Raw genomic sequence first — 69,338 nt, 5'->3', positions numbered from 1 at the left:
AAGTTATCATAGGCTTAGTTGGGAGAGGACCCCAACTGTAACTACTGTTCAAACATAGATCTTTAATGAGCCAATAAACATAGTTTCTGGAACTGTAGCTGTTCATCTAGTGGGGGGAAAATGTTCCCTATCCTAATAAACAGAGAAAAACCAGAAGTGGTTTGTTTTCACTTGGAAGGGACAGCAGTCTACCTTCATCATTTGCCTCAGGGCTGTGTCAACTTTCTCGCTCTGGAACATAATTTAGTCTATAGGGATCTTGCTTGTTTTGCCATCCTGCAAGACATCATATCCTCCACTGATAATATCATGCTTCTAGAATCTAAAAAAGCAGGAGGTAGATAGTGTTCCAGAGGCTTTGCTGACACATGCATGCCAGAAGGTGAGAGAGAAATCTCATGAGAGTACTAGATCCTGACACCTGGGTGAAGTTTCTGGGGATACGGTAATCTGGGAAATGATGCGACAGCTCCTTTGAGGTGAAAGGCAAGTAGTTGTACCCAACACTAAGAACCAGGCATAATATTCATTGGGCTTCCTTTTGTTTAGGAGGAAATATGCTACGATGGGATGCGTTTCTCCAACTTATTAACCAAGTGACCCAAAAGGCTACCAGCTTTGAGTGAGGCCCAGGGCAAGAATCGGCTCTCCAGCTAATGCCAGCTGTGTGTAAGAAGCTCGGTGTCTCTTAGAGCTAATGGCCCAGAAGATCCAACCGTGCTCACCCTGGGTATGGTGGACCGAGATGCCATGTAAAGCATCAACCAATAGGATAATTCTAGTGCAAGCCCAAGAGCTTAAGAGAAGAACCAAGTCTTCTTCCCAGACAACTATTTGCCTTTTGGGAAACAATACTTGTCTCGCTTCTGAGCTTTAGTAGAGACCGAACGCATGACTGAATGGCCCCAAGTATCATTATGTCTGAACTTCCCATGAATAATTGGATATTATCTGTTATACCAAGCTGTAAAAGCAGGCACAGTAGACGTGGTGGCTTTGAAGGACAATAAGAAGGAAAAACGCCCAGAGGAAAGAACTTCAAGTTATCTACTTTTCCTGGAAGGAAAGACGGCCAGGGGAATGCATCCATCCCGATCCCTGGTCTATGGCTAATGGTTTGGCTAATTGGCCAGAAATTCAGAAGGGACAACAGTAGAGGATCAGTGTCAAGCAAATTCGTTGGGGGGGGGGGGGGGATGTTGGAATGGGCCTCTTAGAATGGGTGAGGTGTGTGGTGATGTTGTGTCTCATGTGAATAGTTGAAAAAGGCTCTTCTGGGGAGGAGGTTTTCAAAAGCAAGACGGCTAATCTGACTATGGCTATCAATCACCTCTGCCACCCTACTGGGCTCTCAAAGGGACCGTATTGTTACCGACTCAGATCATACGTGAGCTCGACAACAGAGACTCCCTCTTACCAAGCTAACCTGGCTACCGCCACTACTGTTTCCCCACTTGCCAGCAGCAAAGACCATTGCTGGGCACCTGATATGGCACCTACTCGACCAGAATAGCCAGGTGCCCCGTGGTAGGTTGTTTGCGCTGGCCCCCTTCCATCTTGAAGGGGACAATGATTTGCCCTCAGGTAACAAAAGCCCACTCTGGATTTGAATTTGCCTTCCATGTTTCTTCCAGCGACGTCATCAGTAGACTTACTGAATGCCCCCACAACGAGGTGTTCCACACCACACCGCATCCCAGCAAGGGATTTATTTTAGAGTGAAAGAAATAAGGATGCAAGATGGAAAATACAGCATTCGCTGGTCTTACAGGTTAAAACGTTTAATAAGGACTCAGTGACAGTGTTGGCTGGAGAAATCCCCTTGCAAGGTTGGGCTGCTGATCTGTTGATTGAGTCTATGCTTTGCGCTAGAAACCAGCATACGGGGCTGGGTGTTGCACAGGCAGAATACATGGCTCTAGGCAACCAGGTGGGTAGTTGGATGGCATCTCTTGTTACGACACCTAACCACCCACTTGCAAATGCTTTTATTTCCTACGTATTGGTTGTTCTGTATTTCTTTTCCCAGACCCCCCTCCCACTTCCTGCCCTGCTATAGCCCTTCAGACTGTCTCTCTGGGCCTCCCACACTGGATAGTCTCTGGATCACCCAAGGGACAGCACAAGCAGCTCAGTGGAAGCCAGAGGAAAGAGGGAGCAGCGTACTTCTTCCCCCACTCTCTCCAAGCTTTGGTGTTGTGTCTGCTCAGGGCTACTTTTCCCCACAATATGGCTGTTGCCTGGTGATCCCACCTCAGCTCCACACTCCCTGGGCTCAGGTATACCCTTTCCTCCCCTCACCCCTTCAAGCCAAGGGGTGGTACCTGCTTTCTGCTCTGTGTTAGTCTCTGTGTGCCTCGACATCCTGCACCAGGCCCCCTAACCCTACCTTCCTTCTATAACTGGTTCCCCACCAAAGTCTCTTCCCTTTCTAAATCAAGGGAGTTGAACTCAGTTTCCTGCTGGAGTCCCGATGGATATATTATTTCTGCCACTGCTGTCTGTTGGCTTTCAGGGCTAACGCCCAAGAAGGAAGACGAGAGAATGGTGCCATTGTATTGAGGACTGCGGCTGCCACCTGTCCATGTCAATGCCTTCGTGCCACTTGGTGAACAGGCATAAAGAGGGTTGGCAGTAGGCTGCAGTGACAGGTGCTGTTATATAAATAACAGGCCTGGGAGCAATAGTGCCTACATGACAGGGAGGGGAACACCTGGTGAAGTCAGGCCCAGTATTTAAAACAAAAAAAGGTAATGGAAGGCTTCGACACCCCCACCCAAGGAAGACCACAAGGACTCCGCTTCCTCAGAAGTCGCGGTTTGGGGCACCTCACTCGCTGGGGTCAAGAACTCTGTCCGGTTGAGATGCCGCTAAAGAGAAAGGGCGCGTGGAATCGGCGCTAGAGGGAGGACGGCAAAGACACCAACGAAGGCGCCTGAACGTGGTCGGCGACAACAAAGGCTGCAGCGGCCACCCACGTTTCCTTCCGTGCGTGCGTGTGTCTCACTTCTTTTTTTCCCCCTTACCTATTCCGCTACTGTTTCTGTCACTTATTCCGTGGGTAACGGAGGATCAGAATGGCACTCTCAGGGGACTCAGAGGAGGAAGACGTATTACCCGGAAGGAATATGGCTTCGGAACCGGATGCAGTGGCTGACGTCGGTTTGAACTGACTGCCTGACCTCTAGATTTCTCGTTCTATAGAGAATGATTCTTCCTTATTCTTTTTTTAATGTTTATTTATGCTTGAGAGAGAGAGAGAGAGAGAGAGAGAGAGAGAGAAGAGCAGGCACGTGAGCAGGGGAGGGGCAGAGAAAGAGGGAGACACGGAATCTGAAGCAGCCTCCAGGCTCTGAGCTGTCGGCCCAGAGCCCTACCCGGGGCTCGAACTCACGAGCCACGAGATCATGACCTGAGCCAAAGTGGGACGCTTAACCCACTGGGCCACCCAGGCGCCCCCATGCTCCCTTCTTCTTTAAGCTACTTGAAGCTCAGAAAGTTGCTGAAGCCCAAACCCATTTCGGCGGATACACGTGTGCTCCGCGAAAGGAGTGCTCTTGCACACTGTCTACTTAGCACAGTGCTTGGCAGTGTGCCCTCCCCACTCCCAAGCTTCCACCGGGGACCCTGATACAAGGTGGGTTGTGGTCACTGCTGTCAGCTCTGCCATGGAAGGGGTCGGCGGGGGCTGCAGTGCAAAGAGGGGCTTCCCAGTGGTGACGGCCAGGGGTGCATGTGTAGCCTGATCACGGGGAAGGCTCATGCTGCGGGGCAGACCTCTGGGGCAGCCAAGGCCAACCTGCAGTGTGGACCAAGTGAGCCATCTTGGGCACCAGCCCTGAGAGACGGGGTGTGGATAGTGGCAGCTGAGCAGGTAAGGGGGTAGGGCAGTCACTTACGTTTATGTTTTTACTTCTTCCTCTGTCGTAGGGATGGCCCCATGCACGGAAAATCAGACGCAAAGCCAGATGAAAGAGAAACCGAATTGACGCCATTAACTGGCTTCCCCCTGCCCTTGGGGCAGGTAGAAAATAATGCTTTGCTAGGAGCCAAGGGCTTGACTTCAGATGCTTTGATCAAATTTGATTTTCAAGGCAGATGAGAAATGGTGCCTCGGTTAGAGGCAGCCGGTGTCCCACCGAGCTGCTCCTTACCTGGCCAGTGCAACGGTCCCCCAGCGCTGTGAGTGGGGGGCGACTGATGGCTCACAGCCGTTCCCTTCTCCAGAGAGTCATCTTTGACCCGGGGAGCCACCTCCCCCAGGAAAGCCTGGGAGGCTCTGCCCTCCCAGGGGCAGCCCACAGCTAGCGGGGACTAATATGTGTGTGTAGAGGCCAAAGGCCTTAAGGAGGAGAAATTCATGCCTCCAAGTTCTGCTGAGACAAGACTTCAGCTGAACCCTCACGTTTGCCCGGCTTCCTCCCTGCCCCATCCTGATTCCCCTGCCCCCTCGTGGCCTCCAGTAAACCCCTGTCTAAGGCAATGTCTCTGTGGCTGTCAGATGCAGGGGACTCTGCAGAACAGAACTTGTGGCTGGAAATAGGCTGCCGCCCTGACCTCTTGTCAACGTTTCTGCCTGCTCAGCTCTGTGGGTGTTTGGGAAGACGGGTAACCTGGTTTGATAAGCAGGCCGAAGGCCCAGAGAAAATCCAGCGTAAACCCGCCCGCTGCCAGCCTCGCTCAGACCACTCTCCCGCAAGTCTGGAGAAACCGGGTGAGCTCATTAGGTCCATCTGCGACACCTTCCAGCACCTTCCAGTGAGTATTTTTAGCTACATGGCACCTACCGTCTCCCTGGGTACCTTGAGTGAGGTCTATGAGTCACCTGCAGCATCGGCGAGATGTGCCAAAGGGCATCATCGTTATATTTAGCTGGGACTTTTTTTTTTTTAATATTAAGGTGGGCAGAAAAAAAAATTAAGTTTCATGGTTACAGCGTGTGCTGTGCAACTCACAGTCGGGAACCCCGGGGGCCAGAGGGCCCTGGCTGGGGTGGCTCCTGTTGTCTAAGACCAGCAGACCCCGGGGCAGGTGGAGGACAAAAACCAGGTGGCTCCATGCAGTTCTGGGGGAGGGGGGGCGGGGGAGGCAGGGGGGTCACCGTGGGCGCCCAAAGTGCAGGGACCGTCTCCAGGGTAAATGCGTAGGAGAGCAGAAAGGGCTGGCATCTGGGGGTCTGAAGACCATCATTCAGGTCCTAGCTTTGACCTTTACTCATTACATTTCCTCGAGCCACTTACCCTTCCTCTTCCCACTTGCTTTTCCTTTCCCGTAAAATAAAAATAATGCCCGCCCCCCCCCAGGGTCTCTGGAGAGTGTCACGGGAGGGGGGAGTATGCGAAAGGGGCTTTATAAACTGTAAAGTGCTGGGCGGAACAGCAGCTGTGAGGGGGGTGACTAAAAGAGGCAGCTGGCAGGCTCCAGGATTCCCTCCCCCACCGAGACAGGGCTGGATGACCAGCAGGCCAGGGAAAACTCCCTCCACGCTGTCCTGGGAGAGGAAGATCCTGGGGGGGTGGGGGGGAGGAAGGACTTTGGTCATGGCAATTGGTTCTCACGAGCTCCTCCACGAAGGGGATGTTTAGGGGTGTTTGATGCTGTTTCGGTGTGGGCAGCTGCATGCTCAGATGGGCTGGAGTCGATCGACGTGCTGATGGTGGAAAAGATGAATTCCGGGCCTGCTCCGCTGTCGAGATCCCACTCTGTGACCGCACAGTCTCAAACACGCTGCCTGCCAGCAAAGCGTGGACGCCAACTGCCTTCGGCAGCGGCAGCGGGAGGGGGGGCGCCGGGGAGCTGCTCCCGGGTGCTCTGGTCTCACACTTCCCTTCTCGAAGCTGGCTGCTGGAGGAGAGAATTTTGCCCGTCTTGCGCACCGTCAGTAAGTGAGAAGGTGTTTGCATTTCTCAAGTCCTGTGAATCACGCCGGGGAAGTGGACCCAAAGCAATCCTTTCTTTCGGTGAGCTCTCAGAGACCTGGGTTTCACGTGTAGCCTCTTCCGGGGACCCGGCCTCATGCTAGGGACGCGGGCAGGGTTGCAATAGACGGTAGCAGTCTGGTTCTTACTCACAAACCACGAGGCAGAGAGAACTGGCCGGGGAGTTAAAGGGACCCTGGCCAGGTTACTTAACCTGTCTGTGACTGCTTTCTTCATCTCGAAAGTGGGAGTTCCGAAGATCGTTATAAGGATGAAATGAGAAAACAGGTAAGTAGGTGGTACATTACCAGGCACAGAGAACCATTTATGACAATGTCATTGGGGAATATTGAACCTTTAAATGAGGTAGCTGGTTTCCCCAAAATGTCCCTCCTGCCACCAATGGCCATGCCTCTCAGTATACATCCCCTTAGATCAGAGGAAGCCTTGAAGCCTCCATGACTGAGTCTCTTGGAAAGTTTACCTCGGAGACAGTTGCCCTCTGGCTCCGGTGCCACGAGAAGCCCCCGAGTCACGTGGAGAAGCCATGTGTGGGCACGCAGATTGACAGCCGCAGCCGAGCTCCCAGCCAGCAGCCTGAACCAACCACCAGCCATGAGCATGAGCCATCTTGAAGACCCCAGTCACCATCTGACAGGAATGGTTTGAGAGACTCTAAGTAGAAACTGCTCAGCTGAGCCCAATTCAACCCACAGACTAGTGAGTGATAAGAAATCGTCGTTTAAGCCACTGGATTTCACAGCGTTTGGTTATATGGGTAACCCTTGTGGCCCAGCAGCCCTGGCCAGAGGGGACAGGGGCAGAGTGGACACCTGAGTCCATGGTGCCCAGCCCACGGGAGGAGAGCTGGGGGCAGGTTTTAGAGAAGGGGGAGAGGTAGGGCAAATACCCCTAAATAATTCCACCATACCCTGAAAATTGTTTGACTGTAAGCATCTGGTGGGCCAGTATCTTCCACGGCTAACTGGAAAGGTGATCTAGAAGCTGTAATCAGCAAGCATTTTCTTTACTGTTTGTTTATCTTAGAGGGAGAGAGCGTGCGCATGCAAGCAGGGAGAGGGGCGGAGAGAGAGAGAGAGACACACACACACAGAATCTGAAGCAGGCTCCAGGCTCTGAGCACAGAGCCTGACGTGGGACTCGAGCCCACAAACCACCGTGAGATCACGACCTGAGCCAAAGTCGGATGCTCAACCGACTGAGCCACCCAGGTGCCCCAGCAAGCATTTTGATGGAAAAGTTGAAGTTTTGCTGAAAAGAAAAGAGCCTGCTTGTCGGGCAGCAGCCCTTTCCTCTGGGCAGAACAAGGAAACAGCCAGTTACCAGCTCAGGGCTTAGCATAGGCTAAGTCATTTCCCCGCATGCCAGGCACATGAGATGGACATTATTAGCCCATTTCATATATGGTGAGAAGGGCTCAGAATAAGCCACCCGGCTACTCACAGTGCTTTCTTTGCTAAGAAAGAGGCCACAAGAGAACCCATGAGCAACCAATGCCCAGGCTTAGTTAAAAACAAACAAAAAAACAAGCCTGAATCTCTCCCAATAATTAAATAATACTTTACAGCATCCACAGTTCTGTCCCTAAGACTTGAGCAGAGGAGAACCATGGACTGGAAGACATTGAGGGCAGGATGTTCCTGGCATCTATTTCTTTGATGGAAGCTTCTGGATTGTTGAGTTAACCTCGAGCCACCCAGTGGCCCATAGGAATCATTGGAGTGAATTCGCATGGAATGCGTCCCGATAACAAATCAAGCCATTCTCTGGGTGCTGAGGAGGGCCAGCTGGGAGCAGATAGGGGGGCACGGGCTGCTCTGGCTGGTGACAGTAGGCCAAGAGAAGCAGCTTCCTCCAGACAACCCCACCCCCCCCCCCACCCCCCGCGGCCCCCTGCTCTCCAGAGAGGAGTGCATTGGCTTTCCTGCTTGCTACTCTCAAAGAGCAGGTACCTCGTTCAGTCCAAACTCTGCCACATACTGGTGATGTAGCCTTGTGTGACCCTAATGTCCCTGTGCCTCAGTTTCCTTATCTGTAAAGCATAGTTAGTGCTTGTCCCAAACAGTAGTTATAAAGACACACATAGCAGGCACTTGGTGAAGGTTTACTATAGCCCATAACCCAAAACCTACCCCCAAAAACGTACGAATGAAAAGGGAAGAGGGGTGGTTGCTACCGTAGGAAAGGGTCAGAAAATGACAGTGCAGTACCTCAGAGAATGAGGCCACCATTTAAAAAAATAGGAAGCGATTGGGGCGCCTGGGTGGCTCAGTCGGTTGAGCGTCCGACTTCGGCTCGGGTCACGATCTCGTGGTCTGTGAGTTCGAACCCCGCGTCGGGCTCTGTGCTGACAGCTCAGAGCCTGGAGCCTGTTTCGGATTCTGTGTCTCCCTCTCTCTGACCCTCCCCCATTCATGCTTTGTCTCTCTCTGTCTCAAAAATAAATAAACGTTAAAAAAAAAATTTTTTTTTAAAAATAGGAAGCGATGAAAGCCGTTAGTAACCGAGAAAAATGCGTGGAAGAGTGAGAAACAGGATCCACGCTGGTATGTTAGATTTGTACCTGGGACAACAGAAGAGAAGGAAATACATCCCTTGGCCCTAGCAGTGGGAGTAATCGCTTCTCGGCCTTTTGGCTAAGATCAAGTGGAGTAGCGGTGGGAGTAGGAAAGTGGGATATGAACTACTGTAACCCTTCTCTGTAATGGAATTTACATTTTTATTAAAAAAAAATTTTTTTTTCATGTCCCCAGGCGTCCCCAAACCAGAGAAACAAGTCAAGGGTCACAGGAGCAGCAATATCGTTCCCTTGGCTTTGGCTCCTACCATGTGGGTGGACTGATTGTGGCACTCGCACAGCCACGCTGTGACGTATGTTGAAGCGCCACTGACGCCCCAGGCACAGAATGCTGAAATCGATTAATAATGTCTGCCATGGGAGCAGAAGCAGAAATAGCGGTAGGTAGGCTCTGCATCTGTCATCCTAGACCTGGAGACTCCAATTTGCCGATGACTTTGTTTTAACTGAGATGTAATTGGCACACAGCAAGGTGCAGTGATCTTAGGTGTTCGGCTCGATAGATTTTGACAGTTGTCTATACTCTTGGAACCGGCACCCAAAACAAGATACAGAACATTTTCATCAGCCCGGCAAGTTCCCTCATGTCCCCCGAGTAACTTTCTCCACCCCCAGCCACACGTCGATTTCCATCCCCACAGATTAGTTTTGGACTGTCCTTGAATTACACAGTGACGACCGTGGATTCTTTTGCTTAGCGTAACGCCTGGGAGGTTCCTTCTCCCTATCACATACACCATTAGTTCTTTCTTGTAACTTGCTGAATGTATTTCATGACACGGAAAATTTCTTTCTCTAGTCTCAAGTTGATGGACATTTGAGTTGTTTTCAGACTGGGGCTTTATAAATAAAATTGTTTACGAACATTCATACGCAGATCGTTTTGTGGACATGTTTTCTTTTGTGGGGGGGGATTGGTAAATGTCTGAGAATGGAACCGTTGGATCACAGGGTAGTTGTAGATACGTTTAGCTTTATAAGAACCTGTCAAACCATTTTCCAAACCGATTCTACCATTTTGCCTTCCCCCCCCCCCCCCAGCAGGTGGTACCATTCTGAGGTGAGCCAGCCGGTGGCATGAAATGGTTTCTCTCGATGGTTTCAATTTCATTTCCCTGATGACTCAAAAACTTGAGACCCGTTTCATATGCTTAATGGCCACTTGTACAGCTTCGTTTGTTAAGGGCTCCTGTGTGTCATTTACCAAGTATTAAAACGGTTCCATCCTTAAAAGGAAGTGTATGGGAAGCTCCTCTGTGGGCTAGGATCTATCTGGCTTCTGTATCGAGGATCGTTCGTTGTTTGGTTGCTATGGAATTCAGAAATTCCCATGCCCATCTGGATTTCTCACCTCTAGTAACCCAGTGCTTTTTTCTTCCTATTTATCTGGCCCACTGAGCTCTCTGTCTCAGGACCTTGCTCTTACTCTGCCCTTGAGGGGCTGCCGTTTTGAATTCTGCCTGCCATCCTGCCACATGACCCTGGGTGCCCTATGGCTTGGTCACCGTCTCACAGGTCCAGCCGTGGCTGGTCCAGCCCTGCCCCCCCCCCCCCCCCCAGCATCCCCTGTCTCAGAGCTGGGCATCTGGACGTGTCCAGTCTGGGAAGTCCGGGGGTTCAATGGTATTGATTCAACACCCATGAGTGGCAGCTGCTAAAGAGACAGGGTGACCCAGTTGTCTGGCTGTCAGGTTTGTTTTACCCCTGATTTAAGTACTTTGTGGGTACTTTCTTCCAAACTGAAAAAAAAGAAAAAGAAAACAATTTGTCACTGCTCTCGGTGGGGAAAAAAGAATGCTGGCAACGGTGAGTAGACAGAATTGCCACCCTCTCCTCTTCTCACAAAAGCCTATTGTCTCTACATCCTGTCACTTTTCCCAACACCCTCCCTATGCATTATTTCCTAATTACAACCAATATCTTAGCTGTAAAGGAGCCTTAATCATGGAAATAGAACTTGCATCTCTCTGGCTGCCTTTACCAGGACAAGTTCATGGCACAATCTCCTGTTGGGTGGTTCATGGGCAAATGAATTAAAGTAAGTTAATAACCAGGGCTTCTCCTACCTTGGCCCCAGCTGCCTGGCACGTCCAGGCTGGAAAGACGATGGACACAGCTGGCAGAGTACCAAGCCCCCAAGCTGTGGGCGGGTCTCCACAAACCTGCTTGTTGATCTGTTTCTAGGATGCATGAGGTTGGGTGTGACGTGGCGTGGCTTAGACTCAGCTTTGTCAAGAACCTGGCTGTGACTTGGGCTGGCTCTTGCTCTCTTCCACCCAATTTTCACCTCTGTAAAATGGAGGTAACAATGCCCGCCTTGTCTATAAAGCATTCAACAAATAACTGAGCCCTGTGCCAGGTGCTGGGGACAGCACTTGAACAGACAGAGGCCATCTCTGGCCTCACGGAGCTGGCACCCCGGTTGGGGAGTCAGACATTAGACTCAGAAAGCTACACGTGATGTGTTCTCTGATGGAGAAGTACAGAGAATGACGGGAGCCCAGAGGATGGGCACACAGAAGAGGTGCAGAAGGTCAGGGAGGACCCCAGCTAAGCAGCCCCCGAAAGAAAGTGGGAACTGATCAGCCAAGGAGCTATGAGAAGAACATTCGGGGCTGGGAAGCACGTGTGTGGAGGAAGGACCTCGGCAAGAGAAGTGCAGAGTGTGTTAAAGAAGTTAAAAGAGGGGCGCCTGGGTGGCTCAGTCGGTTAAGCGTCCGACTTCGGCCTAGGTCACGATCTCACAGTCCGTGAGTTCGAGTCCCGCGTCGGGCTCTGGGTTGATGGCTCGGAGCCTGGAGCCTGCTTCCGATTCTATGTCTCCCTCTCTCTCTGCCCCTCCCCCGTTCATGCTCTGTCTCTGTCTCAAAAATAAATAAAACATTAAAAAAAAAAAAAAAGTTAAAAGACTTTCAACCGACTGAGCCTGGAAGGCACAGAGGGCAGAGGAAAAGGGGGTGCTGGAGAGAACTGAGACTTTGAGACCAATGGAGCAGAGGCCATTGCCCTTACTACATCCTGTTCAAATTCCTGACCCAGAGACCCCATGAGCATAATAATAAGTGCTTCTTGCGTGTCACCAAGCTTTAGAGCAATATATTATGAAGCAAGGGGAGCAAAGTATGTAGGTTATTTTAAAGAAGTTCAGAGGAAAACAAGTTATTCTGACGAAGTTCAGGAAGTCAAAGAGAGCAAAGGACTTGTAATGCTCACAAAGCATTCATCCCGCCTGCCCTATGTCCCAAGCATTCACGGTGGTGTCCCAAAGGGCCATCAAACTTCAGCTTGGTACAGACACGAAGTCTAATTTTAATGATGTTTCTCTCACAGATACCAGAGAATCCAACGTAGGCCCTGACAACTCATCAAAGTCTCTGCTCTCCACTCTCTAGTACCCTAAAACTCCTGCAACTTTCTCACTCTTCTGCTCCAACGGAACTCTCTCATCCAGGCCACCCTCTCCTGCCATCGTGGTCTCTTGAACTCCTCTCTACGAATGCATTTGCACCCAACATGCTCCTTTTACATTGTGTAGTCCCGCAGTGCCAAAGCAGCTTTAGGAATTCTTATGATGCCATGGTTCCTTTTCTGTTGATAATCGGCCCATGCATTTTTTATTTTTTTAACGTTTATTTATTTTTGGGAGAGAGAGAGAGAGGGCGAGTGGGGGAGGGCAGAGAGAGAGGGAGACACAGAATCTGAAGCAGGCGCCAGGCTCCGAGCTGTCAGCACAGAGCCCGACGCGGGGCTCGAACTCATGAATCATGAGATCATGACCTGAGCCGAAGTCGGATGTCAACCGACTGAGCCATCCAGGTGCCCCTAGCCCATATATTTTTGCTTTCGATATTTAAAGCTGGAGAAGGGAAAAAACAACCTAAGAAAAAATGGAATCTGTAGAGTCCTCTATCTATAAGGTCATTGAACTTGTAATTAAAGGGGCAAAAAATGCCTTATTAGGAGAAAACTGCAGGCTTACTGGTGAATTCTAGCAAACATTTAAGGAAGAAATATTAACCTTACATAAAGTCTTTCAAAAAATAGAGGAGGAGAGATTTCATTTCATGAGGCTAACGTGGTTCTAATATCAAAAGCTGACCAAAGACGTTATGAAAGAAATACAGACCAATATCCCTCATGAGCCTAGACACAAAAATCCTTAATAAAATATTGCTAAATGAAATCCAACAAAATATAAAAGGAAAAGATATCACGGCCATGTGGAGTTTAGCCCAGGAATGCAAGATTTATTTCACATTCAAAAAGAAATCAATGCAGGGGCACCTGGGTGGCTCTGTTGGTTAGGCATCCGACTTCGGCTCAGGTCGTGATCTCATGGCTCATGAGTTCGAGCCCCGCGTCGGGCTCTGTGCTGACAGCTCGGAGCCTGGCACCTGCTTCGGATTCTGTGTCTCCCTCTCGCTCTGCCCCTCCCCTGCTCATGCTCTGTCTCTGTCCCTCAAAAATAAATAAACGTTGAAAAAAAAATCAAAAAAATAAGAAGTAATCAATGCATATATTAGTTATCTACTGCTGCATAAAGAGATCACCCCCAAAATTTGGCACCGAACCTTTATTTTCTCATTATGTCTGTGGGTGCAGAATCCAGGTGTTCTTTAACCGGGTTCTCTGGCACCGGGTCTCTGACGAGTCTACAGTCAAGGGATGAGCCAGGATGGTAGTCTCATCTGAAGATCTGGGAAAGGATTTGCTTCCCAAATCACCCATGTGGTTATTAGCAAGATTCCATTCCTTATGGGCTGTTGGACACAAGCCCTCAGTTCTTCTCCAGTTATTGGCCTAAGGCCTCCCTCCATTCCATGCCATGTGGACATCTCCACAGTTAGCTCACGATATGGCAGCTGGCTTTCCTCAGAGCGACACGTGGGAGAGGTCACCCAAGATAGAAGCCCCAGTCTTGGAGAGGGAATTACACAAAGGCATGAGTACCAAGAGGAGGGGGTTTCTGGGGGCCATCTTAGAAGCTGCCAATCACATTGTAATTCACCCCGTTAACAGAATAAAAGAGAGGAAATACGCGATCCGGCTCATTAATGAAGAAAAACTATTTGACAAAATTCAATACCCACTCATAATAAAGACTTTCAGCAAATGATGACTAGAAGGCAACTTGCTCAACTTGATAAAGGGCATCCATGCAAAACCTAAAGTTTACATGGTATTTAGTGATGAAAAAGAAATACTTTCCCCCTAGGAGCAAGAATGAGGCAAGGATATTAACTTTTACCCGTTCTATTCACCACTGTTTTAGAAGTCAGAGCAACTTCAATAAAGCAAGAAAAGTCAAAAGGCATAAACCCTGGACAGGAAGAAGTAAATCCACCTCTAGGTGTAAACAATATGATTGTGTATATAGAAAATCCTAAGGGATCTTTGAAAAATTACTAAAATGTGTAAGTGACTTTAGCAAAGCCACAGAATGCAAGGTCAATATATAAGAATCAATTTTATTTGGAGGTGCCTGGGTGGCTCAGTAGGTGAAAACATCCAACTTTGGCTCTGATCATCATCTCACAATATGTGAGTTTGAGCCCCACATCAGTCTCTCTGCTTGTCAGCACAGACCCTACCTCGGGTCCTCTGTCTGCCTCTCCTGTGCTTATGCACCGACCTCTCTCTCTCTCTCTCAAAAATAAACATTAAAAAAATTGTACTTATATATGCTGTCACAAATAACTGGAAAATAAATAATTTTAGGACACCATTTATAATAGTATCAAAAACACATAAAATATTTAGGAATAAATTTAATGAAAGATGTGTGAGACCTCTGCCAAAAAACTACAAAAAAAATTCATAGCAAATGAAAGACGACTGGACTAAAGGAGAAAAGGAATCACATGCTCATTTCAATAAAGGCAGAAACAAATCACTTAATAAATAAATTTCAACTCCTATTTATGATCAAAAATCTATTTTAGGGGTGCCTGGGTGGCTCAGTCAGTTAAGCATCTGACTGACTTCAGCTCAGGTCATGATCTTACAGTTCGTGGGTTCAAGCCCCACATCGGGCTCTGTGCTGACAGCTCAGAGCCTGGCCCCTGCTTTGGATTCCGTGTCTCCCTCTCTCTCTGCCCCTCCTCCGCTCTCTCTCTCTCTCTCTCTCAAAAGAAATAAATGAACTTAAAAAAATTATTTAAAAAAATCTATTTTAGAAAATTGGGGTAAAAGGGAACCCCTTTACATATAGCTGCCAAAAGCATACGGTAAACGTTCAGTTACGTACTGCTGGATGATAAACTCCCCCAAAGCATCATGGCTTACAACCACAAAGAGTGTAGACTTTTCATGATTCTCTGGGTTCTGTGAATATGTGCAGTGTTCAAAGCCGGTCTGTTGTTCTTCTGCTCTGCACTAGCTGGGGTCGCTCACGTACCCGCATCCAGATGGTAGCTGGGTGGGGTAGGAAGGTCCCAGAAGGCTTCACTCTGAAGGAGTCTGGTACCTCGGGCTCCTCTGCATGCTTGTCCTTCCCCATGTGGCTTCTCATTCAGTCATCTATCTGGAGCGTCTTTACAGCATGACGCAGCCTCCTAAATACTGGGCCCGGAGCCGGCACAATGTCACTTCTGCCACATTTCCTTGGTCAAAGCAAGTCCCAGCCTCTCCACGGCGTCAAGCGGAGGGGAAAATAGACCTAGCGCTTGATGGAAAGGGTGGACGTATGTATGGGGCGGGCAGATGCGATATTGTGATTTATAATAAGAAATATACATGTGGGGGGCGCCGGGGCGGCTCAGTCCGTTAAGCATCCAAACTCGTGATTTCGGCTCAGGTCCTATTCTCACAGTTCATGAGATTGAGCCCTGCTTGGAGCTCTGTGATGACAGCACGGAGTCTGCTTAGGATTCTCTCTCTCCCTGTCTCTTTCTGCCCCTCCCCTGTTCACTCTCTCCTTTTCAAAATAAATAAGCATTAAAAGAAAGAAAAAGAAAGAAAGAAAGAAAGAAAGAAAGAAAGAGAAAGAAAGAAAAAGATAGATTTGGTCTTTGTCCTTGTTTCTGGCCCAGAGACCAAAAACTCTTGGAATTTCCTAAGTGCTGATAGCTACAAAGATGTCTTTTGTTATATTAATGAGGTGACTTTAGGACCGCACCTAAGAATGGGGGCTGGTTGCCAGGAGAAACAACCGCAGGGTTAGAAGGTTGACACTTTCAGCCCCACCCCCCCCCCCACCCCACCCCCCCCACCCCCACCCTGACCTCCAGGGAGGGGAGAGACGCTGGAGGCTGAATCAATGGCCAGTGATGTAATCAATCATGCCTATGCAGTGAAGCCTCCATAAAACCCCCCAAAGGACAGGGTTCAGGGAGCTTCCAGCCTGGCGAACCAGAAAGATTGCACTTGCCGTCCTGCCGGGCCCCAAACTCCACAAGGGCAGAAAACTGCTTAGTCTGGGACCTCACTCTGATTATCCCTTCATCTGCCTGTTGATTCGTATCCTTTAATGTCCTTTATAATAAGGCAGTAATTTAGTGAGCAGACGGGTCTCCTGAGTTCTGTGAGCTGCCCTAGCAAATTAACCCAAGTCGAGCGAGGCAGGGGCCGTGGGAAACTCCAACCTGGACTTTCTGTCGGCACCTGCAGTGCAGGCAGCCTGGGAGGACCAAACCCTCACCTGTGGAATCTCTGCCTACATAGTGTCAGACCAGACTTGAACTGTGGGACCCCTCGCGGGTGCGGGGGAATTGCTTGTGGGTGCGGGGATCGCCCCCTTTCCCACACGTTGAGATTTCAGAACCCCTCAGCGGCAACTGGGGCCGTCCATCTCTGGAAGTGATCTGCCACGATTAACATGGATGAAAGACGAACGAGAAAATGAGCCGTCCCTTCCCATATCCATCCCATTAAGGCAAGGAGGGAACTGAACCCCGCACTCCTGTCTCCCGTAAGCAGAGCATAACCTGAGACAGGATCTTTACGTGTTTCCCGGTCCGTATAAACTCCCGTGTGGCATTAGCTTAACGTAAAACGGCTGACCGCCTGTAGCATCTCCCTCCAGGGCCCTCTGGGTTCCTGCCGGCCCCTCCTGCCCTCTTCTCCCACTCAGTTTATTACCCAAACTTGAGGCTAGGCTCCCTCATTTGCGGGCGAGGAGGCTGTTTCCAACACGTCCACCTTACGGGCCCCGCAGAAATGAGCCAATAGTAGCAAAAAGTCACCAGTCCAAGGGAATTGTTTTTGAGAGCTGGGACGCTTGCCACGGAGCCCTAAAGTTTTATCCCACTGACAGCTCCACATCCCCCATTCGAAAGGCAAGTGCCGGCTTAAATCCAATTATGATCTGGAGCGCGGAGCCTCAGGCTTCAATAGCTGCTCTTTGGTTTGACCTGAGTCCCCTGACCATCCTTTTGTAGCTCTGGGGTTCAAAGATAATCGGGGTTTCGTGCCATCTAATACACTTCAAGCCCCTTGCTGATAACAAGCCAGGAGCACACAGTATAAACAGGCTAACAGGAGGTGAGTCTGGAAGCACCTTCTTTCATATATAAAAGGACAGAGCCTGGTCCAGGAACCCCAGTGACTCAGAGCCATGGCACAAACCGATGCAGGGGGTTCTGTCCACGTATAGGATTTTTCTTCCTTAAAAGGTGGTGGATAAAAAGGAACAAACTAGCAATATTTCCTGGAATTCGGAGCCCAGACAATGCGTCAGTGTTTTTTATCCCGGGCATTCCGGAGAAAGACACAATTAGCGGACTCTCAGTCCTGGATGAGAGGAGGAGCTGCTATGTGAGTCCTGCCTGCCCACAGCATTTCAGCAGATGTCAGAGACCGGCCACACCAATTTCCATATACTTCGTTGCAGAGAATGCGTGTAAGCCTCGGTGCCCACGGCTTTCAGAACGTCCCCATTCCTTCCCTGCTAGAAGAGAGAAACAATGCGTCATTTGAGAGCTCAAGAGATGCTTAAGATCACAGTCCCTCATTAACAAGGGAGCTAATAGAAGCCCAGAGAAGTACAGGGACTCACCTGAGGTCACACAGCTAATTAGAAACAGAGCAACAACTACAAGGCAGGTCTCCAGTCTTCTAGTGACAGAACTTGCGCACCCCTAAATATAAGTGGACACCCACTAACACGTTGCCATGTACGAGGGCACAGGGAATTTGATAAACATGAGCTTAAGTATACAGGCTCTAGAAATGTGCTGCCCATACGTACGTGCTTGAATCGTGGCTAGTGTGATTAAGGAACTGGGTTTTGAATGTTACTGAACTTGATCCATTTAATCATAAATGTGAAAACTGCTGTTTGATTCTGCTACTGGGAAACTTTCTGTCTATTTGGAACAACCTGGGTATCTATATCTAAGTTTTTCAATGTAAATTTTACGAAATATAAATGCAGATGAAGTCTTTCCAAGGAAATCATAGTGATTGAATTGAGACGAGCTGGAAGTATAAAGGTCAGCTTGGCTTTCAAAGACTTAGTATTAAAGAATGTAAAAGACCTCATTAGTAATTCATAGACTGAGGGGCGCCTGGTTCTTGATCTCGGGGTTGTAAGTTCAAGCCCCACGTTCGATGCAGAGACCGCTTAAAAATACAAAATCTTAAAAAAAAAAAAAAAAAGTAATTTGTAGATTGATGGCATGTTGAGATAATCTTTGGATACATTGGGTTAAATAAAATATACTAATTTCACCTGCTTGTTACTTTTTAACTGCAGCGACTAAAACGTTAAAACTGCGTATGTGGCTTGTATTATATTTCTGCTGGGCAGTCTAGAATCACATTTAAATCCCTGCCCCACTATAGCACCAGCTCTGTGGCCTTAGGCAAATTCTTGGGGTAGCTTTGAGTGAGAAGAGATGGTCTTCTCTGAACACTGAGAGAGAAAGGCGTGAGGATCTCTGTCCCCTTTCTTCTCCTGTTTCTGTACCTCACTGTGCGAGGACACAGCGTCTGGGGTGATGACAGCCATTTTTGACAATGGGAAGAAGCACGCCCAATATGCAAAGCATGGTAAGGAACACACAAGGGAAGAAAGGGTCAGGGGCCTCGATGCAGGACGGAATGGTTGAACTGGCCCTGGAGTTGCCAACCATGAAGCGTCTCATTAAGCAGGGCAACAAATTCCTTCATTATTTAAGTCACAATTCTTGCAGACGAAAGCACGTGCTACAACAGATGTGTAAAATCACTGTGCAGTGAGGCACCTTGGGGGTAAGATAAGAGCATGTAGATGCCACCGTGATGTCCAAAGCAAAGGCGGGTCAATTCCAGCTGGAAACCAGAATATTTCAGTGGGGCTGGAGAACGGTACGGCATCTTTCAGCAAAGATGACAGAGGGACGGAAACCAGAGAGACAGGCAGGACCTCAGCATCTGTCCAGGTGGGCTCACGCTTGGTTTCGGCGAGGACAGGACGGCTCTGTCTGCTACGGGGCAGGGACCGTACCTCGCCATTGCCTGACACTTTCTTAGGAGCAAAGACAACTTTCCTGGAGACACCCAGCCAACTTCCTCTCGCTTCCCAATGGCCCAAAGGGGGTCACGTGTCTTTAACTAAGCACGCATTGGGAAGGATGCAGGTTATCAAATGAGGATCTATCCTGGAAGCTGGAGACAGGATCATCTTCTTCAGAGTCACGTGAGGCAGAGGTAGATACTAAGAAAAAAATAAAGTTTTGTTGAAAGGGAAGACGGTATCTTCATGTAGCAACGTGGATGGAACTGGAGAGTGTGATGCTAAGTGAAATAAGTCATACAGAGAAAGACAGATACCATATGTTTTCACTTTTATGTGGATCCTGAGAAACTTAACAGAAGACCATGGGGGAGGGGAAGGGAAAAAAAAAACAAAGTTAGAGAGGGAGGGAGCCAAACCATAAGAGACTCTTAAAAACTGAGAATAAACTGAGGGTTGATGGGGGAGTGGGAGGGAGGGGAAAGTGGGAGATGGGCATTGAGGAGGGCACCTGTCGGGATGAGCACTGGGTGTTGTATGGAAACCAATTTGACAATAAATTTCATTAAAAAAAAAAAAAAAAAGGAAGAAGGTAAGGGGAACCTGGGTGGCTCAGTCGATTGAGCGCCCAACTTCAGCTCAGGTCATGATCTCGCGGTCTGTGAGTTCGAGCCCCGTGTCAGGCTCTGTGCTGACAGCTCGGAGCCTGGAGCCTGTTTCAGATTCTGTGTCTCCCTCTCTCTCTGGCCCTCCCCCATTCATGCTCTGTCTCTGTCTCTGTCAAAAATAAAGATTTTTTGGGGCGCCTGGGTGGCGCAGTCGGTTAAGCGTCCGACTTCAGCCAGGTCACGATCTCGCGGTCTGTGAGTTCGAGCCCCGCGTCAGGCTCTGGGCTGATGGCTCGGAGCCTGGAGCCTGTTTCCAATTCTGTGTGTCTCCCTCTCTCTCTGCCCCTCCCCCGTTCATGCTCTGTCTCTCTCTGTCCCAAAAATAAATAAAAAACGTTGAAAAAAAAAAAAATAAAAAAAAAATAAAGATTTTTTAAAATATAAAAAAAAAATTCTCTCCCTCTCTCTCTTTTTCTCTTTCTCCTTCTGCCCCTCTCCCCTGCTCACCTTCTCTCTCTCTCTAAAAATAAAAAAAAATGAAAAAGAAGGTAAAAATGAATATATCTTCTACAACACATCTAATAAATGGAAATAATATTGCCTAGGATATCACAAACAGGGTACTTGTAAATAGCAAACGAAAGGATTAACTATTCTTTTAAAGCTCTGTAGAACGTTAAAGCTAGAGAATGAACAATGACAGGCCCAGAGGAGACCCTCTGGGGACGTCACCCCGCTAAGATTGGACATTGGCCCAAAGCCTGCTTTTTGGTTGGATTTAAATGTCCCCTTTGTGCCACTGGAATGGAATGTGAGTAGGTGACCTCGAGCTCCCTATTAAACTGTCTCCACCATGGGTCCACCTTGCCCTGATTTCATTGAAATCCAAGAATATAGAGCCTTGGAGGCTGTGGCTATTTCAATTTTCAGCCGTTGGAAAGTTTTTCTTCTTCTTGAGATTTCACAAAATTCTGGGTTCTGGCTTGAATCCATTACCTTTTCCAGTGTTCTCAGAAGGGAATTACTAATTTTTCTTGAGAAACATTTCTCTGCCTCCAGTTTGCAAGCCTCACGCAGGCCAGAATGAGCCATCAGACGCGTCTCTTCTCTCACTCCATGTTTTAAAGCCGGCCTAGCCCTCGCTTGCAGGGGGTGGTCGCACCTTCTAGACAATCGGTCCCAGCGGTTCATCTTCATGGTTGTGGCCTCTGAAGGTCCCGGACTAGTTTCCAGAAAAGAGAGGCCCAGCTGGCCCATAGAATATTAGATGATGTCACTGTTGTTCTCTGGCCAAGCTCAGATGGGCGCATTTTGACTGAGGCTTATGAAAGTCACATATACTCTTTCCGTGGCAGCTTTCAATCATGGTGTCGAAGATGATGTTAAAGAGAAAACCATGGGGCCATGATGGAGCCACTTAAGCTAAAGCCAAGTGTCACTAAACCAAGATTTACTACCTAGCCTAACTGCAGTTTCAGTGCCCTCAGGAATGCAACCCTTTACCAGACACACTGGAATTTCTTGCAGGCAATCGTCTGAGAGACCCCTACTCCCTTAGGAGGTCAACCTTGCCAAAACAATGCATCCTGTGTTGTTGTGTTTTTTTTAATGGTTTCTCTCTGCCTTCGAAAGTTTTTCCTCTCCTGGAGCTCCCCTCTACTTGCTAGATGGGCTGCTGCCCCGTTCATGACTCATTTAATAAAGCCAGTTGGCTCATCAAATGTACTTGTTTGGATTGCTTTTTGTTTTTCATTTTTAACGATGATGACGTTTCATTGACCCATCGCCATGTGCCCATTGCGATGCTAAATGGCTTAACTGCCTTATGTTGTTTACTGCTCCCAGGAAACTGGTGGGTTTGGTATTATTAATATTATCTCCCATTTTATAGATCCAAAAAGAGGGTCAGAGATACTAAGCAACTTTCCCCAGGCCACCTGTTTGCCCTCCTTCCCCTCCTCACCCCCACCCCCTGTCATCACAACAATATTGGTCAAGAGGGGCCTGGGATGTCTCCGGAGGAGATTAGAGAAGTGACCTCTGCCCTGGGTCTGGGCTTAACTCAACATCTTGTAGCAAATGCATCATGTGTTTCCTACGTGGAGTCAGCCAGGACCTTCTCTACCCAGATCCGTAACCCACGACTAAGATCATAACCCTTGACCAAATTTTAGTCAGGCTCCTGTGAATCCGCTTCCTAACAAGACCTTGACTTTAGACTTCTTGTGTCCATCATTGCATGACCCAATTTTAGCAAGAATGCAATCAAGTCCTTTTAGCCAGACTCCCCCCATCCTCAACTCCTGACCGCCCTTGATCCTTGGGCAAATTCCTGGTCTGATAAGGGGATAGCTGATCGTCCTGACCTGCCTTCAGCAAGGATCATATTAGGCCAGTGTAGCAAGGAATCACCCTACACTTTTAGTATTTTTCCACCCACCGACCCCCTCCAGCTTGCTCCTCGGCTGTAAGTCCCCACTCCTCCTGGTTGTATTCAAAGTGGAGCCCAGTCTCTCTCTCCCCAACTGCCAGAGCCCCTGGCACTGCTCCCTCTGAATAAAGTCTGCCTTACCATCTTCAACAAGTGTCAGAATAATTTTTTCTGTCGCACCCCCGGGTTAACTCTGAGGGCAGAAAAGGCCAAAATGATCTAAACTGAACCATCAGAACCTCTGGGGTGGGACTCTAGCGTCAAGATTTTTTAAAGCTCTCCAGGGGCGCCTGGGTGGCTTGGTCGGTTGAGCGTCCGACGTCGGCTCAGGTCATGATCTCACGGTCCGTGAGTTCGAGCTCCGCGTCGGGCTCTGTGCTGACAGCTCAGAGCCTGGAGCCTGTTTCAGATTCTGTGTCTCCCTCTCTCTCTGCCCCTCCCCTGTTCATGCTCTGTCTCTCTCTGTCTCAAAAATAAAAATAACGTTAAAAAAATTAAAAAAAAAAAAAAAAAAGAGTACCTAAAGCTCTCCAGGTGGTCCCAATGTGCAGCCGGGGTTGAGAACCTGTAATCTAAGACAAAAGGAAAGGCAAGATGGTCCTGTTTCATCAAAACCTAGTGATTCCTTCCTAATGCTCTGTCTGTAACACGGGCCGTTTTCCAGGACCCTACAGCGTTAAGAAACCTTAGCATGCACAAGGCTCAGGGCCAAGGACAATTAATCCAATTACAAAAGACTTCACTGGAAGATTTCCCTAAATTACAAGCATCCCCGACAGTAAGCCTATCATTTGCTTTACGGGACTCAAGATTATCATCTTCCTTTCAGAAGGTACCCGTGGGATTCCTTTCTATCAGGCACAAAAACAAGGCAAAGCGGATCTACGCTGTTAACAGGTCTGGAGAAGGCTACTCCAGCTGAGCAGTGATGGGAAGGAGGCAGAAGGGCCCTCTTGGGGGACCTGGTCACATTCTATTGTCTTCACCTGCGTGTCTTCACCTTGCATGGACCTGCTCAGCTCTGAGTATGTTCGCTTTGAATTTATTTTTATTTACTTATTTTTGAGGGGGGAGGGGCAGAGAGAGAGAGAGAGGGAGCAAGAGAATCCCAAGCAGGCTCCGAGCTGTCAGCGCAGAGCCCGACGCGGGGCTCGAACTCATAAGCGGTGACATCATGACCTGAGCCGAAGTTGGACGCTTAACTGACTGAGCCAGCCAGGCGCCCCTGGGTATGTTCGCTTTCGTCAAAAGTTTACAAGTTGAACAGGTGTGTGCCTAACGCATTTCAAGCTCGGAAGCAGGCAGGAATGTGAACACGCACACGTACGCGCACACACACAGACACGCACACCCTCCCACATCTGTGCCTCCACTCTAGGCCCACACAAACAGAATATTCTACTCAACCTATCTTTGTTTGCTGCATTCTTCAGGGCCCCAGAACACTGCGATAAAAATAATTCCTTTTAGCATGGTAATTTATTGCCACAATCAGCTTCTCAGCATTGTTTGCAAAATTACCCTTTCAGGAACCACTAGCAACGGGAACTGCCAGAACCCAGCCCTCTCTCCCGCTGACTGGGGTAGCTTGGAGGCCAGGACAGTCTGTCCTGCACAGTCTGGGTTCAGGCTCTTTTCACCTTCTTGCCAAAGGAAATTAAGTGGCCCCCTAACAAGCCTAAAATACTCCCCCTGACTTCGCCCCGGCAAATTTTCCAAGACAGTGGTGGCATTTGCTGGGGTGGGGCCTCCTTTAGAAGGCCTGGGGCAGTGGTTGTGGATGTCCAGGGAGGGGGGTTTGGGGTCAGAAGGACCTGGTAATCCGAGTTCCTTGGCTAATAAATGAGCACTGTGGCCCCGGCCAGGTGTCTCTCTCCGCATCTGTGCTTTCTCACCTGCAAACTGGGAATGGAAATAGATCGTGGGATTGGTGGAGGCAAAGCAGTTGTCACGTGGGTGTGGCTGGTGTCCCGTTAGTCCTTGTCCCCTCCCATACCCTTCCCCGCGCCTCTACAGTTGCTCCTGGGAGCTCTTCTGTGATGCAATGACTTGCACTCAGATGAAACACTTGCTTCTGGAAAGCCTGACCCAAGACGGCGAGAGGCATCCTGCATCTTGGATACGGTCTCTGGAGTCCCCTACAGCTCCTCACACAGGGCATGTCCGAGACAGAATTGTCTTCCCCCACCGTCTGGGTCCATCACCCAAGCCCCGGACCTGCTAATCATACAGGCTGGCTCCCCTACCCCCACCCTCCACAACGGACTGGTCACAGAATCCTACCACTTTGGACCCCTATATAATGTACCTGATTATTTCCATCTCCTTGTGTCTCCCAACCACGGCTCAGTCTGAGCTCTCGCGCCCGGCCTCTGTGCCCCATCTGGTCTGGCTGCAGTCCACACCCCACACTGCAGTCTGACAGCTTCTTGAAACATCTCTTTTTCTCATTTTCCTCCTGCTTCAACCCTCACTTTTCAGGCTAGACCTCCACCTTCTCAGTGCTGACACCCTTGATGATCCAGCTCCCGAATCTCACCAGCCTCCTCCCTTAGGCTCCCCAACCCCACCTCATGCGCGACACCCCCCCACCCCCACCCCGTCCGCGTGCCACATCATCCGCCCACTGCTGTGGGTGGCCCGGTGCAATCCCCTGGTTCCCTCAGTATCTCCTATTCATCCATCAAAGCTCCGCTCGGGCATCACTGCTTCCGGGAGGCTTTCTGATGAAGCAGGTGGAGTTGAAGAATCCATCATTCTCCTCTCCGGGTCCTGTGGCCCCGCATCTTGAAGGCACTTCACCAACAAGCCCTACTTGCTGGCTCCAAGCAGATGCAATCCAGGCAGAGTCAACGTGTGTTGTTTGCATATGATTTGCCAAAATTTGCATGTAATTGGCCTATGCCTGCAGAATCTAATCTCTGGCCATTTGAATTTGATGCTGAAGCCAGATCGGGTTGATTCGCAGGAGAATTGTCCCCTCTCTCTCAGATGATCTCTCCACCCTCCCTCCCAGGCCGGCAGCGGTGCCCCTGGCAAGTGGGGCATCAGAGGCCGCTGGGGGGTGAGAAGATGCTAGATGAGAGGCAAAGGGCCAGGAAAAGGATGCATGCCTTGCTTTTTATAGCATGGGGAGCAGCGTGTGTATAAAGGATCCCAACCAGGCTGAAGGCAGTGGCGAGCTTTCGATGTCTCTGGCCTCTGCTGAACTGGGTCTGGGAGTCAGCTCCACCCAAGCCTTGAGCCCAAGACGGGACTTTGGAGTGAGAAGAGATCGGGTGACTAAACGAGGTGGGGTGACATCCTACAGGAAGAACAATAGCACAGAACAGAGACCTGGGTATCCAACAGGAATCGGGGCCACAGGCAGGCAGGAAAATCGAGTGCCCCCAGAACGCCCAGAGACGCGTCAGAGACGTCAGCTTGCCTCAGATAAAAGACCAGGTTTTCCAGGTGACTTTAATAAAATCCAAAATGACAAACTGATGACAGCACATTGAAGGATTTGGGGAGGGCCGGGGGGGAGGGTGGCGGGCCCAGGGTGATCTGGGACTTATAGAAGGTCTCCAAGCTGTTGATTCTCATGTAGCTGGTGACACTCTCCTCCCTAGCTCCACCCTTTCATTCATTCATCCCTTCCGGGGCCACCCAGTACCTCCCTTTCCCACTGTGGTTGTAGCCAAAGGTCCAGGAGTCAGGCAGAGAATCTGGGGTGGGCGTGTGGTCGACCAGCACACTTAGGACCACGCAGCACGAGCGGTCTTGTGGGCAAACGGACACAATTGCCCCTTAGCCAGTCGCACCCGGATAGCACGATGCCCTAGGTAGCATTTGCTACACTCCAGCTACGAAACCCCCAGAAGCGCTGGCTGCTTCACGCCTGTTTCCCCAGCCTACGAGGTGCCAGACAGACGCTCTCGCGGGACGCCGAAGATGGTCACCACGAGCCCAGACGTTCCCGTGCTTGGCTTACATTTTTCTGTCTGGTGTCTAGGAAATAACGTCTCGCAAACCAGCCCTCTCAAGGAGCTCGTGTTGCCGAAGACCCAAAGGCAACGGTTTGAGGCGGCTGCGCTCGGAAGTAGCTTTGAATATACAAAAAAGAAGAAAAAAAATTCACGGAAAGTACTTTTGACCCCTGAAGTTCCCAAACACCGGGACTTTTAAAGGTTGTGCAACAATTACCTTGAGAGCCGCTTAAAAATATGGAGCCCCCGAGATTCTGGTTCCATGTGTCTTGGGTGAGTTCCAACGTCAGCGTGAGTAGGATTCAGATGGGCAGCCAGAAACGAAGCTCGCTGACTCAGACCATGAAGTCCTGATTCAGACCATGAAGTCCTGCCCTCGAGGCCACTGCGGTACAGATTACAGATCGGTGGGAAGCGGGCAAGGGTCTCTGGTAACAAAGTTCCCGGGGAAGGAAGGGTCCTGTATCCACCCGAACAATCTTCAGGCTTGTCACGTTGCAGGAGCTCGTGTTAAGCTTTCAGTAAACTGGGTGGCTTAGGTGGGTATTCCTAAGAGCCCACCCGTTTGAGACACAAACATTTGTTCTCTTCCTTCCTTTAGGGTTTTTTTTTTTTTTTTTTTTTTAATGTTTATTTCTCTTTGAGAGAGTGAGAGAGAGCATGCAAGTGAGAGAGGGAGAGGGATAAAGAGAGAGGGGGACGGGGGCGCCTGGGTGGTTCAGTTGGTTAGGCGTCCAACTTCGGCTCAGGTCAAGATCTCACGGTTCGTGAGTTCGAGACAGCTCGGAGCCTGCTTCGGATTCTGTGTCTCCCTCTCTCTCTGCTCCTCCCCTGCTTGCAGTCTGTCTCTCTCTCTTTCTCAAAAATAAATAAACATTAAAAAAAAAAACAACATTTTTTTTAAGAAGGAGGGAAGGGACAGAGGATCTGCAGTGGGCTCCGTGCTGACAGCACAGAGCCCAATGTGGGGCTTGAACTCACGAACCCAAGAGATCAAGACCTGAGCCCAAGTCGGGTGCTTAGCCGACTGAGCCACCCAGGTGCCCCTATAGGGTTTTTACCGTAAGGAGAGCTGATCTGTGCACCGCATTCCCAGCCATCTAGGCATTTCATTTTCATTAATTTTAATTAGGAAAATTAACAACGAAGGCTGCATCACAGGCAGGTTTATTTATATTTATTGTATACGAACCTTGCCAAAGCAGGCACCAGGCATTCGAAAGAAGACCTCAGATTTAAGGTCAAATTCCTTAATAAAGTAGGGATGGAGGAAAAAGTCTGTACGTTTTGTGTTTTGTCTAAAAGTTTCAGGCCCCTCCCCCGCTGCCCCCACAGCCTGGTTGTCACCGTGCTCAGATCCGAAGTTACCTAGCCTTGCGGCTGCTCAGCCCAGTTTAATTAACACCTGCCCTTTGGTCCCCAACATCCTTTTAAACTGACTGTTCTCTGCCCAGATAGACTTTTACACCTGTCTTAGCAATTCCGGGAAAGACGCTTTGAAGTGCCTTTTCAAAATCCCCTGTTAATGATCTGGTAATTATTGTGGTGACTTTTCAGTGGGGTGTGGAGTGCTCAGCTAGCTGTGGCCCGGAGAATCCCAAGGCCCCGGGAAGGAAGACGAGCAAGGGAGAGACGGAAACAAATCCTGAGTCTAGGGCTGCCCCAACGTCACAGGGGTGGCCCTATATGGCCAGAGAAGGGGACCAGCCTGAGGTTGGCACAACCAGCCTGTTGGCAGATGAGACCTAAGTCCTGGGACCAGTCTGATTATAGAATGTGGGGCAACCACAGGAATGGCCCCCAAGCCCCTTATACCACAGCAGGCAAAGCCAAGTCCCCGGGCTGATTCCAGGAGTCATACTCCCACATTGCCCTCCGTGCCCTCCCAGTCAAGGGCCTCCCTTCCTTTCACAATCCACACCCATTTTGTTTTATTTTGCAGCGTGTATTTATTTTTGAGAGAGATAGCATGAGTGGGGCAGAGGATCCAAAGCAGCCTCTACGCTGAGAGCAGAGAGCCCGAAGCGGGGCTCGAACTCACGAACTGTGAGATCATGGCCTGAGTCCAAGTCAGACGCTCAACCAACGGAGCCCCCCAGGCGCCCCCACAGCCGTGGTAAGCAGTCAGGGCTGCGTCCAGAGAGGCCGAGCCAGAACCGTTGGTCCCTTGATCCCTGTGCCTTCAGATCCACGACGTGCCGCTGCTGGGGCCGAATGAGGCCCAGCTGGGCAGGGCGCCCCCAACTTCTGGGCATGCCACCCCTCTCCACGCCTGTGCTCCCCAACATCCTGCTTCCACCTGTCAGAGTAAAAGGAGCACCCCAGGGGCCAAGACAGGGTGTTGGGTCTCTCACAGTCTGATCACCCTTCATGACCAAGGAGGCTGCAAAAACCAAGGTGTCCGGGCTGGCCCAAGTACTCGAAACATCTGAGCTGGCCCTCTGTCCCTACTTCAAAAAAGAAAACGAGTCTAATGGAGAAGTGAAATGCCAGCCCTAAGGACCCGTTTGCCCAGGGAATCTCACGGAGCAGAGGACATCTGGTACAGGCCCCTTGTTCTACCAAGGAGACACCATAGCACTCAGGAAGGTGCCTTGATGTGCTCAAGATCAAAGCCTCATCAGTGGATACTAGAGCTGGGACTCGAACCAGGTCCTCTGAAGCTTCTCCCCCAGTCACTACCATAGCCTAAGGTCTTCATATTTGCATGTGTCCCCTCCCCTCACCCAACAGAGAGCAAGGGCCCTGGCAGCGGGAACAGCGAGGTCAGCTGTGCCCTTGGCCGTCTCTGACATGCCCTTGGCACAGTGGTACCCAATTACAGCTGCCAGGGTGTTGACTGATCCTTGACCTGGCTTCCGGGGCCCTGGGTCTCCAGCCCCTGCTGGCTCAACCCTGCCCCCAGTGTTGCTCCCAATGCTGCCACCCTCTCTGGTCCAGAAACCATGGGAGTTGCCCTGATCAGTTACTGGAAATCATCTTTGCAAGCCACAGGCCCCCATCTTTAGTTAAGCAAGCCCAGCTGATGGGTGGGCTAGGATCCCCTTCTCTGCTTCGCTGGAGAAACCAGGAAGCAGACGCCCCAGGCATAAACCGTTTTATGTCATGTTTTCTACCTCCAATAAAGATATAATAATATATGACAAGATGGAGGAAACACTGTTCACCAAAATTCCTCTCGGGGAGGATCTTCCACATGTTCAGAAGAAACGGTCTAGTGTTTCTGAGTGTGGTCCCGGACCAGTGACGTCACCATCATCTGGAAATCACCTGAGACCTTGTTAGAGATGTGGATTGTCAGGTTCCCTCTTTCCCACTGAACAAGAAATGCTAGGATGGGGCCTTCCAGGAGATTCAGGCACAGTCAAGATCTGGGAAGCCATTTGTGGTTGTGTTATGGAAGCTGAGGGACATGATCCAGTGGCAAAAACCGGGGCTCAACCACCTTATTAAGAGGAAGGGTCTGGGAGTGCCCGGGGTGGCTCAGTCAGTTAAGCATCTGACTTCAGCTCAGGTCACGATCTCACCATTTGTGGGTTCTGGGCTGACAGCTCAGAGCCTGGAGCCTGCTTCGCATTCTGTGTCTCCCTCTCTCTCTCTGCCCCTCCCCCACTCACGCTCTGTCTCTCAAAAATAAATAATAAACATTTTTTAACAAGAGTCTTTAAAAAAAAAGAGGAAGGGTCTGGTTACCTGTATGGCTCTAGTCAGGGGGGTCCCAGGATGAACTGGGAGGGAGGAGCTGGGAAAGAACTGGATTGTTCTTCAGGACAGAAGGGAAGGGCTTTTGAGGTTCCCTGAGGACATCTAGAGGGGAGGAGAGTGAAGACAGCGAGGCTTGGTGCCTCATGGGAAAAGCCAAGAGTGAGACCCCCATACCGGGGAGTATATCGAGGGACTGTCCATGGACTCACAAGACCTATGCACTGTGATCTCCCCCACAAGCTGCACAAAGTGTTGGTAAAGGCCTTATGAACAACCATAAGGGCTCAGGAGTTCCACACACCTTGGACGCCATGAAGAGGTGCTCAGTTCAACATGGCGGTAAAAAGAATTGCCATGGCTGCATACCCTTTCATAGTGGTCAACATTTCTGCATTTCCATACCCATCCCTTATTTGGGGGCATTTGGTTGGTTTCCAGTTTTCCACTCTCATAAACAACAAAAGCAAACAAATGGGCTGAGCCATGCTTGGCTAGGGTGGACTTGGTTGGGAAAAGAGGCCCAGCTCCAGAGTAGCACTGGGGTCTTCCGTGGAGAGGTTCACAGCCCACATCGCCAAAGTGCAAAGCGCAGAGGAAACCCAGGCGCAATCAAGATGGCGGCTGCTACCCAGGGGGCCAGCCTGGGTGGTGAGGACAGAGCACGGCCAGCTTGGGGTGGTCCTAGAGCCGCCCAACTTCAAGCAGGTAGTGGCAGGGGGATTCTGATACCGTGTGAGGGTCTGGCCAGCAGCCCAGGTACCAGGAAGCATGACCCAACGGCCCCGATGGCCTTACTTGGACCATGGGTGCCAAGTTCTTGCCTATTCCCACGGACTTCTTCAGGACTCAAGGCTGGAGCAGGTCCAGACTGGGCTTCTAGCTCACACCCAGGTCTCGCGGGGCCTGACCCAGGTCCTAGGCAGAGCTGGAAGGAGCAAAGCTTAATTGCATCAGAACAGAAGCCTGCCGAGCCTGCCGAAGTTCTTAGCCCCCGCAATCAATCTTCCACCCTGTAAACAGAGTTAGAAGTGTGACTCTAGCAATTATCAAGCCCATCATTTTCCTCTTCTTCTCTAAGTAAATTAGAAAGGCTCTCTGCTCTCACTTTGCAACGGCCCCTCATTTGTAAAGTGCGGCTCTAAAAGCATTGCTGAGGGCTGTCCTTCCAGAAAAAGGTGTCATGCCTGATGCCCAGTAGGCCACAAGGCTTGGCTTCCAGCCCTGGTTTTGCGGCCAATTGGTTTGTGATCTTTGGCCAGGCCAGCACCCCACTCTGGGCCTCGGTTTCCCCATCTATGAAGATTTTGGACCAGGTGGCCTCCAGGATGCCTTCCTGTCCTCGTGGTCACTGGATTACAGCCGTGCTTCATTGCCGGGGACGGTCCACGTAGCCAGAAGTTTAGCTTCTTCTCAGTCTGGACCTGACCCTCCCCCGTCACACACAGTGTGACCCTACATGTGCAGGCGTACAATTCTCACGGTAGCGTAAGAAGAGAGGAGGAGCCAAAGCAAAATGCTGGCCACACTCACTGCACACTCACCCTGCGCAGGCCCTGATCTGATCATTCTACAACGATGACCACATTTAACCCGCACCAGAGAACAAACATTAGGCCCATTTCACAGGCAAGAAAACTGAGACACAGCAATGTCGAGGAGTGTGTCCAAGCCAGGTCTGCCCGGCTCCAAAAGCCACGTTCACAGCCACAAGGTTCTCAAATAGAAAATCTAGACACCTCAGTAGAAAAAGAACGGATAGGGACGCCTGGGTGGCTCGGTCGGTTAAGTGTTGGACTCTTGGTTTCGGCTCACAGTTCGTGGGATCGAGCCCTGCATCAGGCTCCACACTGGCAGTGGGGAGCCTGCTTGAGATTCTCTCTCTCTCTCTCTCTCTCTCTCTCTCCCTCTCTCTCTCTCTGCTCCTCCCCCGCTTGCCCTTTCTCTCTCAAAGTAAATAAATTTTTAAAAACTAAATAAAAAGAATGGATAGAGCAAGAGAAGAAGCCACCTCAACGCAAAGGGAATGTCAGGCAAGACCCCTGCATGACCGAGTGTGCCCAGGCAAGTGACAGATGTCCCCAAGCATGTGTGGGCCAGAAGCTCCGTGGGAAGGGTGCGGTTAGAAGGCATCAAAGTCTGATAAATGTGTTCCAGTGTGCCCGGCTCTCTCAAAATGGGCTCTTGCTTCCCCCAGCTCCTCCCTACTTCTAGAAATGGAATGTCAATTACTCTACTTGAAGGGAGTGTTTGGCGGTGCTTAGAAGCACGACGTAAATCCGGATGACACCCGCTGGTGGCCGATGACCCAGCTCAGTCCCCCAGGCTTTCCCTACTGAAACCCCCAGAATTCACGACTATCAGGGCTAAGCGACATCCCAACTTTTTAGAAGATGGATAAGAGAACCACAAAATGTCACTTGCTTTAAGCGTTGTCTTCTCCCGCAAAATTATTTTTATTACCAAAAAAATGTTTTCTAGAGACAGAGAGAGCATCAGTTAGGTTCCTGTGACAGATACCGATCCCGGAAGCTGGGAGTTTCACGGAAACTACTCCGTCGTTGCCCTCAGTGTGGGTTAGTCCGTATCCCTTGTCTTTTCCATCTTTCTCTTAAATACGTCCCTGAGTCATTCATAAATACACTATTTAAGAATCCATCGATGTCAAGCCCAAAGGCTCCCAGGTAATCTCAGGAGCCCCAGGCTGGGCGTCTGCCCAGCTAAGTGGTTCCTGTCGAAGCCCAGGTTCCCGGCCAGCGCTCGCCGAGCCCTTGCTCCTTACCAGGCACCCTGGAGGTAATGGATTTGGAGAACCATAATCCAGGGCTTCGTCATTAGGGATGCACCAGACTGGGGGGACATCCTCCGGCATCTCAGCGTCGGTGGGATATATGAGCCGGGAGTGAATGCAGGGTAGATGCACTTGGAAGGCTGAAGAGATGTAGATGGGCCAGCCTTTGCCAGCGGCCCAGCCACCCTGCACCTGCTTCCCCATCAGTAAAACACAACGACGCCCTCCAACTCCCGAGGTCGCTGGTGACGGCAGAGGCCACGGAGCAGGGCTGTGATGATGAACGAGGGGCGCCTGGCTGGCTCAGTGGGTAGAGCCTGTGACACTTGATCTTGGGGTCAAGCCCCAAGTTCAAGCCCCACGTTGGGTGCAGAGTTTACTTAAAAAAAAAAAAAAAAAAGAATGAGACAGTCGAAGTTTGAATCTTGTTCCACCACTGTGTGACTCTGTCCAAGTGACTTAATCCCTTGGAGCCTCAGTTTACCTCATCTGGAAAATGGCCATGGCAATGTCTTCCTCGGGGGACTGTGGTGAGGATGCACTTCAAGCACTTGACACGGTGCCTGGCACTCAACAAGTGTCTGTTAAGGGACAGTTGTCATTTGGTGAAGGTGCCAATGCGAGGCCAAGCCCAGAAGAGGTGCTCACTCAGCAGGCACTTCTTTCCCCTTGGAATCTTTCTACACACGTACCACTTGGGCACTGTTTTCCTCCTCCCGGTGGCTCTTAGACTCTTCATCTTTTTATAACAGCAGAGGCTCCTTCTTTCCTCAAAAAGTCTTTGCTGGAATCTCCCCAGAAACCCAGAATGATGCTCAGGTCCCTGGATTAGAAAAGAGATACCAGCAGTGGCCCTGCCCACCATGCACGGAGGGTGCCCACAAGCAAACAACAAATGCACGAGACAGAGTTAAGTCCAACCAACAGCCTGAAGCGGGCTACGGCAGCCGTGTCCCGGGGCCGCCTATGATTAATTGCCAAATGAATTGTGCGGGCTATAATTGCTGCCGGGGCTATGTGGACATAAATCTCCCTTCCGACCACAGCGATCAGGAAGAATGAATGCACACACCCTGAAGGTCTGGCTCAGGTGCCCAGAAAGATGACGGAGCTGCACGGAAGCAGAGGGCACAGGATGGTCAGGATCTTATCAGCGAACACCAGGGGGTCGGGGGGGGAGGCTTCCAGGGCTCCCCCAGGGGGCCCGCGACAGAGGCCCGCTCTTCAGCTGCCCCTGTGACCAGTCCTCGAGTTTCCCATCCGAGGAATGGGATTTCTCAGGGAGGCAGGCATGGAAAATATCCGCCCCCCAACACACACCAACAAAGTAGCGAGGCCTTCCCCAGTGACTCTGATGTGGCTGAGCCGCTGGTTTCTGAGCCTGTCTCTTCTCTGTCCTATTTTTACGACGCTTTTGTGGCTCTTGCTTATTTCTCAGTCTACAGTGTGTGGGAATAATATCTTAATTCCACCCGCATAATAGGGGAGGACTAACGAGTTACTGTACCTGCAACACTCCGAGGTCGTTGGATAAAAGGAATTCCAATAACCCAGAGAGATCTTTTTGTTAAGTCTTACTTCATAGGCGGTACAAGGAAAAATTAGCTAATACCAGGGAGGGGCAGAGGAAACGAAGAGAATGAAATCACCGTGCCGCATTACTAATTATTTTCTTTGAAGTCCTCGGTGATTGTTTTCTACCAATACGGTCCGTGTGGAGAAACTTGCTCTCGGTATTTTATGAACAAAACAGAGGATGGCTGAAAGTCTTCCGTTTGTTTTCTATAAATTACAGGATCTGGGGAGATGGAAGGAGGCTCATTTGCCTTTCTTCCTTACATCGATAGAAGGAAGGTCTGGGCCCATCTGGAATGTTCCTAGTAATTTGGCTTGCACCAGCTCATGCCCCTCCTTGGTGCAGCTGGGCGGCCAGAGTTCATGAGATCAGTTTAGCCCTCCACACCAGACTCTGCCTGGCCGGGTGGTCCCCCGGTGGGGCCCGGTTCCACAGCCAGCCCTGGGCAGGGCCTGGTGGGCAGCCTCCCGCCCGCAGGCTGGTAGGGAAACACCAGTCTTGTTGCTGGGGAACCGGTGTGGCTCTGTCCCTCTCAACTCCCTAGACCGCCACCCACATCCCACCTGCTGGACGGGCAGCCTTTGGAATTCACTCATTCACCAGCTATCACCGAACCTCTTACTGTTCCCCCGAACAAAACAGAGAAAGCCCTGCTTTTTTTTTTGGGGGGGGGTAGACATTCCAATAAAGAGACGTTAAACCGAGAAGAGTATGTCAGCTGGCGGTGAGTACTAGGAAGACGCAGAACAGTGCACAGGAAGTGGTGACGGGGACAGTGGCAATGGTGCTGTTTTACAGGAGCCGTCGAGAAGGGCCTCGCCGAGGAACCTCCATCACAGCAGAGAGCCGAGGGAAACAGGGAGCCGGCAAAGTCAGTGTCACAAAGAACAGCCGCCCAGGCAGAGGGAAGAGCAGGGGCAAAGATCTTGAGGTTGCACGTCCCAGGAACAGCAAGGAAGCCAGTGCTCCTGGAACAGAGCCGGTGAGGGGCACGGAATGGGGTAGGAGACGGATTGGAGAGCAGGCCGGGAACCACACGGCATAGGAGCAGGTCTCTGCCTATAGCTCAGGCAGCGCTCTTAACCCACCAGCTCACTCCGTCGGCAACGGGGTGTTGCGCACCCTATGTCCCTAGCTGGCTCTCGGGGTCCCTGCCAGGCTGAAGGAAGAGAGCAAAACAGTAACAGTTGCAAAAGGGGGTGAGGCTTTAATATAATTCTCTCTCTTTTTTTAAATGTTTATTTATTTGCTTAGAGAGAGAGAGAGAGAGAGAGCACGCGCACACAGGGGATGGGCAGAAAGAAGGAGAGAGAGAATCCCAGGCAGGATCCTTGATAACAGTGCAGAGTCCAACATGGGGCACAATCCCATGAACCCAGAGATCATGACCTGAGCCGAAATTAAGAGTCAGACACTTAACCCACTGAGCCATTCAGGCACGCCTGTAATTCTCTCTCTCTTTTTTTTTTTTTCAGAAGTAATTGTTGCACGTTTTAGGGGATACGCAAAACGCAGAAAAGAATAACTATGGGGCACCTGGGTGGCTCACGGCTCAGACAGTTAAGCATCCGACTTTGGCTCAGGTCATGATCTCGTGGTTATGGGTTCAAGCCCTGCATGGGGCTCTGTGCTGACAGCTCAGGGCCTGGATCCTGCTTTGGATTCTGTGTCTCCCTCTCTCTCTGCCCCTCCCCTACTTGTGCTCTGTCTCTCTTTCTCTCTCTCAAAATAAATAAACACTTAGAAGGAGGAGGAGGAGGAGGAGGAGGAGGAGGAGGAGGAGGAGGAGGAGGAGAAGAATTATGCACATACAGAAAAGTAGAGACCAGGTAGCTGGGGTTCTCATTGTTTCCTCTGCTGATTCCCAACCTTTATATAATGCAGCTGTAATGCAATATACTAAATATGTTTATCACATATGATACAATATGTTATATGTTTTCAATGTTTTTAAATATGTAACTCTTTTATTATTCTGTAAAGGCAACAAAACATACAGATAACATTTTCCCTTATTTAATGCCACAAAGTCATATTATTGTTTATATATGTTACATACCCATATTATCACAAATGGTACAAAGTCATATTATCTCATATATAAATACTATATAGCTGATCATGAATTAGGTGTGTAAGCCAAACAATGTATTCCTCTGTTAAGTAAAAAAAAAAAATACACACGGGGTGCCTGGGTGGCTCAGTCAGTTAAGAGTCCGCCTTCAGCCGTGAGTTTGAGCCCCACATCAGGCTCTGTGCTGATGGCTCAGAGCCTGGAGGCTGCTTCAAATTCTGTGTCTCCCTCTCTCTCTGCCCCTCCTCTGCTCACACTCTGTCTCTCTCTCTCAAGAATAAAAAACATTATATATAATGTATATACATATACATTATATACAATATATATGTGTGTGTATATATATATATATATATATATATATAATATATAATGATCATAGCAGGATGTTGTAACCTTGAACTGAAGGACTGGAGGAAGGAAATCACTGTGTGTATAAGACAGCACTTTGGACTTGGTTTCCAAAATAATTTTCACCCCCTTAGAAAACATAAATATCCAAAGATGGAATCCTCACAGAAATCAAGAACAAATCAATTTGAACTAATTTCAAATACAAGAAAGAGTGTGGCACGAAATACAAGCCATGAATATAAGCACAGACTATCCACCATACTGTAGGCAGGTTATAACATATTCGCATGTTTATAAAACACGCATCTTACAAAAAGAAACTCAACTGATGATTTTTCTCAAAATAAAAGAGATTTGCACCAGATCCTCTAACTCACGTACAGACTTTGGAACCCAACCTCCACAAGGTGACATGGCACTAATTCTGAGCCTCTGCCTACCCTGTTAGGTCCTCTTCTCATCGCTGGTAACACAGCAGTCAACAGGACAGAAACTAACTTCACTGTTTACCTTTTCTTCCCCAATTCCCACTGTCCAAAAAGAAGGCAGATCAATCTAGAGTTTCAGTCCCTCTGAGGGAGGGTGAGTGTCGGACCTCTGTGGCATGTGCTGGAAACGAGGCCAGGAGGCCGGTGGCCAGAACACGGGGCTACGGTGATATGACTTTGCAGCAAGCTGCTTGCCCTCCCCGCCCCCCCAAGCAGATCTTTGTCTTCTCCCTCTGCTGCCGCCTTCTCTGCTGCACAGACAAAACCAGGGAGCCCCCACCTCTGGCCGAAACCCTAGAGAGCGTCACCCACTATTGTACACAGTGGCCAAGCTTAGAACGCACCCCTTGAAGACTGGGCCTCTTTCGGCCCTCACATCACTTGACGTTCTGGGGCTGTTCCCAGGCCCCCCTTGCTCAGTCCCCCAAAGGCAGTCAAAAGAGTTCCTGACATGCAAGGCTTTTAAAGGAAGAGTAATTTTTAATAGAAGCATGAAAATGCACATCATTCTCTCCGGGAGCATCACTTCCCAGCAGAAAAGTGATGAGGGCTTGAACAAAAGGGGAGTCCTAGTCCCTCGGGGAAATGTATCATTTCTATAGAAACCAAGGACCCTTCCAGACAGCCAGTTCTGGCAGGACTAATAGTAAGGACATCACAGCAGCCACCACTGGACATGGAAGCACTTCTGTGGACAGACAGATGGACGCTGAGTTGGGTGCATTTATCCTAGCATCCCTGCTGGGCAGGTACCACCGACCTCACTGTTCAGATGGGGAAACCAAGGCCACATCAGAATAATGACTTGCCCAACTGGAAAGAGGCCAGGTAGGTTCAGATATTTTGAGGCTGTTTTTACATCTTTCTCAACCTGCTTTTACTCGTTGTTAGAAATAATGCACAGCTTCCAGAAATGTCATCAGCCATGACGCCTAGCAATATAGTTCGGTTCAGGAAACTCACCTCAGTGAGGCCCACTTTGCTGACTGCTTCCTGCCGGTGGGTCCCTCCACGGCTTCCAGCCTCAGAAATAGCTGGTGCTCAGGGAGCACGATGGCTTTAAACCATAGGTCATTCTCTTAGAGGGCATCAGTGATTTTCCCGCCAAGTGTAAGAGACCAACTTAACTAGGAAAGCGTTCTTAAAATATAACTCTGGTTGTGGCTCCTTATTCTTGACAGGCCTCTCCCAACCTTCTGTCTATCCTAAAAGGGATGAACTGTCCCTTGACACGGATTGTACAGACAAATGCTCCTCTGCCGGCCAGGTGGGGGCCCTGCACGGGAGCAGCGGCTTCCTGGGAGTGAAACACCCCTTCGGGACCCCTCCCTCGGAGCCGGAGCCGCAAGGCTGCGAGGCTCACATTGCCGCCAGCCCATCCCCACCCAAAACTCGTATGGAGTTCCTGGCGTTTTCCTCCGGGTTCTGCCTGCCTTGAGAATACCAAGTGGGTCTAACGTGTCCGAGGCATATTAAAAAAGAAACTCTGCAGATTTGAGATTGATTTTAAGAGACATCGTGGAAAGGCAGAAAGCCTAGTGGCCCGGAGTCCTGTTCCTGGCTTGTGGGGTGGCCTGGGAGGTGAGGGGAGGGGGGGATGAAGAGGAGGGGGGTGGGGCGTCTCTCGGCCTCAGTTTCCCCTTCTGTAAAACAAGAGGGGTCCAGGTGAGCGCTCGCAGGCTCAGCCCTCCGCGTGACCAGGGGATGCGAGGACGCAGTTGTCCCACGGCGCCTCCTCCGCCCGGAGTCGCACGCGTGGGCAAGCTCCCCGCCCCCCGGCCGGGCTAACCGTCCCCGCCCCCTTCCCCACCCCCCACCCCCGCCCCGCGCGGCTCCCGCAACCCTCCGCTCCGCCCCGGGCCGGGCCGCGCGCAGGCGGCAGGGTCCCAGGCCGACACCCCGCGCGCGTCCCGCCCGGCCTGGCGCGTGGAACCCCGCCCTCCCCCGAGTCTCGCAGCCAGGCGGGCGGAGGGCGGGGCGGGGCGGGGCGCGCGGGAGGCGGAGCCGAGCCGGGGAATCCTGCTCCGGGCGAGCGCCGGGCCCTGCAGAGCAGCCCGGCCGTCCGAGGGCCCCCGCGTCGGGGGCGGCGGGGAACCCCAGACGCAGCCCGGGCCGGGGAGGGATCCCCGTGCCGAGCGAGCCGCCGCCGCCGCCGCCTCCTCCGCGCCGCCCCCGCGGGCTGCCGGGTGCCGGCCGCGCCCCCACTCCGCCCGGCCGCCAGCTCCCGCGGTCCCGCCGTCCGCTCGCCGGCCAGTCGTCCGTGCGCCATGCAGCCGCCGCCCGCCCCGCGCGCGTAGGCGCCCGCCGCAGGCCATGCTGCTCCCGCTCGCCGCGCTGCTGGCCGCCGCCTGCCCGCTGCCGCCCGCCCGCGGCGGGGCCGCGGACGCGCCGGGCCTCGGTGGGGCGCCCCCCAACGCCTCCGTCAACGCGTCGTCCGCGGGCGAGCCCGCCGCCCCGCGGCTGCTGGCCTCCGCGGCGCCCGGGCCCCCCGAGCGCCCGGGCCCGGAGGAGGCGGCGGCGGCGGCGCCGTGCAACATCAGCGTGCAGCGGCAGATGCTGAGCTCGCTGCTCGTGCGCTGGGGCCGCCCGCGGGGCTTCCAGTGCGACCTGCTGCTCTTCTCCACCAACGCGCACGGCCGCGCCTTCTTCGCCGCCGCCTTCCACCGCGTCGGGCCGCCGCTGCTCATCGAGCACCTGGGGCTGGCGGCCGGCGGCGCGCAGCAGGACCTGCGCCTGTGCGTGGGCTGCGGCTGGGTGCGCGGCCGCCGCCCCGGCCGCCTCCGGCCCGCCGCCGCCGCCGGGGCGCCCACCGCGCTGCCCGCCTACCCCGCGGCCGAGCCCCCCGGGCCGCTGTGGCTGCAGGGCGAGCCTCTGCACTTCTGCTGCCTGGACTTCAGCCTGGAGGAGCTGCAGGGCGAGCCGGGCTGGCGGCTGAACCGCAAGCCCATCGAGTCCACGCTGGTGGCCTGCTTCATGACCCTGGTCATCGTCGTGTGGAGCGTGGCCGCCCTCATCTGGCCGGTGCCCATCATCGCCGGCTTCCTGCCCAACGGCATGGAGCAGCGCCGGACCACCGCCAGCGCCGCCGCCGCGGCCGCCGCCGCCCCCGCCGCCGTGCCCGCGGGGACCACCGCCGCCGCCGCGGCCGCGGCCGCCGCCGCCGCCGCCGCCGCCGCGGCCGTCACCTCGGGGGCGGCGGCCAAGTGACCCGCTCCTCCCCGCGCCCGCCCTGTGTCCGCGCTCTCGGGTGCCTTTCCCGCCGGGAGGCTCGGCCGGTGTGCTTCGTGCTGTCGTGACCGTTAGTTCTTCTTCCGGGGAGGGGGTCGCCGGAGGGGGCCCAGCGGGGTGGCCCAGCGGGACGCGGGCGGCGCTTCTGGTTCCGAGGGGGCAGCTGCAAGGTGGGAGCCGCGCAGCTCGGAAGACGGAGGAGGGAAATGGGGCCCTTTCCCCTTGGTTGCATCCCCCTGCCCTCCCTCCCCGCACCCACGTGCCCTATATTCATGGCAGAAAATGACCAAATCCTGTGTATTTGTTTTATATATTTAATAACTGTTTTAAATGAAAGTTTTAGTAAAAAAACAAAACAAAACAAAATCAAATTGCTATTGCTGTAGGAAGAGAAGCTCTTTGTATCCAAACATAGTATTTGAAGTTTCTTGTTTTTTTTTAATTTATTTAAAGGTGGGGGAGGGGGGAGGCATGGGAAGGATTTCACACCCACATATTGTTACCGCTGAAAATGAACTTTATGAACCTTTTCCAAGTCGATCTATCCAGTGACGTGGCCTGGTGGGCGTTTCTTGTACTTCTGTGGTTTTTTTTGGCTTTTAATACAGACATTTTCCTCCAGAGATGCGTATGTAGCTTTTTTCTTCATTTGATTTGGGAAGAGGAATCCAAGAATTACAAGATGTTGCCGTGAAATGTGAGGGAGAGACTCTCCAAAGTCAGAGAGGGGCTCCTGCTGCCTGGCTGGCCTGGCTGGGAGAGGCGGGAGATGGAAACTAACCGTGTTACTTACCCTAAGGGCAATTTCACCTTCTACCCCAGCTGCCCGCCAGCACCCACCCCCACCCCACCCCTCAGCCTCATTGACGTTTGTCATGGTGGCACACAGGGTTTTCTGTCATTTGCCTTTTTGTCCCCTGCCTCACCATCTGCGAAACACCCAGTAAAATACCAAAATGGTAAAATCAATCATTCCCCTGAACCAGGTATCTATCCTTCACGGAAATGACTCACTTTAAAAAGCAAGAAGCAGGGAGATAGCCTTTTCGTATGCGTAAACCTTAGCATATGAGCACATTCCAAAACCTAGTTTGCAAACCTGAGGCTTTATGTTGGCACTAATAAGATTTTTTTTCCCCTAAGGTAAGCTCGGTGACTGCTGGACAGTGGTTTCAGATCCTTCCCAGTTTTCAGAAGCAGAATAAATGAAAAGTCCTTAAAGTGGCCTGACGGAAAAACCATTTTAAAAGCCTTTAAAAAAAGATTTCAAAAGCTACTTTCTTGCTCTACTTTCTCCCCATTTTTGAGTGAATACCTTGTACTGGTCTAAGAGCTGTAGTTCTCAAAGTGGGGTCTCTGGACCGGCATCATGAGTATCACCTGGGAACTTGTCAGAGATTTAAATCGGGGCTCCATCCAGGACAGACGGAATCAGAAACTCTGGGTGGGGCCCAGCAATCCGTGTTTTAACAAGCACTCCCAAGGGGTCCTGATGTCTTTCGAGTTTGAGAACTGCTGTATGCGAGTGGAAGGGAACCTTCGAAAGATGTAGCCTCCTTTAATCTTGAGATGTATCTATTATATCAAAGAAATGAGACCCCCCCCCTTTTCCACAGGAATCTGAAGGAGGGGATCCAGGGCTATCTCTTGCCGAGGCCAGCCACGAGAGAAGGGGGTGAGGGTGACGGCCTTCCCCTACTCCAGATCCAGTTGTTGAAGTTCAATGTAATGCAAACCCATTAGCCTCACAAGTCACTGCAGATCTTATGCCCCAAAGCCAAGGGGGTATGTGAGTTGCCCTCTTTTTTCAGCCCTGGGGTATCTAACAGGAGAAAACCAGTAACTGCTAACCTTGGTCAATTTTCATATAATCACGGTGTTTGTAATTCTCGAAGTCACATTAAGGATTCCTGGCAACATACACACACACACACACACACACACACACACACACATGCTCTTTCTCTCTCTCCCTGCTTTTTCCCAAGATGGAAACTAAGGGTCAAAGAGGTTCAGCATTTTGCCTTCAATCACAACTACATGATTGTGGAGGCAGACCTGAGACTAAACCTTTAGTTAAGTGTCCAGCCCTTGATTTCGGCTTAGGTCATGATGTCACAATTTCGTGAGTTTGAGCCCTGCGTCAGGCTCCGCGATGACAGCACGGAGCCTGCTTGGGACCCTCTGTCTCCCTCCCTCTCTGCCCCTCCTCCACTCACACTGTCTATGTCTCTCTCAAAATAAATAAAAACACGTAAAAGCTATGCATATATGTGTATAATATATGCACACACTCTATATACATACATGCATACATACATAGGATGGGCCCTAATGAATACTTTCTTAGGGCAGGGCTGGAATATTGATATCTATTGCTGCAACAATAGACCTTCCTAAAGGAAGGTCGGGCAATAGCAATTCTGGCAATTTCCAGAATTGCCCATAGAGCCTGCACGTGCACGTAGACATACGTGTATATTGTGCATGTATAAAACCGATGGACTGCTTTGCTCCTTTTCGTGCTGACTTTGGCGGCTCTCTGAGAGCCAGAGCCCCAAGCAGGAGGCCACACAGTAAGGATGGAGCCTGGGTCCCTCCTGTCCCTTTTTAGTGAGGATTGCCCACTGGGCAAAGTAAGTCAGGCCCTGGCAGGCACAGCGGTGGGGTCTGTGGGGTCTCGCTTGCATAGTCTCAGTAGTGAAACACTTACTTCCACGTATGCGTTTTATTTAAAGGCCAATCAGCGAGTGCGCGTATGTCCACAATCCCCAGATTCCAGCCCATTCTTCAAGCCTCCGGGGGACAGCTTGGGCTGCTAGTGACATAGCTAAGTCCCCAGAATAAATCATCACTCCCAGTTATTTTTGCTTCTCCTGAGAGAGACTTTACCCGTGAAGAGGACGTGTACCCACCGTCCAAACTCCAGCCACTGCTATGGGCTGCCCTACTGAGTTGTCTCACGTTCATCGTGAGAGCCCCCCCTGGCCTGGATCTGAACACCCTTGACTCCCCTAGGGCCTGCCTCAGCTGAAGACAGCCACCCGGCCCAAAGCCACACCCCCTTCCTGGGGCACCACATCCAGGGACCCATCTGATCCGCGTGAACATCCAGCCCTCTAGGGGAAGCTCTGAAGTCCTCCCACCTTCAGAACTCCTGGCGGGATCGGCGGAGGCTTCCGCTGAGAGACTCCACGGAGGCTTGGCCTCTCCCCTCTGGCTGTTCCGGCCTCCTCCCATCCCTTCCCTCCCACAGCTGTCAATCCAAGAGCACTCCCTAACAAACCTCCTGCCCACTGATCTCTAGCTCCCAGCCCACTTCTCCTGGAACCCAGCCTGTGATGGGCACCGTACCTAACGAGATGTGGAACTGTTCCAGCCACGTGGTCATTAGAAACAAGGAACATCCAGGGCGCCTGGGTGGCTCAGTGGGTTAAGCGTCCAACCTCGGCTCAGGTCACGATCTCGCGGTTCCTTGAGTTCCAGCCGCACGTCGGTCTCTGTGCTGACAGCTCGGAGCCCAGAGCCTGCCTCAGATTCTGTGTCTCCCTCTGTCTCTGCCCCTCGTCTGCTCATGCTCTCTCTCTCTCTCTCACTCTCTCTCTCTCAAAAATTAACATTAAAAAAGAAACAAGGACCATCTGAGGAACAGATCATTACCATTCTATTCCTTTTACACAGATCACACAGCTGTACTTTTTCTCTTCCGTTCGGGTAGTTCTGTAATATCCACAATCAGGGGTGATATGGGAAATAACCCCTAATTCCAATCAATGCCTGCTTAATCATTGCACCTCCTAGATACACAAGTCAGAAGAAAGCCTGTTCCTTTTCTCTCTCAAATGATGGTATCCGTCAGGATACACCGGGTTATATTTCAGTCGTATGCAGTCCCGATATCTCATCAGCTTAACACAAGAGAAACGTATTCCTTGCTCATGCCACACGGTCAAAGTGGGCAGGGGTTCTGCCCATTGGAATCACTCAGGGATCCTGGTTGAGGGTGACCCTGACTTGACAATAGGGCCCCATCATCTGGTTAGGAGGAAGGAAACTCTGGACGGTCTCCCACAGGCAACTCAATGCTCCATCCAAGAAGTCACATCCTACCCTACTGATTGGAAGGAGTCATCTGGCCCCACCCAATGAGAGGGGAGCCCACGAGATCGTGTTTCCAGTCCCCAGAGGAGAGGAGAATCTGGTACCAGGAACAGCATTGATTCGAGCAACACCCAACACCACTGTGACCTACAGGCCCCCCAGAAGAATTCCGGGACTTCGCTCGGCAGACAAAGAGTTCACCCCAGGAGTGCCATGCTGACTCTCCTCCTGTGGCACCAGCCCACACTGACAGCTAGACTGCCCCCCAGGGATTTTACAAGCGAAGGAGGTCATCAGCTTGGTGGCTGTTCCAACGTTTGGGCAAAGTGGGTCCCCAGAGAATTCAGTCTGGAAGATTTGGACAAAAATACACTCTGGATCCCCGTGATGTAGGAGTCATCTAGGGAGCAGGATGGGAGAAAGGTTAGGATTAAAGTGGGGAGAAAGGAAGGGAGAGGTCAGAGCAGGCACCCCCTCTCTCCTGGCCCCGCCCCTCCCCCACTGCGCAGAAATGGCTAATTCAGTGACATTGGGGGCCAGACGGGAGTCGGTCTTCACTGTGCCGGGTCTCTCCTGTCACTGGGGAGAAACCATCCATTTCCCAGCTAGGAGAAGAGGTTTAAAGCTGTGAGGACTGGGAGAGTTAAGAACAGGTACAGACATTGGGTGCATGGCTGAACCTTCCCTTGGGGACACTGGGAAGACGCCTCCTCTAGAGCGGGCACCTTGGCCTTTCCTGGCTCTGCTGTGCCTCTTGTGGGGCATCTCTCCCGGGGCATTACTTGGTCCTTCTGGGTGGGAGGACTGCTGGGGAGCTGGGGGAGCACACGGTGTAGCAGAGCACAGGCTCCTCACTGCACTCGCCGTGGGCGGGCACTGACCGGGCATGGCCTTCTGTTCCCGGCTCTTCCCTGCTCAGGCTGTGGTCTTAGGGCAAACTGCTTCGTGCAGTCGGCTCATACTCAGCTCCCCCCAAGGGCAACCAGATCTTCCTTGCAGGGTCTTGGTCTGTGGGACTTACTCTCTCGCTCTCCATCTTCCCTGGGTTCCTACCCCGAGGACACTGGTCCTCTAGCTCTCAGAAATTTTCAGGAGCCCACTCTTCTCTGGGCCTGCACTCCCCCACCCCCATCAGCTCTAACTCCTTCTACTAAGGGCATTTCTCCTGCTGCCCCACCTCGCAGGTCCGTCACTGCTGGGCCCCTGCGGTTTTCTCCAAAGCCAAGGGCTCCCCTAACAGCAGACGCCTTACCGTCCTCAGCCTCCTGCTCCTTTATCTGCTTCCTGAGAAGCACCTTCTTCTCTCACCCCCTCTTCCAGCTATCAGCCGAGTCCCGGGGTCCCCACGCAGGTGCTGACACTCGGTGATTTCTGCCGCACCCAGGACAGGACAGGGTCTGAGCGCGTTCTGAGGAAGGTGGGGATTCCCTGTGGTCCTCTGAGGACTGGTCACATGCCTGCTGCTCCCCCAGGACAATTCAAGGCCTCTCCTGGCTGCGCCCTGAGCATTTTCCTGGTGTTCTCACTGCCTGAGTATTCCCAGAACTATCTCCTAAAGTCCTTGGCTGAGCTTCTGTGCCGCTGAGGACACGCGGTCGGTTACGCGTCCAACTCTTGATTATTTCGGCCCAGGTCACAATTTCGCAGTTCATGAGATCACTCCCCGCGTCGGGCTCTGCGCTGACAGTGCGGGGAGCCTGTTTGAGATTCTCTCTCTCTCTCTCTCTCTCTCTCTCTGCCCCTCCCCTACTCAGGTTCTCTCTCAAAATAAATAGACTTTAAAAAAAAATAAAAACTTTCAAAAAAGGAAAGACACTTTGCCGCAGAGCATCATCTTTGCACCCTTGCTTGAACACAGACGATGTATATTTGTTGTAGAAGCATCAGAAAGGTCGATAAGTAAAAAAGAAAGAGAAGAGAGAGTTCGTCTTTCCACCACCCCCAAGAGAAGCCCCGCCAAGCATTTTGGGGCACCTACTTCCTGTCAATTTTTGTACACCTGTGTCCATGGCTAACTATTTAATATTAAAAAATGGGATTGTGCCGGACATAACTGTTTTTAAAACTTTTATTCTACAGGTGCTGCACCATAGAAAAATGAGAGACTACCCTTCACAAGAGAAATGACTCCGTATCGGCAATAACACCAGCACCCACCAAGCGACCGTGGTTAATATTTATTGACAAATGGCCAAACGCATCTGCTATATATATTTTAGCCCTAGGGTGCCTGCTTCTTAGAGCTTTGCTGAGGGGTTCTTTGGTGGTCCCCTGCCTTTGCAGAAGGTAATGGAGGGGCTTCTCAGGGCCAATGAATCATAAAGACTGTGTTCCTAACAGGTGGGTCAGAAATCGGTCGCACAGGATATTGAAACGTATCCAAGGGCCAAAGGCCTGATGGAGATGGGGTGTAGGCATTGTGGTGGGGGAGGCCTGCTTTCTTTCTCATCCCAAATTTATCATCTGCAGACACATGTCAAAGCCAGACCGAACTTCCCACCCCTCCTGGAGAAATGTGTCCGCTTTGTGTCTGAGCTCCCGGATGGGGCTGATAAGGAACACAACTTTAGAGGATGAACAATGTGATTCATCTCCTCGGGTCGTAACCACAGACCCGCCACGTATTGTCTGGGTTTACTTGATGTCTTTGGAGTGAAAACGAATTCCGAGATTCAATAAGCAGGAAGGATATTGCTCCTGGAGAATGCTGCCCCCCAAAGCTGTCACAGCCCCACATGGCCAAGTAAAGCCATACACAGATGTGCCTACGGCAGGGATGGGGGCTGAAGACAGAACACCCGGGGAGAGGACCGAGATGGAGCCAGAGGCGGGGGAGCGGGTGGAATCGGCCAGGAACAGGAACCATCAATGGGTCAAAATGTTGGGGCGCCTGGGTGGCTCAGTCGGTTGAGCGTCAGACTTCAGTTCAGATCCTGATCTCTCAGTCCGTGAGTTCAAGCCCCGCATCGGGCTCTGTGCTGACAGCTCAGAGCCCGGAGCCTGCTTCGGATTCTGTGTCTCCCTCTCTCTCTGCCCCTCCCCCACTCCTGCTCTGTCTCTCTCTCTCTCTCTCTCTCTCTCTGTCTCTCTGTCTCTCTGTCTCTCTGTCAAAAATAAATAAACTTTAAAAATAAATAAATAGGTCAAAATGTATTCAGCACCACTCCCAGTGATTGTGTTAAGGTCTTCTGGGATGAATCTTGTCTAGGATTGGGCTCCCTAGAGCCAGAGTCTGAGATGGAAAGACTCACACCCAGGATTTATTGAGGGGTGTCCTCCAGAGGAGGGGAGTGAGGGAAGCGGGATGGGGCAGGAGAAGGAGGAAAGCAGGGATGTGGTCTCAGCTGGAGTCCGCTTTGGCCTGATCAGCTCTAGAACCAGCTCTGGACCAGCTCTGGAACAGGAATCGTTCCACAGTGTTGCCCCACCTGGAGGCACGGGGCTGGTCTTCTGTGGTCCCATTTCAGACTTGGCCAAGGTCCGGGTACAGGGGCTGCATAGCCTCCCTGGCAACTCCCACTTAGCCGGGCCCAGTTCTCCAGAGAAGGGGAACAGCTGAGAGGTGTTAGCAGCCCACCCTCCCAGCGGCTGGGGGAGAGGGACGAAGGCCTGCAAAGGAAATCTGGGTGGAGGCACCCACAGGATTCACTGCACACCCTACCTGGCCCCTGAGTCCCATCCCAGCAATGACGAGATGAGCGGGTGAAGCTCAGACCTGCTTGTCGAACCTCAAACTCCTACCCCACTTGTGCGCTGACCTCCGGGCCTTTGCCTGTCTCAGCTGAGGGCTGGCTGGCTGGCCTTGCCCCCCGGATGTCCTGCACTTGTGCTAGGGAGGGGCTGTGGGCTCTGTCACACTGGCACTCCCCCACGAAGTGTGAAGTGCCTGCCTTCACCTCTGCGTTCAAGGGTTGTTGGCGTTCAACGCTTGCGTATAAGGGAAGTCCCACAGGCTCAGAGCAACTATAAATCATATGTAAATGGGTAAGTGTGGCTACATTCCAGTAAAACTCTATGAACACGGGAATGTTAATTTCGTAGAAATTTCACGTCGCGAATTCTTTTTCTTTTTTTTTTTCATCTGTTAAAAATGCAAAAATTATTCTCAGCTCCCAGGTTGTAAGGAATCTCTACACTCGACGTGGGGCTGGAAACTGCAATCCTGAGATTAAGAGTCACGTCGTCTGCTGACTAAGCCAGCCAAGCGCCCCAATCCTACAATACCATCTTTAAACAAATTTTTTTTGGGCGCCTGGGTGGCTCAGTCGGTTAACCGCCTGACTTCGGCCCAGGTCACGATCCCACACTTCATGGGTTCAAGCCTCACGTCGGGCTCTGTGCGGACAGCTCAGAGCCTGGAGCCTGTTTCGGATTCTGTGTCTGCCTCTCTCTCTGCCCCTCCCTCACTCTGTCTCACTGTCTCCCCAAAATAAATAAACATTAAAAAAATTTTAAAAAATTTTCTTTGTTGTTGTTTAATATTTATTTTTGACAGAGAAAGACAGAGAAAGAGAGAGCGAGCAGGGGAGGGGAAGAGAGAGACACACACAGAATCTGAAGTGGGCTCTAGCCTCTGAGCGGCCGGCACGATGCAGGGCTTGAACTCATGAACTGTAGGATCGTGACCTGAGCCGAAGTCAGACACTTAACCAGCTGAGCCACCCAGGCGCCCCTCCTACGATATAATCTTAAAGTTTGGCGAAGCTTTATGCAGCATGTTTAGAAGCTCTGTGTCCTTTTCTGTCTACCTGGTAGATTACAAGGAACCCAGCGTGTTGAGCCACACCAAGGGTGGGCAGCACATCTCTTTCAGGTGTGCGTGACCCTGAGCATCACCCTCGAGCCTGCTTGCTCAGCAAGCAGCGCAGGCCAACAGAGGCAGAAGCTGGCAGCCAGACACACTGGCACGATGGTATAATGATGCAGCAAATTAGTTCTCAAACCCGTGCACAGAGTCCTCTCGGGCCACAGTGGAGAATTCCCCTCCACTCCGGGGCATCTGACTTTACCTAATTACCACCTTTTGCAAGGGGGCAATTTTTTACATATTGTCTCTTATTTTTAAAAATTTATGCAAAATTTGCTTGCTACACCACAGACTTTCATAAAATGCAATTATTTAACTTTGTCATCAAAGAGTAAAAGCTATTTTTCCTCTGGGGACACCAGCAAGCACCATGGGGTACGTGTGCCCAGCCCCTGGCGTGGGAGCCCAGGAGTGTGGCCCGCATGGGTTATGAAGTCAGACAGACGTGGGTGGGGACTGGAACCAACATTCTGCAAAAGTCACTTAATCTTGGCGAACCCCAGTTGTCTCCTCTGTGAAACAGGATTGACAAGAATATCTACAAGACTAAAATGAGCCTTCTCCATCGGCATAGGGTAAGCGATGCTGGGCATCCAATTTAAAGGGGAAAAGGTTTTAAAATGTGTTCTCTCCCTCTCTTTTTTATTTCTTACATGTAATTAATTTACTTATGGAAGGCACAGGGGTTTGTATTCTGTTTTGCTTGGGGTATAAAGTACATGCAAGAGATCACACGTAGACAATCCCTTTTGACAAATGCATCCAACATAACCCAGACCCTACGAAGATTCAGAACAGTTCCATCACCTCAAAAAGTGCCCTCGTGTCTCTAACCTTAACCATACCACCACATGTGCATCCAATGCACACACACACACACACACACACACACACACACACACACAGAGGAACCACTGTTTCCCATCTGTTTGCCATTGGTTGTTTTTCCCTTTTCTAGAATTTCATATAAATGTATCATGCCGTGGACTCTTCTGTGTATGTGTACTTTCGCTCAGCACATCTGTGAGATTCAACTATGTTTCTACCCGTTTCACTAGTGTTGTTTCTTTTTATTGTTGAGCAGTATTCCATCCTACCGGAATGGCTGGACCAGTCTCCAGGTGATGGACACAGGAGCTATTTCTGGTTCTGAGTGACTTTGTTAAAGCCGCCACGAAAATATATGTATGGGACATATGTTTTCCTTTCTCTTGGGTAAATACCTGAGAGTGGAATTGGAAGTCGTATTTATGTTTATAAGAATTTCATTTTTTCCAAAGTTTCTGTGTCATTTTTTAAGGTGATTTATTTATTATTTATTTTGAGAGAAAGAGACAGAGAGAATCCCAAGCAGGTTCCGCACTGTCAGCACAGAGGCGCTTAACCGACTGAGCCTCCAAGTGCCCCAATTTTTGTATCTTTTTACACTATCATTAGCAATATATGAGTTTGCGTTTTTCCACCATTTGGTGTTGCCAGATGCCAGATAACCATTTGGTGTTATTTTTAGCTGTTCTAATGGATGTATAGCACTTTCTCATCATGGTTTTAATTTGCATTTCTTGGATGACTAATTAGATTGAGCAGTTCTTCATGCGATTACGGGGCATTCATAGATCTTCCTTTGTGAAGATTCTGGGCCAGTCTTTAGAAATAGCTTTGCCTTGGGGCACCTGGGTGGCTCAGTGGGTTAAGCGTCTGACTTCGGCTCAGGTCATGATCTCACAGCTTGTGAGTTCGAGCCCCGCCTCGGGCTGTGTGCTGACAGCTCAGAGCCTGGAGCCTGCTTTGGATTCTGTGTCACCACCCTCCCTCTCTTCCTCTACCCCCCACTTGTGCTCTGTCTCTCCGTCTCTTTCTAAAATAAATAAGCGCTAAAAAAAAAAAAATTTTTTTTTTTTTTTAAGAATGAGAGAAATAGCTTTGCCTTCCCCTCGCGTTTGAATCCAATCCCAGGGTCTGACATTTTCTCAAGGCAGAGTACCAGGCAAAGCTCAGGTTGGCTCTATGGCCACTAAGCTTGGAGTATCTCTGCAGTACGAGATACCTGCTGGGAGCTTCACGGCCATCCAGTGGGAATTTGATCTGACCTACAAAATGTAGGGAACCTGGACCTCCCCCAAAGAATAACGTTAAAACTAAGCACGGGGCTCGGGACACTGGGATGGTAAGAAACATCTGGAAACTGAAGTGTCAAAAAAAATTTAGAAGTTCAGCCCCAAAGAAAGGAATCTCAAAATCGTCCCTCTGACTCTCTAGGTCAATGATCAAGTGATGCGGTACGAGAAAAGTGCCGGAAGGGAAAAGTGCCGTAGGGACCCGTAGAAGGTATTGCCACATATAAACCTCTCCTGAAAATGGGCCTCTTTGGCTCACATTTGAAATAAGGGAAGCCTCCTCTTGGTCACTGATAGCATCCTGATACCTGGTGGGGACACATGGTGGAAGGTGGGGCTATGGGAGAGGGGCAGCAGGTGCACAAGAGGGCCAACTGTAATCGCTTCCCCTCCCCCACGGAAGGAGGACGGGCTTCGCCCCAGAACTTGGCTAGTGGGAGACTCTGGGGAAGGGCCCGGCGGCTGCCTTACACCCTTCCCCCCGCAACATGCACCACTAGCCCTCATCCCACGGCACCTGCTAGGCCAGGCGCCCAGGCTCCCATCTAGCCTCAGGAGAAGCCTCTGAGGAAGTTACTAGTGTTGCCTGGATTTACACCTAAGGAACCCAAGGCCCAGAGTAGTTAAGTCACTTGCCCAAGTCCTCCAGTTGCCAGATGTAGCAAATGAACATACAGGGTGCCCAGCTGAATTTGAATTTCAGATAGACAGCAAATAATTTTTTAGCATAAGTATATCCCAGTCGATATATGGGGCATACTTGCAGTGAAATAATTATTTGTTGTTTATCTGAAATTCAAATTGAACTGGGCGCCCTGTATTTTATCTGACAAGCCCACATTTAACTGCTGTGCCAAATAATTAAAATTAAGGGTAGTAATAACTGCCATGGGTTGAGAACTAAGGAAGTGAGTCCTCTCCCTCCCCAACGATAGCCAGCCTCACCTCCCACCCTGTGATGATGAGGAAGGAGAGGCTCTGAGACTTTACGTCCCTTCCTCAAGGGTACTCAGCTGGCGAGAAACAGAACCAGGACTAAGGCCAAGTGTGTGGCTCCAAAACTCACGGGGGGACAACAGGATGTAACCTCCCTGGATGTAGTAAGAATCCCAGAATTTTGCCATCTTGGTGCCCCAGAGATGTACCCACAGCAAGCTCTCCAGAATGCTCTGGTGGCTCGAATTACAGGCAAGAATCATGTACTCCTGTGGTTTCCTTCCAGGCCCCTTCCAGCCCAGGCTCCGGAGAATATTGTGTGGAACCCCTCTGTGGCCCATATGACCTTCGGGGTTTAAAAGACTATTGGCTCTTGAATTCTTTTCTTTTTAAACTTTAAGTATTTATTTATTTTTTAATGTTTTTTTATTTTTGAGAGACAAAGAGTCAAGAGGCAGAGTGTGAGCAGGGGAGGGGCAGAGAGAGATGGAGACACAGAATCCGAAGCAGGCTCCAAGCTGTGAGCTGTCAGCACAGAGCCTGACCCGGGGCTCGAACTCGTGAAGCTGTGAGATCATGACCTGAGCAGAAACCAAGAGTCTGACGCTTAATCGACTGAGCCTCCCGGGCGCACGGAGTGGGGTTTATTATTGCTGGTGTTTGAAAATAACCCAAAGCGGTCGTCCCTGACCTTTCGAAAGCACCCTCTCTCCTGCTGCCTGGAGTCTGTCTGGCTCACTCTGGGGGCACTGGGGATGACACGGTCATAAAAGATGAGTTTGTCCTCCGCCTAGCAGAGTGCTACAGAATCCCGCTCCCCGGTGACAGCCTCACCCACCCACCCGACAGGCACAAATTTGTACCCGCAGGTACGAATACAGCAGGGCAGGGACCCAGGGTTCCTCTTGCTGTCCCCAGCACTGACAAGGGGTTGTAGCTTTCAGAGAGGAGAGCGGAGCAGACCCTCCTTTCCTGACCGAGATGCAGACAATGGGCCGCTGGGATTCCGGCTCCTTCTTGCCCCGTGGGCAAGCCAGCTCCCAAGTTCAGTGTAGGCACCACCGTGAGTGAGTGAGAGTGGGAAGGAAACCTTCTCCTGTTTCCACCATTTCCCTCTTCTCTTGTCTCCTCCCGGGTCTGAATGGTGCAGGAAAAAAAGAATGCTAAACCTATTCCCTGGCTCTCCCCGCAGGAGAATCATTCCTTTTGTTACTTTGTTATGATTCCAAGAGACTCCCAAAGAGTCTTGGGGGCTAGAGGCAGCTGTGGGGCTTGGATGGAGTCCTTTACCGCGCAGACCCAGGGCAGAACAAAAAAGATTCAGCCTTGACATTTCACAGATGGAAACAAATTTCTGCACAGTCATGGCTGGGCTCAGAGAGAAAGCATGTTCATTCAGGCACAGGATGAAAACTCTCTCCGATCCTGGTACTAGCAGGGGCCAGCAGTACCCGCCCACGGGAGACCAAGGCTGGTATCACCTGACCCCTGGCCTTAGACTAGCATCCCACACCCTGGGAGCCTCGGTTTCCTTGTCTATAAAATGGGAGACATCGAACACCCGCTCGTAGGGCCTCTGGCACCTAGCCGTCCCCACAGCACACAGTGTATCTGTAGCCCCTTCTGGTTTATCAGCCACGTTGCATTTTGTGGAGAAAGGGGCCATGATTGGACCTCTGATATGTACTCTTATTGTTTTTTACGTTTATTTATTTTGAGAGAGTGAGAGCACAAGCAGGGGAGGGGCAGGGAGAGAGGCAGAGAGAGAATCCCAAACAGGCTCCGCGCTGTCAGCACAGAGCCCAATGCGGGGCTCGAACTTACGAACCATGAGATCATGACCTGAGCCCAAACCAAGGGTCGGACGCGTAACCGACTGAGCCACCCAGGCGCCCCCTGATGTGTACTATTATTAACAGCGATTGTTTATTGAGATGTTACGAGTGCCCCACTCTGTTCTGAGAACATAAAAATATCCAAGTAGAAGATTTTGGCGGTCCCCCCCACCCGCAGCACTTCTCCATGCGTGTTGGCCCAACTTCCAAATGCTGTCATTTCTGAGTCTATCTTAGGACACTCTCAGGCTGCTGGAGCCCAGTGTGTCCATGCAGCGGATGAGCCGGAGGCGCTGAGGAATTAAGGTTCCCCAGGAGTAGCTCTAAGCAGAGACGGCTGGGACTTGTTGCAGACAAACGCCCAGCTCCTTCCAGGCCACGTCATGCTGAGAAGGACTGAGCGCCCGGTGCCCCAGTGGCAGCGCACACGAGCTGGATACGCCACTCCTGCTCTCTCCTCAAGCGGTATTTACTGAGATTCCCTCCCAAATATACTCCTTACATCTGAGTCTCTTGGGATCTGCTTTGGGAAGCCCAAACTCAGTTAACGCATCATCCCATTGACTCTTTACAAAGAACCCAGGGAGGAAGATCCTTTGGTTTCCCTTTACAGGTAAGAAGTTGAGGTTTAGAGACATTTAGTAACTTGTCTTGGGTCCCACGGTGGTGACGCTGGGGCTTGAATTCTAGCATCTGGCTCCAGTGCCCCCAGCCAAGCCCTAAATCACAGCAAACCAGCACCTGAGCCCAAGGTGGTGGTTTGCCTGGGAAGTCTGGGGCTGCAGAGGGTAAATGTCCAGCCCCCAAGGCCCCCCAACCCCTTTAGCCCCCACCTCCCTGACACCAGCTGTGCAAAAGTGAAGGGGAGGAGAGAGAGCTCCCAACGCGTAGAGCACCCACCACCAGGGGGCGCCCTGCCCAGTAGTCTAGCACCCGGAGAATCCAGATGCCAGAGGTGGTGATGAGATCTCACCAACGTGTCCCCCTTCTGCCTTTGCACAGAAGGCAGGACCTGAAGCAGGTTTCTCAGAACTCCCAGGGCTTCTGAGCTGTTTGAGAAGAGCGTGCACTTGCCCACGCATGTATACACACACACACACACACACACACACACACACACAGCTGTTAGCACTGGAGGGCAGAGTGCGTTTCTCTCTGAAGCTATCAGGATGGGTCAGTGTTCTAGGCACCCTTTCTGTGGTCACGCGGGCCAGCACCAAACCCCATCTCCATCCAACCCCCTGCACGGTGGGACACAGGCACCCCCACCCCGCTTCCTCCTTCCCCTTGGCCTGTGGTGGACCTGGAGGGTGGGCAGCACAGTGATTTCGGCCGAGCCGCCCCCCTTCCAACCTCTGGTCTCACCTGTTTGCTGGGAGGAGCAGCGGGGAAGCATGGGGAGCCCGTTCACCATTGTCTGAGATGGTTCCAGCCCCCGAGGAAGTGACCATCCGTGACTTACAGGGACCCCCACCCCTGTTTCCCTGCTGTTCAAGTTCCAGCACCCGGCTGATGTGCCAAGGGAAATGAGCCTGGCTTTATTTTTTACTTAATTAGCTGTACAAACCAACTCAAATCCCTCAAACCAACAGAGCCTGGTATTTTTTCAAACGTATTTTAACATTTAAAAACGTATCACTGGCTGTCTTAGGTCAGGCTCCCCGAACAGACGTTGGGATGAGCTTAGCGTGTAAGTGGTTTATGAAGGATGTGCCCTCAGGGAAGCCCCTGCCAGGGTGCCATCTCAGGCAGAATCCCGTGGAGGGTGGCTTCAGGGTGGTCCCATCGTGGGCAGTCCAAGTGGCCCCTCGGAACCCCCTCCCACAGCCCACCCTCAGTGCACCTACACGAGACCCGTGCCTTCTCACACCCCACAAGTCACTGGTTCAGGGTCACCCCAGAGGGGTGTGAATTCTCAGGCAATACCTCCCCTAATAGCCCAAGACTAGGTGTCCAAAGAAGAGGCATAGGGATTGGCTGTTGGAAGTGGCAATAGGGACACACACACACACACACACACCCCAGTAAAAGGGGACCGGAGGAATCTGGGCCGAGTATCAACATTGTCCTGTGAACCTGTCTTATTCCATAAAGGATTCAAGATGGCTTAACAAAATTATGGACAATACAAAGAAATGAAAATGATGAATTGTTGGAATTGAGGCAAACGAGAAAAAAGGGTCAACAGTAAATATATCCAGAAGGAAACTTAGTATATTAAGGTATTTCTAGATAAAGATTGCAACACAGGGCACCTGGGTGGCTCAGTTGGTGACGCATTTGACTGCGGCTCAGGTCATGATCTCATGGTTCATGAGTTTGAGCCCCGAGGTGGGCTCTGTGCCGACAGCTCAGAGCCCGCTTGGGATCCTCTGTCTCCCTCTCTCTCTGCCCCTCCCCCACTCGCACATGCTCTCTTTCTCTCTCAAAAATAAATAAACATTTTTTAAAAATTGCAGTTTTGGCACTGAGCTTCCCAGCAGCCAAAGCAAAGAGGGAAAATTAACTGAATGCAAAGTTTAAGATGCCTAAGGGTTTAGACCCTCTTGCTGGCCCCAAGATTAAGACTTTTCTAAATATCAAGTCCCTACATATAAAAGAGTCTGGATAAGAGCTGTCCAGTGGAAATATAATCCACACCACAAGTGTGATTTTAAGTTTCTAGGGGCGCCTGAGTGGCTCAGTCAGCTAAGCGTCCAAATTCGGCTCAGGTCACGATCTCACGCTTTGTGAGTTCAAGCCCTGCGACAGGCTCTGTGCTGACAGCTCAGAGCCTGGAGCCTGCTTCAGATTCTGTGTCTCCCTCTGTCTATGCCTCTACCCTGCTTGCGCTCTGTCTCTCTGTCTCTGTCCCTGTCCCTGTCTCTGTCTCTGTCTCTCTCAAAAATAAACATTAACAAAAAATAAAAAAATAAAAATAATTATATACAAAGTATTTACTAATTGGGTAGCTTATATTCTTTTTTTTCATATTGAGTCTTTCAAATGCAGTGTATATTCTATACTTTGGCACATCCCAGTTTGAATGCTAAATTTTCTTTGGAAATATGGATCGGTATTTAGTTACGGTTCACAAAATTGGTTTAAAAAACAGATTCGCATACTGGGGTTGTTCCAAACACACCTAAAAGCTTTTCAATAACTGAATCAAATATCAATTTTTAGGGGCTCCTGGCTGGTTCAGTCAGTAGAGCATGGGACTCCTAATCTCAGGACTGTGAACTCTTAGTCCCAAGTCGGGCGTAGAGATTGCTTAGGGGTTGTGAGTTCGAGCCCCACGTTGGGTGTAGAGATTGCATAAAAATAAAATCTTTTAAAAAATCCATTTTTAAGTTAACTAAAAGTGAAAAAATAAATTTAAAATTCCATTCCTTAGTCACACTAGCTCAATAGCCACGTGTGACTAGTGGCTGCCATATTGGACAATGGAGGTATGAAGAGCCAATGATAGTATGTTCCAGCTTTTCTGGAACAGTCCTGATTCCAAATATTTTTCCCTCTGTCCCTTAAGGATGCCTGGCCTTGTCAAGCTGGATCGAGATTTTTCGTTACCATATGTGAGTGATACAGGTGATATCTGGAACCCTGGCATGGACCGCCCTTCACCAGAACCTTCAGGAGTAACTCTCCCCTCAGCCTGCTCTGTGTCTTTATTCCCCTGGCTCCAAGGAAGATGGCAATGCCTTCTCCTATTCTGTGTGGGACCCACACACGACAATGAGGCCTACAGCGCTGTTCTAGAAGGCAATTTGGCATTACATTACAGAAGCCTTGAATATCTTCGTAACCATCGACCACGGAGGCTCCCTTCTATGAGTTTAACCCAAGAAACCAGAAAGGTACGCTGAGATTCATGAGCAAGCATTGTTCAAAGGGAGATGAGTTTAGTGAAAACCAAATTGAGTTCAATGTAAATGCTCAACAGTCAAGGAAACGGGTTAACTAAATGATGGCACATCCATCCTGGCAGATGTTATGCAGCCATTAAAATTATGAAATGATATTAGGATAAAAAACAAGAATGTCAATATTATATGTCAAATAGTCAATGAGAATGAGAGGCTGTAGTTTCAGTATGACAGATTTTTTAAAATTTTTTTACCATTTATTTATTTATTAGAGACAGTACGAGACAGAGCATGAGCAGGGGAGGGGCAGAGAGAGAGGGGGACACAGAATCCGATGCAGGCTCTAGGCTCTGAGCTTTCAGCATAGAGCTCGACGCAGGGCTCAAACTCACGACCTGTTAGATCATGACCGGAGCCCGAATCGGTCGCCCAACAGACTGAGCCACCCAGGCGCTCCCAGTGTGACAGATTTTTATCTAAATCAGGCCAGCAACACCCCCTACCAACCACCCTTCCCCTGGACAATTGTAAAACAGGATCATAACAGGTCAGGCTACGGAGTGAAAAATACCAGAGCAAGTGTCATTCTGGGGGCAAAGACAAGGTTTACAATAAATCAAACCATAATGGAGCTGTCCGCATCAATAATCTGCAAAGTCCCTGACCCGTTGTCCTTTGTCCCATCGCAGTCACCCAGCTTTGTAGGCTGAGGGAAGGAAAGTTGTGCCCCTGGGGAGAGATAAACACGGGAAGAAGAAGATGATGATGAAGAGAGGCTATAAATCCATGGTCTTGGCACCTTTGTTAAGAGTGTGAGTACAAGCACCGTTCCATACAGAAATCCTTGTCAAATTGTGGTCATGTTCTGTCCCCATTTTAAGGCACTTAAAAGCACATGAGCTCATTTGATGTATTGGAGATTTGTCATCAAATGTCTAGGGAAGTGTAATTGGTCATACTTCAATGTTTAAGCATTGGGGGAAATCAAATTTGTTAATTTCTTACATTTCCATTTCAGTGGTAATGACTACTGCGGACATTTAGAATTGCTCATGGTTTGAAGATAATAAAGTAACAAAGTAGTGGGTATTCCTTCCCACAAGCAAAAGTGCGCCTCATGCGTTAAAGAATCCCGTCCACATACAAGATGTACAAATGTGCAGTCACAATAACACACACACACAACACACATAGAAACCGACAGGAAGGAAATGGTAGCAGTGGTTATCTATATTCTGTGAGATGACGGGGGTTGACATTTATTTTCTTCTTCTTTACAGTGTTGTTCCCCAAACTCTCTAAAATAGGACCCTGTCACCATTATAACTGGAAAAAAATGACCCGTTATCTTATCTTACTAAAGAAGTCATGAGTATCTTGTGGAGGTGGAGTTTGCCCAAGTGCACGTAATGTGACTGCCAACAAAATCCCAGTCAGCTCCAGAGGCCCCATATCACCGCAGGCAAAAGACTCTTGTTCTTGCCATTATGGTATCTCAGAGTCTCCTGGTGTAAAATCATCTCCTTTTGGATAATTACTTCATCTTTGGGTTTCTCCATAACTACAAAGTTTTTCCTTTCGCCATTCCAAGATGGCGACTTCTCGCAAGGGAAACTTCCTTATTTTCAGATCTTCTGACTCAGTTATATGATGCTTGCAGGTTGGAGGCTCTGGCCGGCTGCCGTGGTCTTACCTGGTTCTCCCTGAGGCTCTTGCTTCCCCGAGGCCTGATCCCCATTTGATCCCCAGTTTGAGAAGTCCATCCTTCAGCTTTGGTCACTCTGCCATTTGCCATGGTGACAACCTAGTGAACTCACCAGGTAGCACCCCAGCTACTTTTTGGGTCTTCCTGTGGCACACAGGAACTTCTGGACCTCCTCCACATTTCGTGCTGGACCGTATGTCATGAACCAGGGATTCTAATCTCACACCTAGCATTCCAAGCACCTCTCTCAACCATTTCTACTCCATGACTTGGGCGCCATGATGGATTCAATGTCAGGCTGACCCCAGGGCTCCTCTGAAAGAGAAGACTCCTTAGGCTACACTCAGGGACTGGGGGGCACAAGCCCTGATGTTCTCAGAGTGCTTAAAACTACTGGGTGTTTCTACCTTCCCTTCCCTACTGGGGTTTGATCCCAATGGGTAGAGTGGGGGGGAACCAGCACACTCAGAACTTGACCCAGCTTGCCTTTTCTCGCCCTATTTCTCATTTCTTTCCCCAAGTCACAAGATACCTGTTCTTCTTCCTGTGAGGTAGAAGTTCCCTTTTGTCCTATCTGCATTCTGCCTTCCTCTATGATTCACCAAACGATCACCCAACTTTTCTGAGCTTTGATCTTTTGATGTGTGAAAACTCCAGCCTTGGGAGTTTTAAGAAAACCCTTTCTCTCTCTGAAAAGTCTGACTTGCAAGACCAGCGTCTTGCTATGAGATTTTAAGACTGCTTCCAAACTCAGAGCAGAGAAATGGCCTCTTTGATTCACACTGTAGCCACCTTCCTCTGCCTTGGAGAGTCTTGCCTCTGCCTCCTGGCCCATGCTGACTGGCACAAGCCTGTAAGAAGGGAAAGAACAGATTATGGAGAAATGAATATATAGTAGGTGATGTTCAAAACATTACCCACTGCATTATTTAAAAACAGAAATAGGGGCACCTGGGTGGCTCAGTTGGTTAAGCGGCCGACTTCGGCTCAGGTCGTGATCTCACGGTCCGTGAATTCGAGCCCCGCGTCGGGCTCTGTGCTGACGGCTCGGAGCATGGAGCCTGTTTCCGATTCTGTGTCTCCCTCTCTCTGACCCTCCCCCGTTCATGCTCTGTCTCTCTCTGTCTCAAAAATAAATAAAGGTTAAAAAAAAATTAAAAAAAAAAACAAAAAAACAAAAAAAACCACAGAAATACAGGGGCACCTGGGAGGCTCAGTCGGTTAAGCGTCCGACTTCGGCTCGGGTCATGATCTAATGGGTCGTGAGTTCGAGCCCCGCGTCGGGCTCTGTGCTGACAGCTCGGAGCCTGGAGCCTGCTTCGGATTCTGTGTCTCCCTCTCTCTCTCTGCCCCTCCCCTGCTCATGCTCTGTCTCCCTCTCAAAAATAAATAAACATTAAAAAAATTTTTAAATAAAAATAGAAATACAAACACAAACCAACAATAAATATCACTCTGTACCTATCAAATAAGGAAAAGTGTTAAAATCTTCATATCTAACGCCAGTGAGAATGTGCTGCATCGCATTTGGTGAGAGCATAAATCTGTGAAAGCGGTTTGGGATCTAATTTAGCAATCCATAGCCCTCCAAGTTGAACGGATACCCTTTGCAGGAGTGGATATTCCTGGGAGTAGGCCCTCACCCATTTTCAGGGGGAATACTCGTGTGCTAAGTCGTTTCCTACCACCCCATGCACCTGCTGAGTGGACAGGCGTGTAACCAGAGCCTTCAAAACACTTGGGGTTGCAGAGGGAGTATACAGGAGACATAAACCCGCCCACCCCTCCCATGAGAATGGCAGTGGGCACCTTGTGCCCAGCAGAGCCTTGTCTTTTAAGGCTGTCCTTGCGGGGACTTGGGGGACCTGGGAAGCCTTACCTGTCTCTGGAGGCAGGCAGAGTTGCCTCCTGCTTTCTAGAACCATTTCCACGTGTTCCCATAACCATCATCACTCCAGAGACGTGACTTCCTCCACTGATGTCTGTTGCATGTTTCCACTGGGCACATCACGTCCTGTGGTGCCACATCCTCGTGGCTTCTTGACACGGCCTTCCCGAAAAGACTCTCGCAGGGGCTCTTGGAAAGACTGCGCTTCTGCGAATAGTCAGGTCATCAAGATCCACAGCTGTAACCATGGGGAAATATTGCAAACTAGATCTGCCTCTGCAATCAAAACGGTTTAATCTACATTCCCACCACCAATGCCTGAATTTTTGTCAGCCCCATATTCCCAGAAACGCTTCATCATCACCATAAGATAAAGCAGCACCTAAGATGATAAATCCTGGGTCGGTGAGTAGATTTCCTGGTATTTCTATGTCACGTTCATTTGAGCTGTTCATTGAGCAAACGCATATTCATTGAACACCAGCTGGATTCCCTGTCTTAACATTTGTGGATCGGGGAACTCGGGCTGAGGCTGAGCCTGGCTTAACCCCTGACCTGGATGGTCAGAAGGGAAGTGGGCAAAGAGGTGGCCCAACCCGACTCACTCTGTTAAATCCTGAACAAATGCTTCTGCATTCCTGGAGCCAGATGTCTGAATTCACCTTTGGAGGAAGTCTGCTTTTTTGGGGGGAAAAAACACTAATGGATGTATGAGTCAGGACTTTTTTGATTGTTGAGGGCATAAACCTGTTTCAAACCAGCCTGGGCCAAAAGGGGGATTTTCTGGATTAAGTAATTCAGGCCCAGGAGGTGGGACCTGCCAGGCCTCTGGGGAAACGGGAGCTAAGACTCATGACTCTCTCCCTCTGTCCCTCTGTTCCTTACCCCTGCTGTTCTCAGCCCCTTGGCTTCCCCCAGAAGGACGGAACCAAGTTCACAGCCATCGTCCTCCTCATCCTGGCTCCCCCCACACCTGCCCATTCCAGAAGACATCCAGGGAATGCCTACCTTCAAGTCTCTGTGAGGCATAGAGAAGGGGGAAGCAGGCCCAGCGGTAACAGTAGGTGAGGGCAGAGGTGAGGTGGGGGCAAATGGAGAGCATGTCTAGGTCTCACAGGCTCCACAGGACCCCCAGGAAGTGAGATGAGGATCAGGGCTGCCATGGACCGTTGTGTAGGTTATGCACTGCATGACTCTAGGGACACCACATGCTGGTGGGGCTGAACCCATCTCTCCGGAAGAAATTCCAGGGTGTTGCCCATGCTGAGAAAACAGACTACAGGTGACACAAGCCACAGACACTTGAGCAGGGATGCGGTACCAAGAGCCAATACCCAAAGATGGGTCAGATGAGCTGTCCCTCAACCCAGACCAGTGGGAGCCTGCAGAGAAGGACAACCCTACAGAACCCTCCTCAACTGCTCTCATATCAAGAGGAAAAACACTAGGGAAGATGCCTTCCTGAGGACAAAGGACTTTATTTGGGAGCGTGTGCTCTACATTGGCTGAAGGACATAGTGTATACAAAGCTTTTGGTAAAGTTTTTATTCAAGGATCAGAAAAGGACATAAATCATAGGTGCCCAATTTGGTGCATTTTCATCATAAAGAAAACACACCCATGTAATCAGCACCCAGATCAAGAATCAGGACTTACCCGCACCCAGTGTCTCCCTAATTCCCCTTGCAGACTTTACCCCCAAGTCAGTTGTACACATTTTTGTATGTAGGATATGAATGTGTGATATGATATGATATGATATGATATGATTGATATGATATGATATGATATGATATGATATGATATGATGATATGATGATATGATGATATGATATATGATAGCTTCAAACCGCATAGACTGGTTCTGCCCAGTTTTGAACTTTATACCACAGAAGGTGTACTTGGTATTCTTTCGTGATTGGCTCCCCTGGCCCACCATCACGTTCGTGGGAGGTGCCCATCGCGTGTGTGGGATCTCACCTGGTGCGGGAGGCATCACGGCTCCTGCGTTCCCATTGCCCATGTGGTGTCTTCCAGTGAAGCGAGTGTGCCTGTCCCGGTCAGCTCAGGCTGCTGTAACAAAATACCACAGACCAGGGTTGGGGGGTGGGGAGGGGAGGGGCTTAAACCAGAGCCATCTATTCTGGAGGCTGGATGACAGAGATCAAGGTGCCAGCACGGCCCGTTTCTCCTGAGGCCAGCTTGCAAGATGGCCACCTTCTCGCCCCGTCCTCACAGCCTTTTCTCTGTGCGCCCACACGTCTGCATCTCTGTGTGTCCAGATTTCCTCTCACCAGGACACCAGGCAGACTGGCACGGGGTCCATGCCACCCGTCTCTTTTCATTGGAACCGTCTCTTTAAAGGTCCTCTCTTTAAGTACAATCACATTCTGAGTTACTAGAGTTAGAACCTTCCATACAGGAATTGGGGGCGGGAGTGGGGGGCACGGATCAGCCCCCAATAGTGTCACTGTAACCGCTAAAGGCATGTGGGCAGTTTTTGGTTTCCAGCGATTACAAACAGGGCTACTATGATCATTCTTGTACATTTATTTCCCCAAACATAGGCACCCATGATGGTTCACCGTATGCCTAGGAGTGGCATTTCTGGGGCAAACGGTCTGCGCACGTTCAGCTACAGCAAACAGTGACAAATAGTGCTGCTGAGCTATCGAACTTCGCCCTCCCGCGGGCAAGGCAGGAGACACGCTGATGTTCCAGATTCTCTCCAACACTCGGGATTGTCGCCTTTTGCCTTAGCCATTCCGGTGGATGTAGGCTGCTATGTCCTTAGAGTTCTCCGTCGAGCCTTGAATGGGGCTGAACTGCGTTCCCTCCAAATGCACACGTCCCTTGACGTTCAGCGTGACGGTATTTGGAGAGAGGGCCCATAAGGAGGTCACTGAGGTTGGTTACATGAGGTCATCAGGATGGGGCCTGGTTGCAATGGCATTCGTGCGTCCTTAGAAGAAGAGACACCAGAGAGGGCCCCTCTCCCTCTCCCTCTCTCCCCCTCTGCACAGCAGAGGGACACAGCAACAAGATCGCCATCTACAAGCCAGGAAAAGAGCTGGCACCAGAAACCAAATCAGCTGGCGCCCTGATCTTGTATTTCCCAGCCTCGAGAACCGCGACAAATAAGTTCCTATTGTTTAAGCCACCCAGTCTGCTATGGCAGCCGGAGCTAAGACCAGCCCCCCTTTGTGTACTTACTGAATATTTGAATATTCTCTTTTGTCAGGTGCCCGTTCAAGCCATTTGTCTATTTTCTATCGTGCTGTCAATTTTATCTGTTGACGTATGTGAGTTCTTTATGTACTTTGAATCCTCTGTTGGATATATGTATTACAAATATCCTCCCTTAGCCCATGACTTCTTTTTCACACCGCAAAGGGCGTCTTTTAATGACCCAAAGTTCTCCGTTTTAGTGCCGTCCAATTTATGCAATTTCCCCCTTCTGGTTAGTGCTTTCTGTGTTATATTTAAGCAACCCTTCCCTATTCCAGAGGCTGTTAGTTTTAAAGGCAATTTTAAGTGAAAAGAAATGAAGCTTCAAAGCAGAATGAATCATTTCGAGAGAAAATTCGCAGTCACATTTGTATGTACATCTGAGTTGTAATGTGAAATTTCGAACTCCACAACATCTATTTTAGACTTTAATTAGATTCTGAAAATGAGGTTCACTGGGTAGGCACTTTTTAAAAATTCATCATGGAATATCAGGGTTGGAAGAATGCTAGAGGTCTTGCCTTGCCTCGCTTTGATTCCGGTCAACAAATACCCAGTGAGCACCGCTCTGGGCCCAGCTCGCCGCTGGGAATTAGGAATGTGAGCAGGAGGGGAGTGGCTGTGTCTGCAGGGCGTGGGGCCCGGCAGAAATCATCAGGGTGTCGATGCCCAGGGGGAGCTTCGGGGTCCCAGGTACCACATAGCCCCAGAGGAGAAAGGCATCTCTGCCTGAGAAGGGATGCAGAGGGCATTTTTCTCCAGGGACAGGGAGTAAGATGATCTCTGGGGTGTGTTCATAAAGGGCTGGAATTGAGCAGGGCACCTGGAGTCCGCCCTCCAAGGCTTCCGTGTGCCTCGCCGACCGAGACTCCACAGCAAAACTGCCAGACGTCCCTTCCTGAGCCTGTGATGGCAGCAGGTGACCGGCTAGGAAATCTGCGATCCTGGATCCAAAAACCAAAGCCAGGATGCTGGGTGGATTACGTCCCTGACTCGTGGCCTAGATCTGCTCTTTGGGAGAGGAGGTGGATGTTCAACTCCCCAGGGGAAGACCCCCCCCTTGCAGAAAAGTTGGTTTGGAAAGCCCAAACATAAGAAGACGACTCTGGAAAGGAATCTTCCTTTGCTGAATCCCCCAGAGAGATAATTACCTGGCCCTTATTATAACCATGTTTTGACTATAAACACCTTGCTTCTTTAATGCACACCTGGCAAAAGAAATAAGTTCGAGACTGTCTGCACAATGAAATAAAGATGCTTGGCGGGTGAATGAAGAGGAACCAGGAAGAGAACAGACCTGATTAAGCACCAATTGGATCCAAGGCTCTCCCAAATACTTTATTCGTATCATCTCCTTTTTTCAAGTTTATTTATTTTTGAGAAAGAGGGCGGGCACAAGCCGGGGAAGGGCAGAGAGAGGGAGAGAGAGAATCCCAAGCACGCTCCATGCTGTCAGCGCAGAGCCCGATGCGGGTTCGAACCCACGAACCGTGAGATCGTGACCTGAGCCGAAATCAAGAGTCGGACGCTTAACGGATTGGGCCACCCAGGCGACCCCATGTTATCTCGTTTTATCAGAACACAGAGGCAGGTACAACGTTTACCCCTTCGCAGTTTCCATGAGCAAACAGAGATGCAGAGAGGTTAAGTGACTTCCCCAAAGTCACAAGGCTCGGGGGTGACAGAGCCAGAATCCATGCTGGGGTCTGAGTCCCGCCTTCTCTGGCTGCCATTACAAGGAAGTAAAGGGCATGTGGGGTCTTGTAATTTCACTGCCACCTAAAAAAAAACATAAACACCAGCAGGGAGGAGAGGGTGGCAGCATAGCGTCACCTTAGGGGACCTAAGTGATTCCATGAACAGGTCTCTCCTGGCCAGAAGCACCTTGCTTGCCCATGAATCCACTTTTCTTAACAGCTGTATGGGAACACCCTTGTCCCTCTGCTGTCCTGCCTCTGAAGGTTCCCATCCCGGCCTTCCCTTTTGCATCATTCTCCAGGCTTCTAAACAGGACCTATTTTCTGTTGATAATATAAGAACATTTATTGTAATTATAATAATGATTATTATTAAAGGCTCCGATTCTAGGCCTGTTGCATATTATTATCCTTAACCGGGCTGCGTGACAACTGGCACTGATTCCCTTACAGGCGACCTGGGACAGTCCTGACATGCCTGCGGGCTTGGAAAACATAGCCTGTGAGCCTTTGCTGGTCTCCAAGTCGTTTTTATCTCCCTGGGTTCGCCCCCAGCTTTCCACCCTCCCTGTCCTCCTCCCCGTCTGCTCAGCCCCCGTGTAATTAAGTATCGCACTGGTGTGTGCAACGCTCAGATCAAAGAACGCAGGATGTTCCCATCAGCCAAGTGTCCCCGGGGCCACCCTGCATCCCCGTCAGCGTTCTGATGGATTTCTGCACTGCCTTCCTTCTTGAGAACTGTTAGCTCAACCCCTTTTTGGGAAAGGCTCACCCAGCAGGAAAGCTGGAGAGCTGGAGAGGTTTTCCGTCTGAGGTGCTGCATATTAAACAGGCTTCAGGAAGAAATGAGCCCCGGGGGAGGAGCGGAGATTCAAGCAGGTAGGAAAGGTGGCTGAATGCTGATCAGGAAGGAGCATAGTCACCGACTGAGGCTGTCTTAAAAGAGGCCTTGGAGGAAGGCTCAGAAGAAGATTTCGCCCCGCACGGAAGACGCGGTGGTGGCTGTGTTTTCCAAAGATGGCTGCAACAACGTCTCCCGCCCCTGCCCGTCCCCCACGTGCTTCTAGAATCTTGTCCCCCGCCGCCATCTAGAGGTGGGGTCTAATTCCCCTTCCCTGGACGGGAGGTGAGCTTCTGTGACTGGTTCAGTGAACGGTGTGCTTCCTTGAGGTGATGCTACGTGAGACTTCCCAGGCTGGGCCGTAAGAGATGATCCACATTCTACCATGTTCCACCTGCCGTCCTCGCTGCGAAGCCTCCAACCAACTCCCAGCGTTTTGACTGCCCTGAGACCACCATGCTGTGAGGAAGCCGAAACTAGACGACAGGGAGAGGCCGCATGAAGGGACGGAGGTGGTCGGCCAGCCACCCGTGGCTTCAGCCCTGGCGCACCGAGTTCCAGCCACTGTCCCACAGCCACCACGTAAGAGACGAGGCGTGGCGTCCCGTGGGGGTGTCCTCCGGGCCTGCTAACATGCTGCGACTTCTCCCCTCCCCTCTCCACTTCTGGGGGGCCTCCCCACTGCCACCGCCCCATATCAGACACCAAGGTGCAGGCCACCGGCGGGCCATCAGTGGTTTGGAGCAGAGGCCAGCCAGGGCCCTTTCCCCCCTGGCCCCGAGACAGTTGTGTTTGGATCCAAGGCCTCAAATACTCCCCCTTGAACAGCTTCAGTCTCCAATCCCTTTCCCTCTCCCGGGTCAAAGAACAAGTTCCCTAGCATCTCTCCCAACGTCCTGTGTCTCCTCCAGCCCATCCCCCAAACAAAACTCAACCCTCCCCCCGCTCCGGACAGATCCGAGCTCCCACGTATCCAAGAGATGCTGGGTGGGAGCAGACTGTCTTTTTGAGCCTCCAGGCCCTGCACAGCCGCCAACGCTCTCTCTTAACCAGACCCGTCTCGACCAATGGCATCGACTCCACGGTGTCCATCAGACCTCGAGGAACCAGAAACTGAGAAAAGCACTGTTCAAATTGCATTCAGTGAAACGAGCGTGACGGAATGGAGACACAAAGGCTGGCGGCTTCCTGTTCCGGGAAGCTTAACCTGGTTGGTGCTCTGGAAGCACTGTGGCAAGTTTCATTCGAGACTCGCGCGGACACCCGCGCCATGGCCGGAACGTAGAACAACAGGGTTATTTCTGGGGGGCCCGGGTGGCTCAGCCGATTAAGCGTCCGACTCTTAATCTCAGCTCAGGTCATGATCTCACGGTTTGTGAGATCGAGCCCCACGTCAGGCTCTGTGCTGTCAGAGTGGAGCCTGCTTGGGATCTCTCCCTCTGCCCCTCTCTCTGCCCTTCCCCTGTGCGTGCCCCCTCTCCCTCAAAACAAATGAATAAACATTAAAAAAAAAAAAACCACAATGGGTTATCTGCAATACCGCTTGGTTTTAAAATGCGTGTTAGGGGCGCCTGGGTGGCTCAGTCGGTTGAGCGTCTGACTTCAGCTCAGGTCATGATCTCGCTGTCCGTAAGTTCGAGCCCCGCGTCGGGCTCTGTGCTGACCGCTCAGAGCCTGGAGCCTGTTTCGGATTCTGTGTCTCCCTCTCTCTCTGACCCTCCCCCGTTCATGCTCTGTCTCTCTCTGTCTCAAAAATAAATAAACGTTAAAAAAAAAAAATTAAAAAAAAATAAAATGCGTGTTAAAGGAGGCCATGCAGACAGAGATGACTCCCAGCCATGGACTGGTGGTTGGCTACTGACTGTTTATCCGAGTCAAGGTCTACTTGACGGGGGTCACATACATTAGTAGAAAGGTATCTCCTTTCTTTCAGGGCAGCAGGGATCCGAGGCGACCGCTGTAACTAGACCAGACATTTTGATACCCACGCAGGACAGAATCTGAGCCGAAATCTGCACCTGTTTCCCACTCGGAGTGTCTAGACAAGACGCTAAAGATGACGACACTATTTCTTTGAGACCTTAAGAAAGTTAAAGACATGGTAAAGAAGTGCAAAGCGAAGAGAGCTTTAAAGAGCCCGAGACAAGGAAGGACACGTTCAGT

At 50.7% G+C, this 69,338-nt stretch overlaps 1 protein-coding gene, 1 long non-coding RNA gene and 1 pseudogene across 2 annotated transcripts; 2 read left to right on the top strand and 1 right to left on the bottom strand.

The window, feature by feature from the left end:
* The first annotated feature begins 8,555 nt into the window (after positions 1–8,555).
* On the top strand, positions 8,556–8,770 carry LOC132680010 (U2 spliceosomal RNA; annotated as a pseudogene).
* Positions 8,771–39,138: 30,368 nt separating this feature from the next.
* TMEM158 (transmembrane protein 158) lies at positions 39,139–40,254 on the top strand. The gene has a single exon (XM_060630802.3). The coding sequence runs from the start codon at positions 39,258–39,260 to the stop codon at positions 40,149–40,151; it is 894 nt and encodes a 297-aa protein (XP_060486785.1). The 5' UTR covers positions 39,139–39,257; the 3' UTR covers positions 40,152–40,254.
* Positions 40,255–58,027: 17,773 nt separating this feature from the next.
* On the bottom strand, positions 58,028–63,149 carry LOC132678463 (uncharacterized). The gene is made up of 3 exons (XR_009609612.3): positions 62,418–63,149; positions 61,401–62,084; positions 58,028–60,372 (listed from the first exon to the last, which is right to left on the bottom strand). It is a non-coding gene; the product is annotated as an uncharacterized LOC132678463 (long non-coding RNA).
* Between the last annotated feature and the right edge of the window lie 6,189 nt (positions 63,150–69,338).

This window comes from Panthera onca, chromosome A2, assembly GCF_046562875.1.
Source record: "Panthera onca isolate mPanOnc1 chromosome A2, mPanOnc1 haplotype 2, whole genome shotgun sequence".
Classification (NCBI taxonomy): Eukaryota; Metazoa; Chordata; class Mammalia; order Carnivora; family Felidae; genus Panthera; species Panthera onca.
This window is presented reverse-complemented; position numbering and strand designations above follow the sequence as displayed.

Coding starts and splice junctions, on each gene's coding strand:
- TMEM158 (XM_060630802.3), top strand. CDS start 39,258: ATGCTGCTCCCGCTCGCCGCGCTGCTGGCCGCCGCCTGCCCGCTGCCG.